Source organism: Acipenser ruthenus, chromosome 24 (genome assembly GCF_902713425.1).
Source record: "Acipenser ruthenus chromosome 24, fAciRut3.2 maternal haplotype, whole genome shotgun sequence".
Classification (NCBI taxonomy): domain Eukaryota; kingdom Metazoa; phylum Chordata; class Actinopteri; order Acipenseriformes; family Acipenseridae; genus Acipenser; species Acipenser ruthenus.
This window is the reverse complement of record NC_081212.1, coordinates 10,930,002-11,002,090: the sequence shown is the minus strand read 5'-3', so window position 1 is coordinate 11,002,090 and position 72,089 is coordinate 10,930,002. Positions and strand designations below refer to the sequence as shown.

Sequence of the window (72,089 nt, the reverse complement as noted above, 5' to 3'; positions counted from 1 at the left end):
CCCATCCTTTTTTTCGGTCAAAACCACAGGTGCGGCCCAGGCTGAAGCAGACGGTTCTACAATGCCATCCTGTAGCATTTGATCAAGATGTTGCTTTATAATGGTTTTTTTGTGTTCCGATACTCGATAAGCTCGGACACGCACTGGAATCTCATCGGTAGTAAGTATCACATGGTGGATTAAGTCTGTCTTTCCCAAACGGGAAGTACAAACTGACGGCCACTGCAGCATCAGTGGTTCCAACAACCTTTGCCCTTCAATCGTAACATTCAATTCTAATATCGGTCTCTCTCTTAATCCCAGATCTAGCTCTTTCCTCACCACCTTAGTGGGAACTGCCACAAAAAGCTGTGCCATTAGCTGCCACTCTGCCCCCCACACATTCTCACGAGAAAATGGAAAAAATGAATATCCCTCAGGCTTCTTTACTCCATACACCTGCTTCCCCAAGTCAAGCAATGTAGATGTTTTGACTAGGAAATCAAGTCCTAAAACTAAAGGCTGAGCTAAATGAGCATCATCCATTATGTAGGTGTCTACAGACCAAAACTCTCCATGAAGATTATAAGTCAGACGAAACTTGCCCAGTGCAGTATATGCCTGACCATTGGCCAACACAAAAGACTTCTCTGTACTTGGAGATAAATGATCCTTTGATTGACAAAGCTGTAACCAAAGATTATTCCTCATTAAAGTGTACGTACATCCAGTGTCAATCAATGCTAAACCTTCCCACCCCCGCACAGATAGCTTCAAAGCCAACAATGAAAGATGGCCATTACCAGTGGGTGCTAATTGAGGAGTGCTTGCATTGTTTATGACAGACATATCAGCTGCTATTCTAACTGATCCTTTCAACGGCTTCTTTGCCCCTCTCTCAGTTTTTGCATTTACTTTCCCCCAATACTCTTTCTGAGAGGACCAATCCCTTTCTACCATGGCCCCAACTCTCACCAAATCTGCCACCGACGACACCGACCCCCTAATAAAACTTGCTAGCTTGGGGTTTGCATTGCCCAAAATTCTATCTACTATTTCCGCCTCTGTCATACCCGGACGCCACTTAAGACAAAGTGCTCGGTAATCGTATGCAAAATCTCTTACACTTTCAGCAGGATCTTGAACCCGATCACGCAACCTTTTCTCCACCTCAGTTAAATAATCTGTGGGAAGAAAAGCCTCAATAAAAGCAGTTTTGAAAAGTGCCCATGTCTGAATTTTATGGCGTTCTGCAATCCACCAACTCTTTGCAGAACCCTTTAACACTGTTGACAGTGTAGCTAAGATTTCTGATTCCGTCATGGTTACTACCGACAAGAAATCCTGGCAGGCATCTATAAAACTCAATACATCAGAGGAACCTTCACCCTCTCCAAAAACTGGAAAACTTAGTTTAATAGGTGGTTTATAATTATATGCATGGGATCTAACACTTTCAGTCACCATAGGTCTCAGTGACAAAGCTTCCAAAGAGCTATTAGACACATCAGCCATATCAGGCTGGTAAGGCTGATAAGAGCGTGGAATAAAAGATACTTTCGGAGTGCTTGTTCTGCTCCGCATATCCCTTAATTCTGCCTGCCATTTCGCCTCCCTTCGCTCAAAACACCTGACCACTGAACTCTCCAACTGATCTAGCATTTTAGCCACAGAACTCTCAATACTTTCAAATTTGTTATCAATAAATGTTCTTAACAGTTCCTCTCGATTGATACTGCTCTGAGATGCCATGGACATTTCATGTTCCAGTTTGTCTATACGTGCAGTAATTTGCTCCATCTTACTGAAAATAAAACCAAAATCGGGAACATTACTATCATCAGCTATTCCCTGAGCAGCTGTGGGGGATTCACTGATATATAACTCTTCCAACTTTGAAGTTAACTCAGCTAGCGGCTGTCTACGTGTGACACCTGGACCAGCAGTAAAATTTGCAAAATCCATACTATCCTGAATATATTCGTGATCTTCACCTTCTGCCATCTTGAAAATCCATGAACTCAGCCTAAACAAAATGTCTAACGCTCCCCGTACGGGCCACCAATCTGTAACGTCTCGCTCTTAGCACAAAACTAATCCCAACGGCGGGATTACCTCCCTGTATCAAATATACCCAAATTATTAACAAGGGGAAGGGCGAAGCGACAGTGCATCAAGGACGCGAGATCCCCCAATAAATACACTATAGAAACACGGGATAACCTTAAACATTTATTGGCTAAAATAATTGAAACTGTTCAACAAAACAAGATGGAAAAGAAGTTCCGAGCAAAAAACAAAACATAAACAAGCCAGCAAAATATCCACTGCGAGAACAAAGTAACAAAATAAAACAAAAAAACAAAACAGTCCCGCAACAAAAATAAAAAAAACAACGATCTCACCAAACTCCTGGGTACCCGCTTGCTTGAAGATCCTCTCAGAAGATGATGACCAGTAATCCACAAAAACTATGAACATGCACTTGAAAAACCAACACCGTCAGCAACGTGGTGCATTACAAGCCGGCTCCAGGCTTTAGCGATCGTGGGCAGCAAAGGTGAACAACACCGGCTAAACAGCCTGAAACTGGAACAAAGCACTTGCTGATAAAAAAACTAATCAACTTCCAACAAGAACGACAGTCGAAGGTAAACAGGATCGCTCTACCATGGCAAACCACCCCGGGAAAAAGAACGCCGCGGACTTTTCAAAAACAAGGAATAGAGTCCCTAAACAGGAACTAAGGAGACGACAGGAACTCAAAAGGCAGGTAAGCAGCACCCCCCTATGGCGTAACAAAGGTACTATTTATACTTGTCTAAAACAATCTTTCCATTAACAACGCTGCCGCTTCCAGCGAATAAGAACCTCGAAATGTATTTGGAACCTGGCCAGGCTTCCGTGCTGCCCAATTAAGGCGCAACACATGGTACGTTTATTGTACCATGTAGAACCAAACATTCAATTTAAGTGGCAGTGCCACAACGTTTCGCTCCAGAATGCCTTGATAGTCTTGAGATTTCATTGTGCCCTGCACAGATTCAAGGCACCCTGTGCCAGGCGCAGCAAAGCAGCCCCAAAACATAACCGAGCCTCCTCCATGTTTCACTGTAGGTATGGTGTTCTTTTCTTTGAAAGCTTCATTTTTTCGTCTGTGAACATTGAGCTGATGTGACTTGCCAAAAAGCTCCAGTTTTGACTCATCTGTCCAAAGGACATTCTCCCAGAAGGATTGTGGCTTGTCAATATGCATTTTAGCAAATTCCAGTCTGTTTTTTTATTGGTTTTTCTTTCAAAAGTGGAGTCCTCCTGGGTCTTCTTCCATGGAGCCCACTTTCGCTCAAAAAGCGACAGATGGTGCGATCAGAAACTGACGTACCTTCACCTTGGAGTTCAGCTTGTATCTCTTTGGCAGTTATCCTTGGTTCTTTTTCTACCATTCGCACTATCCTTCTGTTCAATCTGGGGTCGATTTTCCTCTTGCGGCCGCGCCCAGGGAGGTTGGTTACAGTTCCATGGACCTTAAACTTCTTAATAATATTTGCAACTGTTGTCACAGGAACATCAAGCTGCTTGGAGATGGTCTTGTAGCCTTTACCTTTACCATGCTTGTCTATTATTTTCTTTCTGATCTCCTCAGACAACTCTCTCCTTTGCTTTCTCTGGTCCATGTTCAGTGTAGTGTACACAATGATACCAAACAGCACAGTGACTACTTTTCTCCATTTAAATAGGCTGAATGACTGATTACAAGATTGGAGACATGTGTGATACTAATTAAAGAAACTAATTAGTTTGAAATATCACTATAATCCAATTATTTATTATCTTTTCTAAGGGGTACCAACAAATGTGTCCAGGCCATTTTAGAATATCTTTGTAGAATAAGCAATAATTCATCTCTTTTCACAGCTTCTTTGCTTTATTCTATGACATACCAAAGGCATGCAAGTATACATGATAAAATAGCTTTTAATTTCATAACTTTTCAGGAGGAATGAAGCATTATTTCAATGAGCTGTAAGGGTACCAACAAATTTGAGCACGTCTGTATATATATATATATATATATATATATATATATATATATATATTGTAATGAATTCCACCTCTCTCGGGTTCGTTGCCCCTTTAAAAACAGTGACCCAACACACAGAAATGGATTTTTCTTGCGCGGTTGCGCTATTTTAATAAACTCCAAAACAAAAATACAAAAACAAACACCTAGCTCTTTATGAGCACTAACTACATAAACAGGAACTCCCTGACTAACACGGGACAGCTAAGCTGTTTCTCCGTCTTTTCAAAAACCCCGGTTTAACACAGCACTTACTTTAATTCAATGGCTACTCGGAGACAGCGCACCTCTCTGCCTCCTTCCACTCAGCAGCCCCGAGCAGACTGCCTGCTCTCTTTTTAAACCCCACACCTGGGTCTAATTCCCCAATACCGCCCAGGTGCGGATGATAATTAACAATAAAACAATTAAACAAATCAATTTAGCAATCAATCCAAACAAAAAGTGCATTCCACACAGGTTTCTCTCGCAGGGAGGTTTTAACCCCCTCCCTGCTGTCTCACCCATCCTGCTTCCTTACACATCCCCCCCCTTGTCTTTACAAGACACAGGCCACGAAACGGCCACCTCCTCCCCTAAAACCCAACCACCCACCCTCGAGTCCACAAATGTCCATTTTCGCCCTCTTCCACGGGCGAACTCGAGGGTGGATCGATCCACGTCCCGGCTCAGCCAGGTAGGGACCGCGCACTGGCGACGAAGGACCCCAACGGTTTGACAGGGGCGACCAGAACGGCAACCGGGGCACTGGAGGCTGCAGCAGCGGGCAGAGGTCTGCAGCTGGGATCCAGTGCAGCGACGTCCGGTCATCTAGGGGGAGCGAAGCAGTGACCAGGGGGAGCGTAAGCGACGTCTGGGAGCAGCGCAGCGACGTCTTAGTGTCCGTGAGGAGCGGAGCAGGGGACCAGGTGCAGAACTGTGCCCGATTCTGCCGACTCCTGGGCTCCAGGTCTAGTGACGGGAGGTCCAGACCAACCGACAGGGTGTCCAGGCGCAAGGGGTGAGGGACCGGACGCAGCGACGCCGGACTGGACAGTAGGGGTGGTGGTCGGGGCTGTGGTGGAGGTATGTTTTCCACCTCCTCCCTGGGCTCCGGAAGCAGCGGCTCCTCCCCTCTGGGCTCTGGCAGCGGCGGCTCCTCCCCTCTGGACTCCGACAGCGGCGGCTCCTCCCCTCTGGGCTCCGACAGCGGCAGCTCTTCCCCTCTGGGCTCCGGCTCTTCCCCCTCTGGCTCTGACAGCGGCGGCTCTTCCCCTCTGGGCTCCGGCTCTTCCCCCTCTGTCTTGGGAGATTGCGGAGTTACCCATACCTGCTCCCACTTCTGGAGTAGCAGGTCTATCTCTGTGGGCTCCGGATCAGGTAGCCCCCACTCCTGTCTCCACTTCTTTATCTGCTCTTTTTGAGCAGCCGTGTTTCGATTGACCATTTCAATCAATTCTTTTAAATCCATTATTTGGGTCGTAGGGGCGCCCACACACGCTGCCACCAAATGTAATGAATTCCACCTCTCTCGGGTTCGTTGCCCCTTTAAAAACAGTGACCCAACACACAGAAATGGATTTTTCTTGCGCGGTTGCGCTATTTTAATAAACTCCAAAACAAAAATACAAAAACAAACACCTAGCTCTTTATGAGCACTAACTACATAAACAGGAACTCCCTGACTAACACGGGACAGCTAAGCTGTTTCCCCGTCTTTTCAAAAACCCCGGTTTAACACAGCACTTACTTTAATTCAATGGCTACTCGGAGACAGCGCACCTCTCTGCCTCCTTCCACTCAGCAGCCCCGAGCAGACTGCCTGCTCTCTTTTTAAACCCCACACCTGGGTCTAATTCCCCAATACCGCCCAGGTGCGGATGATAATTAACAATAAAACAATTAAACAATTCAATTTAGCAATCAATCCAAACAAAAAGTGCATTCCACACAGGTTTCTCTCGCAGGGAGGTTTTAACCCCCTCCCTGCTGTCTCACCCAACCTGCTTCCTTACAATATATATATATTACACACACATACACACACACAAAATCAGCATGTGAAATTGTTTCTTCAATAATAAGAACAAGACGTTTAAATTGGTTGTTTCTGAGTAGCCTACAGGAGCACTGCCCCTTTAAACATAAAAACAGATTTGAAAGGTCAACTCACACAGGCAGCACCATGTCTAAGAAACAGGGCATCACAAAGATCAGAAAAAAAGACCAGAAACAGATAAACCTCTCGTTTTATCTACAGTTTGCAGGAAATAAAAAAAAGATGTTCAACGGCAATCAAACAAACTTTTTTTGTTTAAAAAAATTAATTAACAAACGATGTATGGATGTGAAGATCACAACCGAGAGTTTACAGAAACGTAATGAACCTTTTTGTTCACGGTATGGATTAATGATACAATAGCGCGCCGCTGCCACCACCTTTGTTTAACCGAGGGGGCCGGTAGTTATTGATATATTTTTAGTAAAGAAGGAGAGTGTGTGAAGTCACGTCACAAAGACACCAGGAACAGCAACTCAGGGCAAACGGTTTATTAATACACAATTAATTACAACAGGGCAGTTAGCAATCGTAGAAAAATACCAATAAAATAGACTAAGTTAAGTTAAGTTAATAATTCTCTGTGCAATGGGTAAGAGAAGGAGCAGACACACCCACTACAGACCCTTGCAGGGTAAGAAAATAACTCAATAAACAATAAATCATTAATGAACTTAAATCTCAATACAATCATAAATCATAATAAGTAACAATACACAAACCACAACAAAGTGGCTCAATGAACCACAAGTAGTCAAATCAACTAAAAGCTAATAGCAAACAAGATCAACAATATCTATACATCACAACAAACTGAAACACAGAAATAAGAGCAGTCTATCCCGAGTCCAGGCACCCCGTATTAAGAGCCGGTTGTCTTTTTAAAGTCCGGGCAGTCAAATTGCAATCGCCAGCACCTGCATGGCACTAAACAGGAGTGTCTACTTACAGTTCTGATGGAGCGATCAGCGAGGTCTATTACAGTAATATAGGATCTGTTCATTACATGCTCGCTCAGCTAATCAATCTCTCTCAATTAATTAATCTGGGCCGAATGAGCATAACCCGCACTTCACCTATAATGACAGTGTGATCTCTTTATACAATTAGTCCATCACCCTAATAATAATAATAATTATAATAATTATAATAATTATAATAATTATAATAATAATAATAATAATAATAATAATAATAATAATAACAACGTGTTGGACCTGGGGCACTTCGTAATATACAAAGTGTTTAAAACATCAGTCACTCTATTAAAATTAAAACTTCACCGGTTTCACTGATCTTATAATCAGCTCTATCGACTGCATATACGCAGGGATAAACACTGAGCAGCTTCTCGACAAACAATCGCTCATCCATTTTGGCGTTATAATAACCACAGTGATGATCGCAGGTCGTCTTGCTCGTCAACAACAGTCGAGCGATGCTAAGTCTACAAAAACGTACCTGTCACTGTGGTGTATAAGTATGTGATATTTACCCGCCACAGACTAAATTAACATGCATTTGGTGGGTGGGCGGGTGTTAATTTCAAACCCTGTGATTGAGAGCTTGATTGGAATGAAAACCAGCAGACACAGGGGGTCCCGAGGACCGGGGTTGAGAACCACTGTCTAACCTACTTGCCTGTTAAGAGATACAGGGGGAGAAAGGGAAATGGAGACAAAATATTAAAATTGGTTTATTAAGAATTTGCCTGCATTTTAATTACCAGCATTTTTTTCATGCATAATAAACCTCGGGTTTAGCTTTGGTAGAACTAGTTTCACCACTATCCAGGTTTGTTATAACTTATCAAGAATGTATTTTGCTTTGTTTTTATTAAAATGTAGTCATGAAAACAAGTGTATAAAATAAAAAGGTGAGATCAGTTGCTGAAATACATCAACTGGCTTATTACAGTCTTTATGAAAACATCTGTCCCTATGTAACATTCATTTTATCATGCAGTTGTATGTAGTTGCATTTTACACTTTGAGATTCTAGCTGAACTCCATTTTTGTGATTAAAAGCGCCATATGTCATGTGATTGTGTAACACAAACATGTCCCTTCTAATTATATATTTTTTAATGTACTTGCAAACTTTCTATGTATTTTAAATAAATGAGGTATTACATGGCATGGTTAAAGTGAAACACTGTCATAATGGTAAAATTAAGGACAGTGCTGAAAGCTTTTCTGTGAGCTGCAAACAAAGTTACACTGTGTCATGAAATAAATAACAGTTTGTTTACAATTCTACATATCCTATCATCACAAAATATATAAAGTAGTGATTATTTCGTTCCCCAAACGCTCTTTACTTTGAACTTAACCCCTCTAGCACCACTTATTTTTAGTCATGAATGCTGACTGCCATGATGATGAAATGCAATAACCCCGCCCATGGCCTGCTTTGGCCCGAGCCAGATTTAGGATCCCTAACCACTACTGCGCCCTGCTCCCTCGCCACTACTGCACACTGCTCCTTCGCCACTACTGCGCCCTGCTCCCTCGCCACTACTGCACCCTGCTCCCTCGCCACTACTGCACCCTCGCCATTACTGCGCCCTCACCACTACTGCGCCCTCACCACTACTGCGCCCTGCTACCTCGCCACTACTGCACCCTGCTCCCTCGCCACTACTGCGCCCTGCTCCCTCGCCACTACTGCACTCTGCTCCCTCGCCACTACTGCGCACTGCTCCCTCGCCACTACTGCGCCCTGCTCCCTCGCCACTACTGCACCCTGCTCCCTCGCCACTACTGCGCACCGCTCCCTCACCACTACTGCGCCCTCACCACTACTGCGCCCTGCTACCTCGCCACTACTGCACCCTGCTCCCTCGCCACTACTGCGCCCTGCTCCCTCGCCACTACTGCACCCTGCTCCCTCGCCACTACTGCACCCTGCTCCCTCGCCACTACTGCGCCCTGCTCCCTCGCCACTACTGCGCCCTGCTCCCTCGCAACTACTGCGCCCTCGCCACTACTGCACCCTGCTCCCTCGCCACTACTGCGCCCTGCTCCCTCGCCACTACTGCGCCCTGCTCCCTCGCCACTATTGCACCCTCGCCACTACTGCACCCTGCTCCCTCGCCACTACTGCACCCTCGCCACTACTGCACCCTGCTCCCTCGCCACTACTGCGCACTGCTCCCTCGCCACTACTGCGCCCTGCTCCCTCGCCACTACTGCGCCCTGCTCCCTCGCCACTACTGCACCCTGCTCCCTTGCCACTACTGAGCCCTGCTCCCTCGCCACTACTGCGCCCTGCTCCCTCGCCACTACTGCACCCTGCTCCCTCGCCACTACTGCGCACCGCTCCCTCGCCACTACTGCACCCTCGCCACTACTGCGCCCTGCTCCCTCGCCACTACTGCACCCTCGCCACTACTGCACCCTCGCCACTACTGCACCCTGCTCCCTCGCCACTACTGCACCCTGTTCCCTCGCCACTACTGCACCCTGCTCCCTCGCCACTACTCCCTCACGCAATGATGTAAACAATATCCTCTCCTGCTCTGCTTTCATTTTTAATACAAAGTGTGGCCTACATTACTGTGTTTAGTGAGTTGCCATGTATTTGTATCATTTTGTACCGGTATGGTTGATGACGTATCGTTTGAACCGAACCTAGCTATTCTGTCCTGGTGAATCATTACACGACTATTTCAAACCCAGACCTCTCATCTCATCAGAGTAATCAACTCTTTTTTGTTTTGCAGCATCGATTAAGCAAGTCCAGGGAAGGTCCTCTGAGCTGAGGGTGGTGCTGCTTTGGAGGGCAGGAGATGGGATGAGTGCCTCTGGAAACACCATCCTGGGCAGAGAAGACTTTCAATCTGATACCGGCTCCTCCTCATTAACAGTGGAGTGCATGAAGAAAACAGCTGTAGTTGCTGGGAGACACGTTTCTGTGGTCGACACTCCAGGATTTTTTCACACAGATTTATCTAAAGATGATGTTAAACTGGAGATTGAGAGATGCATCTCCCTGTCCTCCCCGGGGACCCCACGCTTTCCTACTGGTGATGCCGGTGGGTCCATACACAGTGCAAGAGAAGGAAATAGTGCAGGAAATCCAGAAGCTGTTTAGTGAGAAAGTTATGAGGTACACCATCATTCTGTTCACCCGAGCCGATGATCTCGAAAAGGGCATGACTATCAAGAAGTACCTTAAGAGCAGCCAGGAGCTCCAGGAGCTGGTTACAAAGTGTGGGGGGTATCACGCCTTCAACAATAAAAACAAGGCGGATCCCACCCATGTCACTGAGCTACTGCAGAAAATAGAGAGCATGGTGGCTGAGAACGGATGCAGCCACTACACTGACGAGATGTAGCATCAGGCACAAACAGCAATCAGACAAGAGCAGAAGTAGATATGTGGGTGTGCCCCGATGTATGCGTGGCTGTAAACACAATTTTTCTATTTTCTAATATTTTTGTAAGGCTCATTCAGTTAATAGTTAAAACAGCTAGAATTTATGAGTTGAATACAACTGTCCACTTTTGAGAGCCAGGATCTAGGCAGTGAATTATTATCAGCTTAAAACTTTCAATAGTTTGACTATTCAAGATTTCACCAGAACTATAAACAGAAATGATACAACTTCATCTGTCTGTTGATCTTTGCTTCTGGTTTACATTGATTTTGGTGCACTGCTCAGTTTAAAGTTGCATTTCAGCTTTCAGCAACATGATAAAATGTAACATTGTTTTGTGCAATTAGGGATTTTCACACTTGCCTGTTTGAACCCTGGGTAGAACAGGCAAGCGCATTCACATTGCAGTTTCAACTGAGGACGAAACTGTCAACCCGGGGTGAAATCACCCCTGACCGAAACTAAACTTTCAAAGTTTAGCCAATAGCAATAAATTCTGAAATACCAATTTAACTTATGCAGCAAGTTCACTTATAAAACACAATTATGTAAAACACAGTACTGTTATAAAATCAAGCAGGTTAGTTCCTAAAACCATGCTGACTGTCTCCCAGGATACTGTTACCATATAGGTAATTTTCCATTTTGGATCTTATTATAGTTTCCATAAGTTTCCATATAATAGAAGATTGAATGGATTAACTTAAATTGGTCTGGTTGCCTTTTTTGTGTGTCTCCACTTCATGGTTTGCAGTACAGTGTATTTCCTTCCACGTTTGAAAGACCTTATAAACTGATACTGTGGTGGTTTTGGGTAAAATAAAAAAAATAAAAAACTATGGAAATTCAGCAATAAAAATGTTGTTAAAATAACGTTAAGGTTGATGATCCAAACCACAGAAGTCAGGAACTTGGCTATTCAGGTTGCACTCAACCTTAACTCGCCCCTGTCATTCCTGTGCGTCGCAACAGATATGACATCATACATGACATCAGAAATGACATCGGCAAAGACATCAGTGTTGACATACCTAGTCACATGACAAATGCTCCACCAAGACTGTTACGACGCATAGACACGACAGGGGCGAGTTAAGATTGAAGTTAAAGTTGAAGCGAGTTAAAGTTTTTTCTACTGAATTATGTACTGTTTCAAAGTACATTTCAATAAATAAAATGTGTAAATAAAGCATAAGGAGGAAAAAAAGCTTCCAGTCCCATTTTGACAGACTTAAATGAAAGTAAAAAAATTGTAACTATTAATAATGATAATATAAGGAACATTTCATTGAGATTATTTTTCTTCCACGTGTGTGCTAGTAATTATTTTTAGAATCTTGTTCTTTTTTTAAGATCTGTTGCTTCCTTGTGTTGCAGACCATATCCCACAGAGAAAAAAAAAACATAACAAGTTATTTTTTTTCTTTTCATTCAGTTAAAAAATTAGTTGAAAAACATCCGCTACTATCATGATAATCAGTGTATGGTGAAAGAGTGGGCTCACAACTATTCGTATCATGGAAATGTACTATCGTTTCATCCCTAGTGTCAATGTGCCATATATTTCTTGTAATCATTTTCATCTGGGCTATCAGGGTAAACATGTTAAGAGTTCAAAGTTTTCTGTGCATGTCTTTTTTCTGATTGTAGCAGGGGAGATCTGGACTGACTGTCTGGCACATCCGTATTACTGCAGGTAGAGGGCAGCAGTCTCGTGGGATCCGCCTGTCGGTCATGGCGATGACACGGAGAGGTGGGGAAGAGGGTGCGTGTGCTTCCCTCTCTCTGAGTGGCTGAGGGCCTTGGGAGACTGCTCGGCCCATAAGATCTGGCTTGGTTGTGCGCTCGGTTGGCCGTGTTTGGGGAATACCCAGTGACACTGACGAAAGACGTCAGTTTTAAAATAAAACGAGGCAAAACTGGCTGGGAAAAACAGCCGGCCTTAAAATAATTTAACGAGAAAAGAAATAACAGAAATCACCACGTACCCGAGGGGACGTGCTTAGTTGTACGGGGAACTCCGGCCATCCCAGTGTATAAAGGGTAACTGAGCGTAGGACGGAGGCCCGTTCTGACCGGCTTAGCGGCAGTTGGGGCACTGCGTAAGCAGCACTTTTTGTTTGTAGTTTTATTACTGTGTTTTATTTTCCCCTTTTTCTTTCGCCTTTGGTTTTCATTATTATTTACGAGCACTTGTTGTGCCTGTACCTGTATTGGTAAACGCTGTGGTTCTGGTTACTGTTGTCAGTATCCAGTCCACGGACAACAGCGCCATCTACTAGATCAAATAAATCAGTGCACCTGAGCGGCGTTACAAATAAAGTACTGTCTCCTTGAGTCAGTGAATTGCCCACCACCCTTCCACACTGATTATTATTATTAGCATGGTTTTATTAAAAATTAGCTTTGTATTCTGCTTTATATTACAATTTAAGAGTGTTAATATCTTCACTGTTCTTTCATTATATTAAAACTTAATAAATAAACATGTGTGATTGATGTGTGTGCTGCTTGTGTTCCCTGCCCCCCATCCCACCTGTTACTGGGATTTCTCTGACTCTCAGACACATATCCTGCTGTCTTTTCAGATATTATCAATACTCATTGAGAGGAATAGCAAGGAACCACAATTTAGAAATAACTTTATTGTGTTTAATTTTAAAAGATTCTCATTTGAAGTGCCATGTATAATTCCTTCACGTAGTTCATGTACCAAATGTAAACCATTAGTTATAATGAACCAATCAATAAATTAAAAAAATAATGACAGAGAGATAGATAGACAGAAATAGAAACAGGTAGGTAGAATTCTCACTATATACAGTAGGCAGATAAATATCAGGAGGAATTTATTCTTACTTGGCTTGTGTTTTGCAGTTTTATTGTGCTTAAAAAGCACAAGCCAAGTAGAAACAATTGGGGCAACCTTGGCCCCCACCGCTTTGACTGTTGTGCCTATTTGCTTGGTGCTGTTCAAGGTTGCCCCAATGGCTTCTTGAAACTTGGCTTGTGTTTTTGATATCTCCACTTTAAATAGTTTTATTTTAACACAAAAATTGTTCTTTTTTTATAACGTGCACATTGGTAAACAATGTAAAATGAACAAGCAAAGCAATCATTTGTATTGCAAAAACAAAAGAGCATCTAGGGGTAAGTGCACCTATTAAGCCCATGTACCCATTAAGCCCACTACCATGTTTGACTTCAAATAAAAAAGAAAAAATATGATATGTTCTGCTGCTTGATTTCTCCACCAATGCATGCATTTGTTTTTTCTATACCATTTTTTATTTTAAGCCAATGAGATGTGTGTGTATTAAGATATGGTTTACCATGTGCCGTCACTTCCTAGTAGCCATTTTGAAAGTGAAGAAAAAACTTTGCTGTTGAGGCGACCCCCAGAAAAACACTTTTTTCACATCTTTTGAGTTTCTTTTGGGGTAAGTACCAATACTTAATGTAAATTTAAGAGATTAATGTTCTTAAATATGCATAGTAAAACTGAGAACAATGATATTAATAATAGTTTCCAGCTAAATCAAAAGATTGCTTTAGAGAGGTAGCGATAGTACCACATGGCACAGTCTACATGCTAGGGACATAAGGTAGTGTGCGACACCAATATAATACATCAGAAGTATTATTGGCTTGCATTTTCCAAAGCATTTTGTCCTATATTAATCTTAAATTAACCTTGAATAGTTGTACATGTCTATAGTTTTTGTAAAATTCACAATTTTCTCAGGTGGGCTTAAAGGGTACAGTGCCACAAAAAACAGTGCCTCTGAGTAGAATGTAAATGAAAATAAGATTAATTTATTAAATTATGATCAATATTAATTTGCATAATGTTGTAGTCTACAGTATTTATTTATAGCCCAGACAATTGGTTTCTAAATACATAATAGGTAGAGTTTTATACAATGTCTTTTTTACCAAAAACTGCCGCTGTTCTAATTAAGCCCAGTGCACTCCTTTTAAGCCCACTTACATAGACTGTATATAAAATGTATGTTAACAGAATATAATCATATTTTGATTGGAAACATGTAGAGTTAATCTAAAAAAATAGCTAAAAAGTTATTTTTACAGCTTTAAGATGGCTAAGGTACGAAGAAACTACAGTTTGTGCCCACTCATGTTAGAGGCATGTCGCCTTTACCGAGAGGGTACAGTTAGCAACCTGTCTGCACTGTCCAAGAAGTTTGGAGTGGACAGGAAATCCTTGAGGCAGAGAGTGAAGAATGACATAAGGGTTGAGGCACATCAGGGACATAAGACCTACCTTAGTACAGAGACAGAGAGGGAGATTTCAGGCTGTCTTCAGGTAGGATAGCCTATAGTAAGCTAAGTTAAACCATATAGCCTAGGTAAACAAGAATAGGAGTAACACAGTTGTTAGGCAGTGTGTAAGGAAATTAGGCACTAAATACCAATTAGAAATATGAATTGATTAAAGCCCTTGTTTTAAATTTACCAGTTTTCCCTCTCTATCATTTGTAGGTCCTTTGCCAGTGGGGTTGGGGCTTCACAAAATCAGATCTTTTAGATCTAGTTGAAGAGTATGTGAAGACTAAGGATATGGAGACCCCATTCTCAAGTGGGAGACCTGGACGGAAGTGGTTTGAGAGGTTTATGAGAGACCACCCAGAGCTTACAGTGCAAAAGTCTGAGCAGTTTCCAGAAGCAAGAGCCAAGGCATCTGTTGACTCATCAGTACATGCCCACTGGTTCAACCAAGTGCTTGGAAAGGCAATGGATGACACAAAGCTGCATGACAAACCACAAAACATATATAATGTGGATGAAACAGGCTTTATGACTGACCCCAGCTCTGAGAAGGTCCTAGCCCCTAAGGGCTTGAAAAATGTCTACCAAAACACAGGAGGGAGTGGTAGAGAGCAAATCACAGTGTGCATTACTGGGAATGCTGCAGGCCAGAGCCTACCCCCCTATGTAGTGTACAAAGGAAAAAACCTTTACAGCACCTAGTGTAAGGATGGTCCTGAATCGGCCAGGTATGCGGTGTCTGATCATGGGTGGATGGAGAGAGCACTATTTGAGGACTACTTCCAAAACCTCTTCTTGAAAGAATCCTCAAAATGGTCTGACATGAGCTCTCCACGGATCCTCATTTTTGATGGCCACGCCTCCCACATCTCCCTGAGAATTGCTCAAATGGCAAAAGAAAACAATGTGGTGCTCCTGCAACTCCCCTCTCACCTCACCCACATTCTGCAACCTTTGGACAAGGCAGTGTTTGGGGAGGTGAAGAGGCAGTGGAGAAAGAAACTACGATGTCACTCACGAGTCTCCAGGGACAAAATCAGGAAAGAAGATTTTCCTTCGAAGTTGAGCGATGTCTTGGAGACAGCTATGAAGTCCGAGAACCTGAAGAGTGGCTTTGGGAGCACCGGGATTTATCCCTTGAACCCTGACCGAGTGAGCAGCAAGGTGACAGAGAGTTACACACCATACACTGAAGTGGCTGCTGGCAACGCTGATTCACTGGAGGATCTTACCATACAACTGCCCCTTCTCAAAGCCATGCCAGGGAGGAGCACACCTGACACCTTAGTTGTGTCTCCCCCAGCACAATCATGTTCATTACCCTTGCAGACATCTACCAATGAGGAATCCATGTCCCAGATCATCCTGAGTGTAGAAACCATCCCTGGTTCCAACTTTCTAAACATTACTAACATTGAAGTGGCAAGTCATCCACATGAGCAAATGTCAGCACCCCAGCCATCAACTTCAGCACAGTCAAGCTCGTCTGCCATTGACAAAGACACCATCAAGGATTTCTTTCTAAAACGAATCACACCACGCAATAAAGAAAACATCAAGAAGCAGAGAATCACAACCCTTAAATATGGGGAATCGCTGACATCTGCTCAAGCCATGGCCAGGCTTGCTGAGAATAAAAAGAAGAGAATGGCAAGAAATAAGAAAAAACAGGTCAAGAAAGGAAAGACGACAACACAGAAAAAAGGAGATGCGCCAAAACCAGTTGAACCAACTGAGGATGGCAGCAATGAAGATGCAAAATCACATGGCGATCCCCCCTTCACCATCAAAAAAGATGTATACTATGCTGTAATGTTTACATCACCTGCAGCTTACTACATTGGAAGATCCATTAATGAGTCTGCACCCCCTGAGGGAGAAAGATATGTGATGAAGTTTCTTAACAGAGGGCCAGACAACACATATTTTATGCCTCCAAGGGACAAAACTGAAGATGTGGAGAGAAGATTCATACTCTGTAAGGCAGAACTGGAGGGTGCTGGACCATTCCGCTTGAAGAACCATCATGAGATTGAAAGTCACTACAGAAATATGCTTAAAGCAATGAAATAGAGCAAGTCAAGATGTAGCCTAGAATGGCAAGTCAATGTTAATAAAAGCTGCCACAAAAGCAGAGATGCTGTAGTGCAAATGATAAAGAATGACTGTATTCTAAATGATAGATTAACCTTGTTCTTTTTCACTGGTTTGGACTACACTAACATGTTATAAGATGTTGCAAACCTGTGTTTTGTATGATGACCATTTGAAATGGTTTAGGCCGCTTGCATGATGAATTGAAATTACTTTTATGAATTGATTTTAACAGTTAACACTGTTTTCCTGTGAAGGAAATGTATTCAATAGACTTTTTAATGTTTTAGACCTATTAATTAATTAATTAAAATAGATTTATTGACAAAAATCATGTAGTGGGCTTATTTGGAACACACATGGGCTTAAATGGTACATCAGGTACCCATTAAGCCCAGTCGGGACTTTTCACATTTTCATTAATATATCTTTATTTTTTATTTTGAAAATATAAAAATGGAGTAATATAACTTCACATGAGAGATTAATCTTTCATTTTCTCATCACTTCTCTTCCAGAAACCAGTGAATTATATCTTTAAAATGTCTCAACTTAGATTTTGGTGGGCTTCCTAATACTGTTAGATTAGCAAATAGTGCAGAATGCCAGTACCAGCACCAAACAATAGCAAATTGTGCAGAATGCCAGTACCAGCACCAAACACATTAGCAAATAGTGCAGAATGCCAGTACCAGTACTAAACACTTTAGCAAATAGTGCAGAATGCCAGTAACAGTAACAAACACTTTAGCAAATAGTGCAGAATGCCAGTAACAGCAGCAAACACTTTAGCAAATAGTGCAGAATGCAGTACCAGCGCCAAACACTAGCAAATTGTGCAGAATGCCAGTACCAGTACTAAACACTTTAGCAAATAGTGCAGAATGCCAGTAACAGTAACAAACACTTTAGCAAATAGTGCAGAATGCCAGTAACAGCAGCAAACACATTAGCAAATAGTGCAGAATGCCAGTACCAGTACTAAACACTTTAGCAAATAGTGCAGAATGCCAGTAACAGTAACAAACACTTTAGCAAATAGTGCAGAATGCCAGTAACAGCAGCAAACACTTTAGCAAATAGTGCAGAATGCAGTACCAGCACCAAACACTAGCAAATTGTGCAGAATGCCAGTACCAGCACCAAACACTAGCAAATAGTGCAGAATGCCAGTACCAGCACCAAACACTTTAGCAAATAGTGCAGAATCCTGAAACCACTGAAACTTGATAATAAAATATAGAGTGCCAGAAGTGCCTAAGTACATTTCCCGTGTAGGCGGGACACTGGCTTCAGATTCCTACATACTCAGAACAAACACCCGATCAGTGTTTATTTCATCACCAGCACAGGTACAGCAGGGACAATGGCTTCAAGAGGGAAAAGAACATTAACTGGACTCGCTAGTAAGAAACTATCTTTTATATATTCTCCTATGAATGTCTTACAAATTTAAAAAAACAGACTTGTAAATAGATATTATGAACTGCATGCATAAGTTCTGCCTAAAACAAACAAACAAAAAGCCTCATCAAAACTAGCATCTCCCGCCCATAGGGTTGCGTTTGAAATAAGTCAAGAATGTGTTTTTTTTTTGGGGGGGTTTTTTGTAGGTAAAAGTGGGCATTATACAAAAGAATTTATAAATTAGAGAAATATGTTTTATAACAAACAACGTTTTATTAGTTAATAATTTTGTCAATACAGATTGATTAAAAGGATTTGTGAAACGTTTTGGGGTTTTGTTTTGTTTTTGTTTTGTTTTTTGCAAAAAATGTTTATAAAAAAAAAAAGTAACCTAAAGCCCAAAAATAGGGCAAACCTGTCGATATTTTGCTGTCCGTCAAATCTGCATATGTTTCGTAAACACTCGACAATCATCGGCGTGAGACGTATATGAAGTCCTACATATAAGTTACCTGCCGCAATTATCATTGACTTAAGTGTGAGGAGTGGAGCTAAAGTGAAGATTTGGTGTTAATACGCTCTGATGTTTGCTTTCGTAGCAGTTGTTACGTCTGAAGTCACTATTATGACTGACTGACCTATAATATTTTTCAATTTACAAAACTGACTTTTGTTATTCATTCCAGTTACAACAAAAGTATGTGTTGTGGAGGTTCTTTGCTTCTGTATTTTCAGTTAAGATGCAACGTTGTCTGCTACTGCTGTCAATAAATAAATAAAAAATACAATACCTTTGAATGATTTCCCTACAGCAGTTAAAAACGGCTGTCTACTACTGTTACACAACACTAAAAGTGTTTTACTTAAATTGTACAATGCATTTCACATATCGTTTACAAATCTGATTTGTTACTTATTTAAACGAAATAAAAACAACAAAGATGGTCTATCTATCTATCTATCCCTATGAGAAATTTAAGGGATAATACAAACCAATAAAAAATCCATTTCACTGAAGCCCCTAACTATTAAGTTAAGTTAAAATGATAAGTTATAAGTTAAACTATTAGCTATAAAACATTTGTTTGTATGAGATTGTGAAGGGTAGGTTGATAATACAATTGATACATTAAAATGGTTGTCATTTGTTTGTTAACGGGTCAAATTGGCTGAAAATGAGAGTAGGTCTTGGCCGAACCATAATACATCTAAGTTTTCAGTTTAAAAGAAAACGGTTTGCTCGTTTGGTCAGAACTGCGCATACAAGAAATATTGCAAACGTGGCTGCTATGGCAACAATAACCATAACCATAGAAACGTAACCAAGCCTATGCCAAAAGATTTTGCCTGACGTGTACAGCCATCATGATCAAAAGAAAAAAGCTTGTATACTTAGAGTTCTAAGCAATAAACTGATAACATGGAGGGGAGTTCTCTCACAGTTCGGGAAAGGAGTAAGAGATCCATCTACAAAACAAGAAAAAAGATGATCACGCATTTGCTTTTAATCATAACAGAACTTACCTGGATCTCCACCCATGCAGAGTGTGAGGCTGTTTGCAATGGTAAACAGTCCACAGTCACGCCATCCCTGTTTCTGTACATGTGGCCACCCGATCCAAACTGTCTTTCCACTGTACTGCAGCAGTGATACGACCTGGGAATGGAAATCATGCTTATTATTAATTCCAAAAGAGTCAAACACATTTACAGCGTTGCAGTACCATATGTTAAGAATTATCACGTGATTAGAAATGATCACGTAATTACGTCATAATTCCCTATCTCGTAATTACGTGATAATTCCCTATCTCGTAATTACGTGATAATTCCTTATCACGTAATTACGTGATATAAGGTTTTTCTTTTTTTCTTTTTTTTTTTTTAATGTATGGCAGCTGTGAAATAGTGTCATGACATTCTAATTCTCGGAGGGCCCTAATAATAATAATAATAATAATAATAATAATAATAATAATAATAATAATAATAATAATAATGTATTTGTTTTATGTACAAATATTACAGTTTATGCAAACAAGCAAAAACAGCAATCCTATAAAAAAAAAAGCAAAACTTAAAAATGCGTTCGGTCTATCTGAACATTATAGACTGGATGTGTGCTGAGCGAATATTTAAATAATCGACACCGAATACGATTCCTGTTTTCGATTCATGGATCAATCTTTTCATTTCACTTATTTATTTTTTATTTAATAATGCACACAAAACCCTGTAAATAAAACAAAAGGCACCCCCACGAATGACGTTCTGTAATCTTCTCTCTCCAATGCTGGTTTGGCTATCTTACTCTGTTCATGGTCTCTATCTAAATAGCAAGCGGCAACTCACTCAGTCAACAACACATGACAACAATTTACAGTCATTACAAAATGCTTTCTCGCTCAACTCAGAGATGGTTTGCTTATAATACGCACAAATAACTACAGTAAAATACTCTTCACCTAAAAGGTCTATACTGTACGTCTGTTTTGAGCAGTACACAAATATTTAACCTTTTCATAAGTTATTGCCTTGTAATAGCAGAAATAACTAACATACTATTCACTTAAAGTTGCAATAAATAAGATATTAATATTATTTGAAGCTATTTAATTATTTTGAAAGACATTGAAAATGTTGTTAATATGTTTTTTTAGCTTTTGAAAATGTAAAATGAACAGTCCATACACCCAGCATAAACACTAACACAGTCCTGAACTAACTCTGAACTGCATGCTACGGTAACACTTAATAAACAAATGAGTAAACAGCGTTTAGTACTCCATAAACAAAAAATTCTATGGCTGATGCAGAGTTTTTATGAAATAAGACAGTGATCTTTGTACTCGTTGCAATGAAAACAAGTTTGATAACACCCAACGCTAGTAAAAGTGTAATATTAGGCTAATACTTGAGGTTAACGCTTACAGGATAATGCACTTTTCTCAAGAGCAGAGAAGTCACCAACGTTTTGTCATGTAAGTAAGTTCAGGTGTCACATACCTTAGCTTTCTGTACCTCATAATGCTGCACTCTTGATGATACCATGCCGACACAACTGCATTTTGTCAAAGATCGCTAGACGTGAATGCTTGATGTTTTTAACAGTATTTACATGTAATACAATGAAAATGTGTTTTAAAAGAAAAACAAGTTTTAGAACATTACTCTAATCAAGGGTTTTGTGTATTGAGCAGCGCGGGAGGCTGAACAATGTTTAGTGAGGATGATGAAATCACTGGTGTTAAATGTGCTATTTTATTTTGCCACAGAGTTAGTTTTGTCTTATTTACAATATGTGTTGCAAGCTGGCAATGCTTGAGAACCCAGTGGGGCTCAGGCACAGAAACATTGTGCGTGCATGTCCGGCGATCCTTGAAAAAACTGCATCTGCATCTGCACCTGCATGGATTTTGCAATGAAATATTTACTTTTTCAACTCCTTTTAAGATGTTTTAAAGCTTCAATCAAGACCTAAAAGGTTCTGTTACTGCTTCCAGAAGCCGTTTCTGTTGTAGAAGCAAAGCCGAGTGAACAAGAGAGAGTGTTTGCATAATGCTCAGTGTAGTTTGTTGAGTTTACTATAGAAGAGGTGATGCAGCACTAAAAACATATAATGATCTGGAGTGGTTCAGACTCTGAGTATATTAATTTAATAAGTTATTTCTCTCTAATCAGAATCCACCTGGCATTATCTCTGCCTGCAGAATCCTAACTGAATCCAAAATTCAACCCTGCTGTCACATCCCACTGGTCTACAGTAAGAAAAGGGAAGAGGTGAAAGGTCATTGTGTGATTAAACAGATAAATATCCCTTGAATCAGGCATCCTAATCAGGATCACAGATTCTACTGATTAGGATTGTTTCTGTTAATCAGGCAGCCACACTGACTGTGCACCACACAGCAATATGAATACTTTCCTCTTTTCAAGGACACACCTGAAAGAAATAGAGAGGTCATATTAATAGTTATACCTGTGAAGCCTGGATTATGACCTGTCGCTGTTGTTCTTTACTGCAGGGCCTGTCCCAACCCAGTCCCTCTGAGTATTTGTGTTGTTTTGTACCGGTATGGTTGATGATGTATTGTTTGAACCGAACCTACCTAGTCTGTGCCAGTGAATCGTTACACCACTATTTCAAACCCAGGCCTCTCATCTCTGTGTGGAAGTGTGACGGAGTGCCCACCCCTTTTATGTATTAATATTATTTTCATTTGTATTATTATTATTATTATTATTATTATTATTATTATTATTATTATTATTATTATTATTATATTATGTTTATATGCGGGCGGACAAAAACATTCTTATTTATTATTTGAGACCGGCGAAAAAGCAGGTCTTATAGTGTTTAGTTGGTGTGGATGGAGTAAATCCCCATCCCTATAAACCTTGTGGGAATGTGGCTGGAGCCTTAATAAGTTTGTTTGATTAATGGGTAATTAAGGCTCCAGCCACAGAATATAAAAGGAGGGCTTAGGAGAACGACGGCAGAGCGAGCGCGAATGCTATCACGATTGTGAGATTCAAAGGTACTCGTTTTTTGTAACCTACAGTTCGTGTTTGTGCTTGTTTTGTTTTGGCCAATGTGCCCTTTTCTTTTGTGTTTTTGTCAAAGTGTTTTATTGATTTAATCAATATACTGCTGCAGCAGTTTAAGCCCCGTACCTCTGTTTGTTTGCGTGCTGCTTCCTGGACGCTGACGTCACCACCCACGCCACTCAAAACCATCCTTGCCACAGGAAGTAATCAGCTCTTTTTTTTGTTTTGCAGAATCTTGTAAGCAGGGACAGGACCAGGGCAGGTCCTCTGAGCTGAGGATGGTGCTGCTTGGGAAGACAGGAGATGGGAAGAGTGCCTCTGGAAACACCATCCTGGGCAGTAAGAAGTTTGAATCTAAAATCAGCGCCTCCTCAACAACAAGAAAGTGTAAGAAGAAAACAGCTGTCGTTGCTGGGAGAAAGGTTTCTGTGATCAACACTCCAGGAATCTTCAACACAGATCTCTCTGAAGACGAGGTTAAACAGGAGATTGGGAGATGCATCTCCCTGTGCTCCCCGGGACCCCACGCATTCCTCCTGGTGATGCCGTTGGGTCGATACACGGGGCACAAGCGTGAAACAGTGCAGGAAATCCAGAAGATGTTTAATGAGGAAGTTATGAGGTACACCATCATTCTGTTCACTAGAGCGAATGAACTAAAAAAGGACGAGACTATCGAGGAGTACCTTGAGAGAGGCAGCCAGGAGCTCCAGGAGCTGGTTAAAAAGTGTGGAAGATGTCACGCATTCAATAACAAGGAGGAGAATCCCACCCAGGTCACTGAGCTACTGCAGAAAATAGAGAGCATGGTGGCAAAGAATGGGGGCAGCCACTACACTGATGAGATATACCAGCTGGCAGAAGCAGTGATCACAGAAGAGCGGGCTAGTAACGGAATAAGCAGAGAAAAGACCGAAAAGTCCAACAGTTTCATTAAGGCATTGACCATACTGACAGGAGCAGCAGTGGGAGCTGGTCTGGGGATCTTATTGGGAGGGGGGCTAGCATGTATTGCAGGTGGGGCAGCAGTGGTACCAGGAGCAGCGGCACGAGGGGTATTAGGGGGAGTAGTTGGAGCATCAATTGGATCAGAAGCATCAGGGCCAAGCGATACAGTACAGAAAGTGATCAAAGCACTAGTAGACATCAAATGGGCAGTCAACACAATAAAAACAGTAGGTGTGCCTGAACTTGGCAAGCAACAATAGAAGCAGTATGTGCACCCGAATGCAAGTTTACCATGGTGAATTTAATGTATTTTCATGGGGAGTATCGGGGTAAACATGTTGAGTCTTTTTTCTGATTATTGGTATTAGCATGGTTTTGTTAAAAATGAACTTTGTATTCTGCTTTATAGTACAATTTAAGAGTGTTAATATCTTCACTGTTCTTTCAATTATATTAAAACTTAATAAATAAACATTTGTGATTGATGTGTGTGCTACTTGTGTTCCCTTCACAGACAGACACCTGCCCCCATCCCACCAGTCCTCTACCTTCTATCTCTGACCGGCTTCATATTAATGGGATTTCTCTGACTCTGAGACACATATCCTGCTGTCTTTTCAGATATTATCAATACTCATTGAGAGGAATAGCAAGGAACCACAATTTAAAAAGAGCTATCATTATAGTGTTTCATTTTAAAAGATATTCTCACTGAGAAATGCAGAACATTGGACTGCATTGCATGGTGAAACTGCATGTTTCTGGCACTGGTTTTATGTCAAAGCAAAATGTGAACATTTAGCACTTGGATAATGCTTAAAATTTGAAACACTAAACTGTTAACGCCCAAGTACTCTTACAAAAGTTCACAGTGGTAAATCTGCAGGATCATTTTGCAGTCCCCCCACTGATGCTTTTCCCACAGTAATAACATGCATTTACCATACTGTAGTTCAGCAAGGTTTACCATGTCTTTAAATATGCTTTACCAGACCTCTCTGTGCTTTACAGTGCTTGCCTATGCTTTACCTGACCTCTCTGTGCTTTACAATGCTTCCCTACGCTTTACCAGACCTGTCTGTGCTTTACAGTGCTTGTCTGTGCTTTACCAGACCTCTCTGTGCTTTACAATGCTTCCCTATGCTTTACCAGACCTCTCTGTGCTTTAGAGTGCTTGCCTATGCTTTACCAGACCTCTCTGTGCTTTAGAGTGCTTGCCTATGCTTTACCAGACCTCTCTGTGCTTTACAATGCTTCCCTATGCTTTACCAGACCTCTCTGTGCTTTAGAGTGCTTGCCTATGCTTTACCAGACCTCTCTGTGCTTTAGAGTGCTTGTCTATGCTTTACCAGACCTCTCTGTGCTTTACAATGCTTCCCTACGCTTTACCAGACCTCTCTGTGCTTTACAGTGCTTGCCTATGCTTTACCAGACCTGTCTGTGCTTTACAGAGCTTGTCTGTGCTTTACCAGACCTCTCTGTGCTTTACAATGCTTCCCTGTGCTTTACCAGACCTCTCTGTGCTTTACAATGCTTCCCTACGCTTTACCAGACCTCTCTGTGCTTTACCATGCTTCCCTATGCTTTACCAGACCTCTCTGTGCTTTACAATGCTTCCCTATGCTTTACCAGACCTCTCTGTGCTTTACAATGCTTCCCTATGCTTTACCAGACCTTTCTGTGCTTTAGAGTGCTTGCCTATGCTTTACCAGACCTCTCTGTGCTTTAGAGTGCTTGCCTATGCTTTACCAGACCTCTCTGTGCTTTACAATGCTTCCCTATGCTTTACCAGACCTCTCTGTGCTTTACTATGCTTCTCTGTGCTTTACAGATCTCTCTATGCTTTACCCTACCTCTCTGTGCTTTAGAGTGCTAACCTCTACTTTTACCATTCTCTAACTGTGCTTTATTACACTTCGCTATGCAATGTAATTGTAACTGTCTAGAAAGCAAAGCAAGTGTTCATCAAGCTCTATTCTCAAGTAGCCGTCTGCTTAAAAACTATTACAATTTTTTTATTGAAGTCTCTGTACCTTCCAGCACCGCTCTACCAATTTAAGTCACACAGCGCCACCTGCTGATAAATGAACAGTATTACTAGGATTCAACCATTTGAATGACTGTCCTATTCCCGGTGAGGCATATAATCTTTTTATTTGATGTTTTTAATCCAGAGGATTCGCAGATCACTTTGTATTATAACAGTAATCAAATAAGTGAGGTGTTGAGAGTGGCAGTGTTTATGAAATCCCTGGTACCCTCACAGTACTTCACTGTCACAGTAATGTATATCTGTATGTATTTATGGAACTCATGACATTTCCGAGCTGCGCATGCCTTCACAATTCCACACACAGGGCCTTTCTCTTTGGCAGTGTTCTGAATGCCACACACAAGATTTCTTTACCCGAGTGTACATTGAAGTAAGATTTGGGAGGGGGAATTACAGGTCTAAAATTCCATAGAAACTGTATGATTCCTTTGTTTCATTGTAACATCTCAACTCTGTGCTTGGAGAAGAAGTTACCCTGCATTTAATCTATAATAAACCATCATGTGATTAACTTTGACAAGAGGAGTTTGGTGTCAACTTATTTTCTGCAGCTATTCACAACCAGCACAGAAGCAAAACTCTGTTACTTATTGTAATCTCTTCACTATGCTTTACCAGACATCTCTGTGCTTTACAATGCTTACCATACCTCTCTGTGCGTTATAATGCTTCACCATACCTCTCTGTGCTTTACAATGCTTACCATGCCTCTCTGTGCTTAACAATGCTTCACCATACCTCTCTGTGCTTTACAATGCTTACCATACCTCTCTGTGCTTTACAATGCTTACCATACCTCTCTGTGCTTTACAATGCTTACCATACCTCTCTGTGCTTTATAATGCTTCTCTATGCTTTTACCACATCTCTATTACTTATTGTAATCTCTTCCCTATGCTTTACCTGAACTCTCTGTGCTTTACAATGCTTCCCTATGCTTTACCAGACCTCTCTGTGCTTTAGAGTGCTTGCCTATGCTTTACCAGACCTCTCTGTGCTTTAGAGTGCTTGCCTATGCTTTACAAGACCTCTCTGTGCTTTACAATGCTTCCCTACGCTTTACCAGACCTCTCTGTGCTTTACAGTGCTTGCCTATGCTTTACCAGACCTGTCTGTGCTTTACAGAGCTTGTCTGTGCTTTACCAGACCTCTCTGTGCTTTAGAGTGCTTCCCTATGCTTTACCAGACCTCTCTGTGCTTTAGAGTGCTTGCCTATGCTTTACCAGACCTCTCTGTGCTTTAGAGGGCTTGCCTATGCTTTACCAGACCTCTCTGTGCTTTAGAGTGCTTGCCTATGCTTTACCAGACCTCTCTGTGCTTTAGAATGCTTCCCTACGCTTTACCAGACCTCTCTGTGCTTTAGAGTGCTTGCCTATGCTTTACCAGACCTGTCTGTGCTTTACAGAGCTTGTCTGTGCTTTACCAGACCTCTCTGTGCTTTAGAGTGCTTCCCTATGCTTTACCAGACCTCTCTGTGCTTTAGAGTGCTTCCCTATGCTTTACCAGACCTCTCTGTGTTTTACAATGCTTCCCTATGCTTTACCAGACCTCTCTGTGCTTTACAATGCTTCCCTGTGCTTTACCAGACCTCTCTGTGCTTTACAATGCTTCCCTACGCTTTACCAGACCTCTCTGTGCTTTACAATGCTTCCCTATGCTTTACCAGACCTCTCTGTGCTTTACAATGCTTCCCTATGCTTTACCAGACCTCTCTGTGCTTTACAATGCTTCCCTATGCTTTACCAGACCTTTCTGTGCTTTAGAGTGCTTGCCTATGCTTTACCAGACCTCTCTGTGCTTTAGAGTGCTTGCCTATGCTTTACCAGACCTCTCTGTGCTTTACAATGCTTCCCTATGCTTTACCAGACCTCTCTGTGCTTTACTATGCTTCTCTATGCTTTACAGATCTCTCTATGCTTTACCCTACCTCTCTGTGCTTTAGAGTGCTAACCTCTACTTTTACCATTCTCTAACTGTGCTTTATTACACTTCGCTATGCAATGTAATTGTAACTGTCTAGAAAGCAAAGCAAGTGTTCATCAAGCTCTATTCTCAAGTAGCCGTCTGCTTAAAAACTATTACAATTTTTTTATTGAAGTCTCTGTACCTTCCAGCACCGCTCTACCAATTTAAGTCACACAGCGCCACCTGCTGATAAATGAACAGTATTACTAGGATTCAACCATTTGAATGACTGTCCTATTCCCGGTGAGGCATATAATCTTTTTATTTGATGTTTTTAATCCAGAGGATTCGCAGATCACTTTGTATTATAACAGTAATCAAATAAGTGAGGTGTTGAGAGTGGCAGTGTTTATGAAATCCCTGGTACCCTCACAGTACTTCACTGTCACAGTAATGTATATCTGTATGTATTTATGGAACTCATGACATTTCCGAGCTGCGCATGCCTTCACAATTCCACACACAGGGCCTTTCTCTTTGGCAGTGTTCTGAATGCCACACACAAGATTTCTTTACCCGAGTGTACATTGAAGTAAGATTTGGGAGGGGGAATTACAGGTCTAAAATTCCATAGAAACTGTATGATTCCTTTGTTTCATTGTAACATCTCAACTCTGTGCTTGGAGAAGAAGTTACCCTGCATTTAATCTATAATAAACCATCATGTGATTAACTTTGACAAGAGGAGTTTGGTGTCAACTTATTTTCTGCAGCTATTCACAACCAGCACAGAAGCAAAACTCTGTTACTTATTGTAATCTCTTCACTATGCTTTACCAGACATCTCTGTGCTTTACAATGCTTACCATACCTCTCTGTGCGTTATAATGCTTCACCATACCTCTCTGTGCTTTACAATGCTTACCATGCCTCTCTGTGCTTAACAATGCTTCACCATACCTCTCTGTGCTTTACAATGCTTACCATACCTCTCTGTGCTTTACAATGCTTACCATACCTCTCTGTGCTTTATAATGCTTCTCTATGCTTTTACCACATCTCTATTACTTATTGTAATCTCTTCCCTATGCTTTACCTGAACTCTCTGTGCTTTACAATGCTTCCCTATGCTTTACCAGACCTCTCTGTGCTTTAGAGTGCTTGCCTATGCTTTACCAGACCTCTCTGTGCTTTAGAGTGCTTGCCTATGCTTTACCAGACCTCTCTGTGCTTTACAATGCTTCCCTACGCTTTACCAGACCTCTCTGTGCTTTAGAGTGCTTGCCTATGCTTTACCAGACCTGTCTGTGCTTTACAGAGCTTGTCTGTGCTTTACCAGACCTCTCTGTGCTTTAGAGTGCTTCCCTATGCTTTACCAGACCTCTCTGTGCTTTAGAGTGCTTGCCTATGCTTTACCAGACCTCTCTGTGCTTTAGAGTGCTTGCCTATGCTTTACCAGACCTCTCTGTGCTTTAGAGTGCTTGCCTATGCTTTACCAGACCTCTCTGTGCTTTACAATGCTTCCCTACGCTTTACCAGACCTCTCTGTGCTTTACAGGGCTTGCCTATGCTTTACCAGACCTGTCTGTGCTTTACAGAGCTTGTCTGTGCTTTACCAGACCTCTCTGTGCTTTAGAGTGCTTCCCTATGCTTTACCAGACCTCTCTGTGCTTTAGAGTGCTTCCCTATGCTTTACCAGACCTCTCTGTGTTTTACAATGCTTCCCTATGCTTTACCAGACCTCTCTGTGCTTTACAATGCTTCCCTGTGCTTTACCAGACCTCTCTGTGCTTTACAATGCTTCCCTACGCTTTACCAGACCTCTCTGTGCTTTACAATGCTTCCCTATGCTTTACCAGACCTCTCTGTGCTTTACAATGCTTCCCTATGCTTTACCAGACCTCTCTGTGCTTTACAATGCTTCCCTATGCTTTACCAGACCTCTCTGTGCTTTACAATGCTTCCCTATGCTTTACTAGACCTCTATGTGCTTTAGAGTGCTTCCCTATGCTTTACCAGACCTCTCTGTGCTTTACAATGCTTCCCTATGCTATACCAGACCTCTCTGTGCTTTACAATGCTTCCCTATGCTTTACTAGACCTCTCTGTGCTTTACAATGCTTCCCTATGCTTTACCAGACCTCTCTGTGCTTTACAATGCTTCTCTGTGCTTTACAATTGTCACATGGTTGTTTGGCTTTTATTTCAAATGTGTTGTAATTCATTCTCAGTGTAGCAGTTTATGTTATAGAGTACATCTCTTTAAGATTCACAGTTAATTTCAGGGTTGTGACATCTGGTGTTTACAGTAAGTGTGGGTTTGTAGGGTTATTCGCAAGAGATGATTAACATCCCACTCAAAGTGAAACTAAGTATTTATTTAAAGGTAGAATAGGAGCAGATACAAAATATCATTCAACACATAAAAATGAATTCTAACAATGTTTTACCTATCAATACTGCAAGTAATCTTGCTCGTTTGGTTGTTAGTAGCTTATTGATCCCAGAATCTCATCAAACAGCTTCTTGAAGGATCCCAGGGTGTCAGCTTCAACAACATTACTGGGGGGTTGGTTCCAGACCCTCACAATTCTCTGTGTAAAAAAGTGCCTCCTATTTTCTGTTCTGAATTCCCATTTATTCTCCATTTGTGACCCCTGGTCCTTATTTCTTTTTTCAGGTCGAAAAAAGTCCCCTGGGTCGACATTGTCTATACCTTTTAGAATTTTGAATGCTTGAATCAGATCACCGCGTAGTCTTCTTTGTTCAAGACTGAACAGATTCAATTCTTTGAGCCTGTCTGCATACAACATGCCTTTTAAACCCGGGATAATTCTGATCGCTATTCTTGCACTCTTTCTAGAGCAGCAATATCCTTTTTGTAACAAGGTGACCAGAACTGAACACAATATTCTAGGTGAGGTCTTACTTATGCATTGTAAAGTTTTAACATTACTTCCCTTGATTTAAATTCAACACTTCTTACAATATATCCGAGCATCTTGTTGGCCTTTTTTATAGCTTCCCCACATTGTCTAGATGAAGACATTTTTTAGTCAACATAAACCCCTAGATCCCTTCTTCAATTTCAGTATCTCCCATATGATATTTATAATGGACATTTGTATTCTCTATTAAATGTCATTTGCCATGTGTCTGCCCAGTTCTGAATGCTGTCTAGATCATTTTGAATGACCTTTTCTGCTGTAACGGTGTTTGCCACTATTCCTATTTTTGTATCATCTGCAAATTTAACAAGTTTGCTTACTGATTCTATACCAGAATCTAAATCATTAATGTAGATTAGGAATAGCAGAGGACCTAATACTGATCCCTGTGGTACACCACTGGTTACCTCGCTCCATTTTGAGGTTTCTCCTCTAATCAGTACTTTCTGTTTTCTACATGTTAACCACTCCATAATCCATGTGCATGCATTTCCTTGAATCCCTACTGCGTTCAGTTTGAGAATTAATCTTTTATGCTGGACTTTGTCAAAAGCTTTCTGGAAATCTAAATAAACCATGTCGTATGCTTTGCAATTATCCATTTTCAATGTTGCATCCTCAAAAATGTCAAGCAGGTTAGTTAGACACGTTCTCCCTTTCCTAAAACCTGACTGTCTCCCAGGATATTGTTACCATATAGGTAATTTTCCATTTTAGATCTTATTATAGTTTCCATAAGTTTATATATAATAGAAGTCAGGCTTATTGGTCTGTAGTTACCTGGTTCGGTTTTGTCTCCCTTTTTGTAGATCGGTATTACGTTTGCAATTTTCCAGTCTGTCGGTACAACCCCTGTGTCAAGAGACTGTTGCATGATCTTGGTTAGCGGTTTGTAAATAACTTCTTTCATTTCTTTGAGTACTATTGGGAGGATCTCATCCGGCCCAGTGGATTTGTTTATTTTAAGAGCTCCTAGTCCCTTTAACACTTCTTCCTCTGTTATGCTAAAGTTATTTAAAATTGGATAGGAGCAGGTCGACATGTGGGGCATGTTGTCCGTGTCCTCCTTTGTAAAAAACCTGTGAAAAGTAATCATTTAATATATTTGCTATAATATATATTTGCTATTTTGTTTTCTTTGTCTATGATTTTGCCATTTGTGTCTCTTAGACATTTAACCTGCTCTTTGAATGTTCTCTTGCTGTTATAATATTGGAAAAACATTTTGGAATTGGTTTTAGCCCCCTTAGCAATATTGATTTCTATCTCTCTTGACCTTTCTAACTTCCTTTTTGACTTGTGTTTTCAGTTCCAAGTACTCTTTCTGTGTACTTTGTTTTTGGTCCCTTTTAAACGCTCTCTAAAGTGCTTTTTTTTGCTGAATATTTTTTTAAATTGAGCTATTACCCCTTTGCGGTCCATTGTCGGACCTGGTCCGACATTGCAATTATTCCCATCCGGTCCAATGTCGGACCCTGTCCGACATCATCAAAAAGACGCAAAAAACGGGTTTCTAGTCGTTTTTTCTCCGGAAAAAGCAGAGAAAACCATTCAATGGCCGAGTGGGAGCGACAGGAGCCGAGACAAGCAGAAAAAAATAAATAAAAAGGGTGTATCTCTTGAATAATCATACTTGCCCCTGGCATCTGATAACGGAGGCCATAAGGAAACAAGCTGGCTGTGACTGCATCAGCGCTCAGAGAATATTATGTACATTTTCAGAGCTTTTTTCAGATGTTATAGTAATAAAATAATGACTTGGATCGCATTATTGAGGAGTTTGGTGATAAAACGAGTGATCAGGAGATGATTGATCGGTATGTACGACTATTATTATTATTATTATTATTTATTTATTAGCATATGTGAAAGCTATAGCAAACGAAAGGGTAGGGCGGGGCTGGAGATGCCTAGTGAGTGCTTTGTTGATATGCAGGGCCTTTTAAACCCGTTTGACTGTGGAAAAAAAATACTTTTAAACAGCGCGTCTAAAATTAACTGTGCATGTGAAAATAAATTGGACCTGACGCGACTGACTCGCACTTAATAAATTCACTGCAAAGGGTTAAACCATTTTGGCCATTTTGTTTTAGATTTAGATTTGTCTACCTTTGGGATGTAATTGTTTTGCGCCTCTAGTACACATTTTTAAAAAACAGCCATCCTTTTTCTGAGGATGTTTTCTCTATTTTACTCCAATCTACTTCTGTTAGTCTCTGTTTCATACCTTCATAGTTTGCTTTTTTAAAATTGTAAACCTTAGCTTTAGTCATTGCTTTTTGGGTTTTAAAAATCACTTCAAATGAGACCATGCTTTGGTCTGAGTTTGCCAATGGCTCTCTGACCTCTGTTTTAGTTATTCTGTCTTCGTTATTTGAAAAGACTCAAATTGCGTTAGGAAGCAGTCATTTGTCATTTCCACCATTTCAATTTCGTCCGTCGTGCTCCCCACCGGGTTCTCCCATTTTATACGGGGGAAGTTGAAATCCCCCATTAGTATGGCTTCTCCTTTTCTACACGCATTTCTAATGTCATTGTATAACAGATTATTTTGCTTGGCGTCTGAATTTGGCGGTCTATAGCATGCTCCTATTATTTTGCCCTTTGAATTTTTGTCAATTATTCTGTCCCATATTGATTCGGTGTTGTTTTCTTTGTCCAGATTTAACACCTGGGCTTCAAGACTATTTCTTATGTATAGCGCTACCCCTCCACCTCTTCTGTCCTGCCTGTCTTTCCTATACAGTGTGTACCCACTAATATTATATGCGTCTGTAACACGTAGTTACTTGTTAGTGCAGTAGCTTCAAGTTCTACCATTTTGTTTCTGAGACTTCTAGCATTAAGATAAATACATTTATTAGCTGTCTTACCTGAGTTGTTGCCTTTGTTTTGATGTGGTCTCCCTTCTGTTCTTTTGTTTTCTTCCCCCTTCCTTTCTAGTTTAAATGCTTCTGGACCTCCTCAAGGATTCTCTATGTTTCTACATTGTGGTTGCAATCCACAGGGACAAGGGACTCAGTGATGTTAAATAAAAACCTAGAGCCCACAATTAACCAATATATTTCATGTAAAGAAAACGTTCATGTCTTGCTTTCTCATAGCTGCTTCTGTATGTATACACCAGTGGTATTTATGTTGTGTAATTGTCTGTCTTGTCTAATAACGTGCATATTATAAAAAATGATAATTAAGTGATAGTGCCTGGCAATGAGACTGTTCAGACTCCATCGTACACAGACTGTTCAGTAATTGCTGCGTTCATTTCTAAGGCAATGTCCAAATTATAGACAGGGTTTTAAAACCTTAACAAGTTAATACAAAATAAAAATCGATTTACTAAATAAAAACTCATTGTGTTTCTGTTTTATTTTTAAAAAAAATTTGAAAGGTAAAAATCATTTTCTAATAGTGATAGTGCCCTCTCGATGATGGCTCTACCGTGTGATAGTTGACCTTGACTTTCGTTAGTGCTTCCTCTTCGGCTCAGGACGCATAACTCCTGTCGCGGTCACCTATCACACAGTAGAGCCCTCGAAGACAGCAAGTCAAAAAGAAAAAGCCAGCACTTACGCAGATTCATTTTAAATTGGATTCACAGCTGGTGCTGAGACGTTCCACCGGGCATCTACTGTCTATTAGAGCCCAATAGAACTGGATGCTGATTGGCTGACGGTTCTGAATCATTTTCTAATGGTAATTAAACAATGTTGTCAATTCTGTATTCTCCTGAATGGCATTTGTGTAGCTCATTTGATCTTGGTTTTGTAACTCGTCCAGCAAGCTGTTCCCACCTTGTCTCTGTGAAGATTCTGCTTATGGACCCAACAGGCTTGTTATTGTTGAAAGTTATGTAGTAAGAATCACAATTAAAATGTCCAATTTAAAGATACAATTCATTAATATGTGTAATGGTCTCAGGGTTCTCCCCAGGCCTTTTCAGTCCTGATCTGTCCAACTTGCAGATGCTACTGTGCCTGTAACAATAAGGATTGATTGCGCTTCTAGCAGACTAGATCAGTTGCGTGTTGCTGGGTGAAAAAAAAAATCTTGGAACAACATGACAGGTGTGTTAGGTCTTGACACAACACTTAACCAATCAGAGAGTTGAAGGGGCGGGTTTTCTGAGAGGCTAAAATGTTAAAAATGACTGCTAAAGAAATGTTGACAATGAATGCAAGGGGTCAAAATAATCTGGCGATCAGCGCAACCCACCGCCTAATACTACTTGCGCTTTATTAAAAAATATATTAAGATTATTTTCAGGTATTATCATTCAGTCGTATTGTACTGTAAGGTGATATATAGTACATAACAGCTATACATATGCACCAAAAAAAATAAAAAATATAAAGTATTCCTTTTGTTTTGATATTGTAAAAATATGTACCCAGGTGCTTGTTAGAGATATTGGGGGTTCATCTATAGAGGCTGTATGCCTTTAAGAAGAAAGGCATGATGGGATATCAGCTGTTGTCAGCTGACATACAAATGCTTAAGTGCAGAGGTGCTGGATTATTACACTCTGGTTTCATGCAATGAATGAATGATGGTGACCAAACATGTGTGAGTACTGTTGTGTTAAAAAAAATGGTTAAAATGAAGTTACATTCAAAAAATGTAGAACAACGAAAAACTAAAATAGACATGTATTATCAAAATGCCCTGAAAACTTTTTAAATGAAGCAATAAGCTCAATAATTAAGCTAAAAAGGAAGTGAAAAGGTTACCTTTTTTTTGTGAACTCCAATATCCCAAAGTTATCTTTCCCCAGTCAAGCCTTAATAAGCAGGTAAATTTACCATAATAAAAAACAATAATTAAAAAATGTAGAACATAAAAAAGCGCAACCAGATAGTCAACAAAAGACAACACATTATTCAAATTCTTTGCCGTATTATATATTTATGGTAAGGCAAGTTTATTTTTCCATTAAAAGTGCTCCCGGTTATAACGTTCTGCCGCCCGGCTGTACAGAATTCCTGGGGAGAACCATGGGTCTAATTTAATTAGCACTGTGCTGTCACAAATGTGTTCCTTTTTACGAGTTCAACAATTGAGCAGTAAATCACACAACACCGTTATATCTTTTATACATTTTATCAAGAAAGATAGAAAATAGATGCTCTACAAAAACAGAAAAGATTCATATCAAAATAGCAGAAATCAGTTAACTAAGTTTAGCAATGAATAATATTCAGGGAACATCTCAGCTTCAGTGTACATAATCATTACATGGAAAATAATGCATTCCTCTATTAAGAGGAAGGAGAGAGGGAGAGTAGAAAGGGCAGGCAGGAGACGAGACGGAGAGATTGTTATTATTATTTGTTTATTTAGCAGACGCCTTTATCCAAGGCGACTTACAGAGACTAGGGTGTGTGAACTTTGCATCAGCTGCAAAGTCACTTACAATTACGTCTCAGCCAAAAGACGGAACACAAGGAGGTCAAGTGACTTGCTCAAAGTCACACAATGAGTCAGTGGCTCAGGTGGGATTTGAACCGGGGACCTCCTGGTTACAAGCCCTTTTCTTTAACCACTGGACCACACAGCCTTGATGTGAAGGAGAGAGGGCAGGGGAGGGGAGGAAGAGTAGAGTGGGCAGGGTGGTGTGAGCAGAGAGGATGAAGGAGAGAGGGCAGGGTGGAGAGGAGAGCCATAGGGGAGGGAGAGGGAGAAAGGAGAGTAGTAAATAAGGATAACATCAGAGGGGAGAGAGAAGGAGAGGAGAGAGAGGGAGAGGAGGCAATGGAGAGAGAGGAGAGGGATCTGGAGGTGGAGAGGAAAGAGAGGGTAAGAAAGGGGGAGTATAGAATAAAATAGGAGGGACTCGGGGTAAGAGGGTGGAAGAGAGATGATTTCTTATCAACAGCCCAGAAGAGTGCAGAGAGATTGTCAGTGAAAGTGAAGAGGAGATTGTCTGAGCTGTTTGAATAGTTTCCTGGTTCAGACAGCAATGTGTGTTTAATCTGCAGCGCTGACAGGGTCAGGGTCAGGGGACTCCAGCACAAGGTCTGTATTACTGTCCACAGTATAGAAGAGTGGATAGAGTTTCTCATTGGGATTGAACTCCATGTCCGTGAAAGTGTAGATGTGAGATCTGGTCTCCACATTGTAAAAGGAGAGCTGCCCTTCCTCATAATCCAGATACACCCCCATCTTCTGGGGTTTCAGGCTCTGGGGGAGGGGGGTCTGGGGGTCAGTGAGAGCAGTGAACACATCATTATCTCCATCTCTCTCCACAGTCCAGTAACCCTGTTGGGGGGTCGTGTTGAACTTCCCCTTCCTCTCGGACGATTCTCTGCTGACTCCTAATCTCCACCATGTATTCCCCCCCACCTGCACCTGCCAGTAGTGTCTCCCCGAGGTGAAGCCCTCCCTGCCCACCACACAGTCCCACCAATCAAATCTCTCTGGATTGTCAGCGAGATCCTGCCACCCTCCTAATCTCACTCGTTTCCCCTCCGCAGACAGGGTGAGCCCCGGGTATGCTGTATCAGGGTCCAGAGTCACATCAACTGTGGAGAAGAGAGGAGACATTATTATTATTATTATTATTATTATTATTATTAGAGGGGGGAGAGGAGGGGGTGATGGGGGAGTGGAGAAAAGGGGATGGAGAGAAAGGAGTAGGAGGGAGGGGATGATGGAGGGAGAGGAGACAGAGGGGATAGGAGGGGGTGATGAAGGAGTAGGAGGAGAGAGTGTAGAGGGAGGGGAGAGGAGGGGATGATGGAGAGTGGAGAGGGAGGGAGAGGAGAGAGGGGAGAGGATGAAGGAGGGAGAGGAGAGAGGGGAGTGAAGAGAGGAGGGAGGGCAGGCGGTGGCAGAGGGGACGGGAGAGAAGAGAGGGGGAGGGAGGGGAGAGGGGACAGGGGAGGAGGGGATGATGGGGAGAGGGTACAGGGGAGAGGAGGGGATGAGGGAGGGATGGAGGGAGGGGATGAGGGAGGGAGGGAGGGATGATGAAGGGAGAAGGAAGGGAGGGGATGAGGGAGGAGAGAGGGGAGAGGAGAGGATGATGGAGGGGATGATGGAGGGAGAGGGACAGGGAGAGCATGCGGTGACAGAGATAGGAGAGGGGATGATGGAGAGAGGGGGGAGGGAGAGGAGGGAAGAGAGAGATGAGAGAGGGAGTGAGGGAGATTAGAGAGGTGAGCGGGGTGGAGGGCACAGAGAGAGGGAAAGTTGATATGTGACAGTCACTATCAAGATGAGTTCCTAATTAAAATATAATTTATAATTGTTTTCTAATTAAACAAAATGCTGAAAACATGACATAAGTAAATCAGAATATATACTGAACTAAACCAGAGAAAAAAATACCAATACAAATACTAAATACATAACAAGCAAAGAAGAAAAGACAAAACCAACTGAGGATTACAAGAGAACCAAAGACATAGGAATACGGGAGAAAAGAGGAATGAAAGAAAGAATTCTGAAATATATATATATGTATGTATTTTATAATTGCTTTGGCAACACCTACTATTGTAAGTCATGCCAATAAAGCACCATTGAATTAATTGAAAGAAAAAGAAAATAGAAAAAGAAAGAAAGGTGACAAAGGCAGAAGGTAAGTCTCATACGTTAAATTAATCTTAAAATAATATTTACAAGATATAAATATTAACTAAAGCCCAAGATTACCACGTATAGTAAAGTCACTTAAATCGACAGACTAAACTCAAGTGGCAGTTTGAAAATTCAGTTGGAATTGTAGCAGTTTTTCGAATTTTGAATTGTAGCAGTTTTCGGTTGTCATGGAAAGCGCAGTGAACGTAATGAGCAGTGATATACACTATCCTGAATAGGTCAGAAATGCACAGGCCAGAAAAACAACACAAACTTAAAGTGCTGAGAGAAAACCCTGACGAAGGCTTTTCCCTGGCCGGCGAGTGAACAAGATCTGGAGCCCAAACACAGAGCCCTGCAGCTACTGAACCGAACCAGCCTGGGCAGCCCGACACATCGTCATGCATACCGGCACCAATGACCTGGGCCAGTGCGGAGACGTGGCCAAAGCAGTGAGGAAGGTGGCAGAGAGAGCCATGCAGGAGTTCAGACTCCAGAATTGTCATTTCCACACTGCTGCCCAGAGCAGACACTACCCCACACATCACCAGTAATATCAATGCTGAGATCGTCCGGGGCTGTGCTCTGATGCCCAGCGTCCACTTGGCACACAACCCCACACTGAACCCCTGGCAGCTGTACGTCAGAGTGCACCTCAACCAGGAAGGTGACCGGGTCTTTGCTAAATCCCTCAAGGATACAACCATGGGCTGCAGCCCAGCCAGCCCCCCCCACCCAGCGCAGCATACAACCAGTGGGGAGACCCCCTTGAGCCACAGGACACACACCTGCGAGGGGCCAAACCACCCCTCGCCCACACAGCACGACCCAACACTGTATGAGCCATTGCAACCTGAAGCAGCACAGCCCAGCCAGATCCAGAGCCCCTCCGCGCACCAACCAGCCACAGCAACAGCTCAGCTACACTGGAGCTCTCGCTCAGCCAGCCCCCCCTGCCACCACTGAGCTGGGTGAGATAAAACAGCTCCTCAACACCCTCTGCTCAAGACTATTGGACTGAGGGACCCGTAGCACTTGGGTAGTACACAGGAAACCCTAGTTTACCTGGGAAAATATCAGAAATGAATGTGATATAAATATGAAGAAAAAAAAAATGTGTGTGTGTGTATATGTGTGTGCGTGTGTATTTTTATATACAGTACTGTGCAAAAGTTTTAGGCAGGTGTGAAAAAATGCTGTAAAGTAAGAATGCTTTCAAAAATAGACATGTTAATAGTTTATATTTATCAATTAACAAAATGCAAAGTGAGTGAACAGAAGAAAAATCTACATCAAATCAATATTTGCCTTCAAAACAGCATCAATTCTTCTCGGTACACTTGCACACAGTTTTTGAAGGAACTCGGCAGGTAGGTTGGCCCAAACATCTTGGAGAACTAACCACAGTTCTTCTGTGGATTTAGGCAGCCTCAGTTGCTTCTCTCTCTTCATGTAATCCCAGACAGACTCGATGATGTTGAGATCAGGGCTCTGTGGGGGCCATACCATCACTTCCAGGACTCCTTGTTCTTCTTTACGCTGAAGATAGTTCTTAATGACTTTCGCTGTATGTTTGGGGTCGTTGTCATGCTGCAGAATAAATTTGGGGCCAATCAGATGCCTCCCTGATGGTATTGCATGATGGATAAGTATCTGCCTGTACTTCTCAGCATTGAGGAGACCATTAATTCTGACCAAATCCCCAACTCCATTTGCAGAAATGCAGCCCCAAACCTGCAAGGAACCTCCACCATGCTTCACTGTTGCCTGCAGACACTCATTCGTGTACCGCTCTCCAGCCCTTCGGTGAACAAACTGCCTTCTGCTACAGCCAAATATTTCAAATTTTGACTCATCAGTCCAGAGCACCTGCTGCCATTTTTCTGCACCCCAGTTCCTGTGTTTTCGTGCATAGTTGAGTCGCTTGGCCTTGTTTCCACGTCGGAGGTATGGCTTTTTGGCCGCAAGTCTTCCATGAAGGCCACTTCTGACCAGACTTCTCCGGACACTAGATGGGTGTACCAGGGTCCCACTGTTTTCTGCCAATTCTGAGCTGATGGCACTGCTGGACATCTTCCGATTGCGAAGGGAAGTAAGCATGATGTGTCTTTCATCTGCTGCAGTAAGTTTCCTTGGCCGACCACTGCGTCTACAGTCCTCAACGTTGCCCGTTTCTTTGTGCTTCTTCAAAAGAGCTTGGACAGCACATCTGGAAACCCCTGTCTGCCTTGAAATTTCTGCCTGGGAGAGACCTTGCTGATGCAGTATAACTACCTTGTGTCTTGTTGCTGTGCTCAGTCTTGCCATGGTGTATGACTTTTGACAGTAAACTGTCTTCAGCAACCTCACCTTGTTAGCTGAGTTTGGCTGTTCCTCACCCAGTTTTATTCCTCCTACACAGCTGTTTCTGTTTCAGTTAATGATTGTGTTTAAACCTACATACTGAATTGATGATCATTAGCACCTGTTTGGTATAATTGTTTAATCATACACCTGACTATATGCCTACAAAATCCCTGACTTTGTGCAAGTGTACCTAGAAGAATTGATGCTGTTTTGAAGGCAAAGGGTGGTCACACCAAATATGGATTTGATTTAGATTTTTCTTCTGTTCACTCACTTTGCATTTAGTTAATTGATAAATACAATCTATTAACATGTCTATTTTTGAAAGCATTCTTACTTTACAGCATTTTTTCACAGCTGCCTAAAACTTTTGCACAGTACTGTATATATATATATATATATATATATATATATATATATATATATATATATATATATATATATATATATATATATATATAAATAATTGTTCAGGACATCAGCTGTGTAGAAAGAAAAGCAACACAGTGCAGTAAACTTGCTGATTTTCAAAAATTCTGAGGATGATGTTAAGATGATGTCAGAATAGAATGTTCATTCCAAGAGGCTCCAAAGTTCCCAGTTTGAAGATAAGTTCACGTTCTCTTTGCTTCAAAGTAGAATTTGTACCAAAACAGTGACTGATTCCACAGATGGTGATGTCTTCAGCAGTGTGATTATTGCTACTAGAAATGTGAAGGTGTTGATTCAAATGCTTTGTAAATGTTCCACAAAACGATCTGCTAAACGTCTTTAAGTTTCCCCAATGTATAATTGGTTGCATTTTGTGCAAATGATGCAGTACACGACTCCTTTAGAAGTACATTATGCTTGAAAGAAAACATAATTCCAAGAGGCTTCAAAATAAATTTCAACCCAAACCGAGACACCATAGGATCCTACAGGTCAGTACAAAGCTTAAAGCTTTTGGCAACAATGTCAACATGTATTACAATGCACCTCGTCTCATCCATGAACTGAATGCTGATATCTACAACTACGTGAACAAAACTAAAATTATGAAATGGACAGCAGGAACTAACTTCCAACACTGATCAGAAAATACATCTCAAAAAAGATGTCCCAATTCCTGAAAACTTGCCACTTACCAGCACTGAACAATAAGTTTTATCTAAAGCCCTAAAAAAATAGCTGATGAATTCACTGTACTCAATGATAACCAACATTTTTTCCAACGATTCCGTCTGCATGCTCACTTCGCACAAACTGATCAGGATGACCCATCTTCTAAACAAACTATTTCTGACCCTGCTGATAATAATGTTACTAACTTTAATAAGTACCAACCCACCAAATCCTCCTGGACACCCCCTTCAGGTGAATTTCCAGCACTAGATTTTTTTTATACACAAATGTGAAATAGAAATCCAACAAATCAATTTTAACATACCTACAAAACATCTTTATTATTATTATTATTATTATTATTATTATTATTATTATTATTATTATTATTATTATTATTAATTTCTTTATTATTTATTTTCTTCACCCTTATTCAGGGCAGTTACAATGACATTATTTTTTACACATTATTTTTACATACAATTACCCATTTACACAGTTGGGTTTTTACTGGAGCAATCTAGGTAAAGTACCTTGCTCAAGGGTACAGCAGCAGTGTCTCCCACCTGGGATTGAACTCATGACCCTCCAGTCAAGAGTCCAGAGCCCTAACCACTACTCCACACTGCTGCCCTAATCAATCTAAAGAAGAACAGACTGCGCCACGGAACTTACAAAAGCGAGATGACATCATCATAAAACCCGCTGACAAAGAGGAGCTGTAGTTGTCAGGAGTAAAGACCTTTACATAAAAGAAGCTCGGCAACAACTCTGATACCATCTTCTACACTAACAATGATAACGATATCACAAGACACCGTGATTTCCACTATTGATAACGTCATCCTAATAAACCTGTTACCAGAATCTGCACGGAACCTAACTGTAGAAAACCCTTGCTGCAGTTGTTTCTATTTACTTCCCAAAACCCACAAACAAAACAATCCAGGCCGTCCCCCATAGTATCAGCCTGTTCCTGTCCCACTGAACTAATCTCCAAATTTCTTGATGATATCATCACACCCATTGTTGAATCACTGCCTACATATGTAAAGGACTCTACACATTTTCTACAAATATTGGACAATTTCAAAGAACACTATCATTGTGATAATGCATAATCTAGCGAAATTATGCCAGTTACCGGCATCGATGTGAAAACAGCCTCAGAAATTATTGGTCAGCTTCTCTTGAAGACCACAAAGCCTGAATACGATCATTTCTTAAAATAGGAACAGTGACAGCAACTGCCCAGCCTGACCTATTGTTTGTGTTTTGTTTAAACTTTTATTCTCGCTCTGTCAGCACTGTTTTTGTTCAAATAGTTTATTTATTTTTGTTATTTAAAAATAAACAGCGCACACTGCGTCTTTTGACCTGCAGTACCCGCCTTGGTTTGAAAATGTCTGAGGAATTTGGGGACTTTTATAATATCCAATGCATGCAACCTGGTGGGAAATCAAAGCAGTATCACTGGCCAGATACACATGACAAATGCTGGGTACCCCATGGAAACATTCATTGCAGTGTTATATTTCCTAGCCTCACTTCATCTTCCTCAAGAGGCTACACATTTCAGACAGGCTAGGTTTAGATTTTGTTAATGTTAAAGGGGGGGGGGGGGGTACCCATCAACCACATTTTGACCTCTCTATAACTTTTGACCCCTTGACCTGATCAGTCTAAAGATGTAAACGTTTGCCTGAAACAACGCAGAGAACCAAGTCTGGTGTGAATTGGAGACGGTAGGGTTTACAAGACAACTATTTGAGGTGATTTGTCATGGAATGACCCCAATACAGCTCTTTGCCAAAAATGAATACAGTTTATTCAATGTGTGCTGTCTCTATCCAGTTGAAACTTAAAATCGCATGACTCAGTGTGGCATTCATATTAGGTCAATGTCATGGCCACCAGCACCTTTAGCATGCAGGGTTATATGAACCCGCGAACATGAAGTCACTGTCTCAAATGGTTTCTGAGGCTTAGACACTGTGGCAAAGCATTAGGTCCTCATCATCAAGAAACCACAATTCTAAGGCAAGAGAAGGTGAGAAGATGTTTCTGAATGTATGTAACTGCATGTATGTAGCTGCATGTGTGAAAAGAGAAAGAATAGAGGGAGGGAGTGGGGATACTGAGGAGAAGTGAGAAAGAGGTAGGGACAGAGGGAGAGAGGGAAAGGGAGATGGAGGGGGGTAGAGGTAGGGACAGAGGAAGGGAGAGAGGGAAAGGGAGATGGAGGGGGGGTAGAGAGCAGGGCCAGCGTTATGGGGGGGGGGTCCCTGGCCCCTGGCCCCTGGCCCCTGGGGGCCCCCAGTAAAGCTGTTGCATCATATTTACAGTGCCAGGTATGTAAAATGCAATGCGAATATCACAGTCATTTAATCGCTATGTGAAAATACTTCATATTGAAGTCATATAAATAATAATAAAAATGTACAGCTGCTGCAGCAATTAAAATAAAATGCATTCTACGCTGGTGTTACCTGTTATGTTGTAAACTCATCTCTTAACTGAAACACATCTCAACCACGTTTGCTCAATTTGTTAGGTCAGAACTATGAAGCAGCAATGAATCACCAGTGATTCGTTGGTTCTGGACTGGAGAGAGAGCCGAGTAAATAGTGATAGTGTGACCGCGGCATGGGATTTAATATTTTTGAATTCGTTTTGTTAAAGGTATAGGTAAAATTAAGCGAAACCACAGACGTATTACAATGTATTGGACGGAGGTGGGAAAACTAGAGAGCTGGAGATGAAACACTCCCATCCCAGCGGTGCTCAAAAAAGAGAAGCTTATGAGGAAAAGGCCAAATGCTTGGGAGCATATCCTAAATTGACAAAATTTTTCACACAACAAGAAGCTCAGGCAGAACGTGTTGGGGAAAGTTCAACATCTAGTTCTCCATCAGCTTTGAATTTCGAGGAGGTAGCTGAGACTGGGAAAACTGTTGAGGCTGGATCAGAGGATATTGAGGAAACACAGGACCCGCGAGGTGAGTACTTAGAGATCAATAATGGCCAGGAAGAATAAGTGACGACCAGAGATTTGAAATAGTCAAAACAGGTCCCAAACAAATACTGAATATCGAATTTCCCCAAAATAATGATACAGTTCCCCGACGCTTTACGATCTCAGATCGTGGCTTTTGTATTCCGAGTCAGCAGATAAAATATTTTGCTTTTGTTGTGTTCTTTTTGGAAAACGGGATAATGCTATTTCGAAGGATGGCTTCAATGTGTGGAAGCGCCTTCATTCAAGCCTCAAAGAACATAAAAACATAAAGTTTACAAATGAGAGGATGCCATTCAGCCCATCTTGCTCATTTGGTTGCAGTAGCTTATTGACCCCAGAATCTCATCAAGCAGCTTCTTGAAGGATCCCAGGGTGTCAGCTTCAACAACATGAACATGAACACTCACCTGCACATTTGCGCTGCATGGAGGCGTGGCACTGTCTGAAAACAGGAATTAGTGATAATAAAACTGTGGACAGTAGCAACATGGAGTTAATCGATATGGAAAGGAATTATTGGAGATCTGTTCTAACGAGAATCTAACATAGTTTGTCATTTGGCAGAGCGGAATCTGGCCTTGTGGAAGTACAGAAAAACCACATGATCCTAGCAATGGAAATTTCCTTGGTCAAGTTGAACTTCTGGCAAAATTTGACCCCGTAATGAACGAACACCTGAGGCGAATTGAGAAAAGAGAAATCGCAGATCTTTACCTCAGCAAAGATATCCAAAACGAATTGATTGCTAGAATGGGAAAGAACATCCTTCACTCCATTCCGAAAGGGCTCATCGTGCGAAATATTTTGGTGTGATAATGGACAGCACACATGACACTAGCCACACTGAGCAACTGTCAGTTACACTGCACAGTGTCAACTGTGAGCTATCTGCTGGTGCTTCAGTTACAGAACATTGTACTGGATTTCTTGCTGATGAGGACACGACTGGTGAGGCACTATATGATACTTTTTTAGGACACCTCGAGAACCTGGGAATTCATGTTAATGACTGCAGAGGACAGAGCTACTAATGGAAGCAATATGAAAGGCAAAAAGCAGGGTGTACAAAAAAGAGTGCAAGACATTAACAAAAAGGCTCTGTTCATACCTTGCAGCAGCCACACCCTGAATCTGGTCAAATTGGATGCTGCAAAATCATCGGTGCTGTCTGTGACATTTCTTGGGATGTTACAGCATATTTTTGTTATCTTCAGTTCTTCTACTCAACGCTGGTCCATACTTAAACAGCATGTTACCCAGCTTAGTCAAACCATTGTCAGACACTCGCTGGGAGTCCTGCATTGACAGCGTTAAGGTGCTTCGATATTATTTGCACAAAGTGCATAATGCCCTGGAAGCACTTGTAGATCATACAGTTCAGAAAAGAGATGGTGTGACAGCCTCGGCGGCACAAAGCCTTGCACGAGAGATATCTTCAGGACACTTCATAGTGTGCATTGTTGGATGGCACAATGTTTTGTTTCATATCAATTGCGCAAGCAAACACTGTAGGGATGGAAGCCCTTAAAAACGAAATTCAGGCAGTGCTAACATTTCTGCAAGATTTCAGAGAAAACGGGTTTGCATCAGCTAACGCCTCTGCATGGGAAATCACAGAACAGATCGGGATTGAACTAACATTTCCTGAACAGAGAAGACGAAAGAAAAAATCAACATTCGATTATGAATGTACAGACGAGGTTGCCAACACTCCAGAGGAGAGATGAAGCAGATTTCTTTTTTCCTCTAATTGCTGCCGTCGTAACGAGCCTGAATGAGAGGTTTTTTTTTACAGTTTGTTTGGTTTTCTTTTTAGCACCAGGGAGATGGGGAAGGCTATAGTCAAACACCTTAATTAAAAGTTGCCAACATTTGTCACGCGAAATGGGTGACATCGATGCTGATGAATCTCGAGATCTGCTCCGCTGTAAAAGGCTTGCCAGCTGGTGTGTCTAATTCACCCCTGGAGATGTTAAACTACATTTACACTGAAAAGCTGAAGGATCTGTACCCAAACCTGAGCATCGCATTGCGTTTACTTTTGAGTGTACCTGTAACTGGCAGAGAGAGACGCTTCTCGCATTTGAAGTTATTGAAGACTTACTTACAGAATACAAATGTCACAGGACCGCCTGAATGGTCTGGCTGAGACTGCCATCGAACACGACATTTGTCATTAGTTGGACTTCTCCAAAATAATTGAAGACTTTGTCCGCTAAAGCACGGAAGGTCTGCTTCTAGTAGGTGATGGGGGTAAGTTTGTCATGTTTAATATTCTTAAGAAATGTATGTTTGTGTTGTGCTGTATATTATTAGTAGTAATAGTAATTGTTGATGAAGTTTCTATTTGTAGTTTATTGGTCGTAATAAGCAGTAGTAATATTACCCCATACGTTTCTTTTTGTTTTGTTGGGGGGGGGGGGGGCATTCTTTAGCTTTTGCCCTGGACCCCCGTTAGTCTAACGCCGGCCCTGGTAGAGAGGGAGAGGTAAAGGGGGAATACTGAAAGAAAGTTAGGCAAAAAAGAGAGGTATAGGGAGAAAGAGAGGAGATAACAGATCAAAATTCTGAAACGCCAAATCGGATAAGTAAAAGTGTAACACATAGTATATACCTGTCACCTGGGAGAGAGGGAGCGAGAAAGAGGGGAAGTGAGGAGGGGAAGGGAAAGGGAGAAAGAGAGGGAGAAGGGGCAGGGAGAGTTAAGGCTAAAGAGAGATGGGGTTAGGGGACGAGGGAGAGATTGGGGAGAGACACAGGCTCAGGTTATGATTCTCTTAGTAATTTGTTCTAAAGAATGCCTGTACTAAGTTTCATCACAATTGGATAAATGATTCTGTATCTAATATATACCTGCCACCTGGAACAAACGCCCATGTGAGGAAAGGGGAGAGGATAGAGGGGAAAGGGAGAGAGAGGGAGGTGAGAAAGAGGGATTTCCAGAATAGATTTCAACTGAATCTGAATCATTATTCAGCCAAGCCACAGACTAACCCCCATTCATAAATTACAATGCTGATGTGTTTAGAGAGACGGCCACACACAAAAGACTTGGGGCTTGAACTACTTCTAGAACTATCTTTTAGGGAGAGGGGGAGGTGAAGAGAGGTGAAAGGAGAGGCGGGAGAAGAGAGGGAGAGGGAGAAAAAGATGAAGGATGCGGTAGAGAAAAGGGGAAGGGTGTAATAGAGAGGGAGAGGGAAAGGGTGAAAGTAAGATGGGAAGCAAAGCAAGAGAGGGGAGAACATGGCTTTAAATAAACTGTAGAGCAGAGAGGAGATGCCCACTGTTAACATAGTGCTGTCCCTCTGTACTAGAAAAAACACAGTGACACCAAAAATCAATCAGAAATATCAGACTTCAGCAACACATAGTAAAACTAAAGAGTACCTGATGCATTGTGAATCCACTGCCAGACTAGAAAAAATGAAAGAAAAATAGATTAAGTACTCTGAACAGCAGAATGCAACACTTGAAAATCAACAAAACTGCAACAGTGAGAAATACCTAAATCAGGGATGCATCTCCCAGCACCTGTGTGAAGAGATAAAGACAGAGTTGAATCAATATTCCAGCCCAAAGTATAGATGAATCTCTTGAAAGATCCAGTATCACAGTCTAAACTTCACAGTGTTGTTCATGCATTCATTTTAAATTACTATAACAAGGTTCCCATGCTGTGTTTTGTGATTCTCTCGTTTCCCATTTCGGAGAGACCCGCCTCCTTGTTGGGTTACCTCATGCATTTTGAATTTCCGTCCCGTTAATACAATTCCACCCATCAAAGTGCAACTTGAAATAACATCGACTTGTGTTCAAAAGACAGCAGGAATCAAGATGAACCTGCTCCCCTCAGAAGAAGTGACCTGTCATTCAAATACTGCCTCCTTGTCATTGGAGGAGAACGACACTCGGGCTAGCGCTGTTCTAAAATGACTAGGGATGATCAGAGATGAATTATAACATGTTGCAGGTTTGCCGTACTCACCAACATTCTGAGATTTCAGCATTCCCTAAAAAACAACAACAATTCAGTCAAGAGAGAAACAAATGAATGTATACCAGCTGTCAATTAATTATACTTCATTATACTTTGCCCTGTGTGAATATATGTGCCATTTGACATATACTTGTAGTAGCTGACGTATTTGTCAAATGGCACAGATATTAACATAGGGCAAAGTATTATTAAGCGCAATTTAATAAAATGATTGCTTGTCTGCTAATGAATAGAAACGAGCATTTCCTTATCCCTGTGTGCTCTACTGTGACACAAAGCACATGTACAAGTATAGAGCTGAGTTCTGCTGTGGGTTTATCTTGCTGCTCTCACCTTATCTGCCTCCTCCTTGATCAGGGCCCACATGATGAACTCCATGATGGGTAAGATGTTACTCAGCTTGCCTCGTTTCCACTCCTTCACCAGCTCTGCAAGACCCTGTTCTACAGCCTCCCCCACTGAGACAGAGTTCTGGTTAAAGACAATATAGATTAGGGGGTAAGGGGTGTTCACTCCAGACCACAGTGTGTAAGGAATGCTAGAGAAGGGTTTCAGTTGGGCAATGTTTTAAAATGAATCACACAAGTATGTCAGTATCATACATCCCTGCCATGGTTGTGAATTCAAAACAGTACACCACTCTGCTATCTCCCTGTCAACATTGCATACCAATCTAAATGGAGCCTCATTTGAAAAACTCCCTGATATCAGAGGCTAGATTTACTAAATGAGTCTAGCCACATTGTATTAGCAAATGACTGAATGTGCTTACTTTATAACAGTGATTAGACAACGACTGAGTGCGAACAGCCAATCAGGTTCCAGATCTAGCGGGCTTCTATTTTGCACAGATGCCCGCTGGAACGCTGAAGTGCTGAACTGTGAATTAAATTTTAAATCAATCTGCGCATAAATACCGGCTTTTTCACTTAACATTGTAATCTACAACTAATCTGATAACATAAAAGCTACTTAAACATACTTTCTGATGCTGGTCTAGAGAAAAGGGAAATCATGTGTGTGACAGGACACCGTAATGAAGGCTCAACGTTTGTGTATCGTTTTTATATTCTAATTATGTTAGGGACTATTTTCCTCATCAAAATATCAGAAGTTCAAGGTAAATATAGGTTTTAAAGTTTTTTTAAAAGAGAAAATAAAGAAATAAATAATTTCCTAATAGCAATAGAGCCTTCTCAATGCGGGCTCTACCGTGTGGTAGATGACCTTGACTTTCGTTAGCGCCCTCCCCTCCAGATCGGGACGCAGAACTCCAGTCACGGTCATCTACCACACGGTAGAGCCCGCATCGACGGGCACTATCGCTTGAATGAAAAATAAAAAGACATCCTCTTCAGAACAGATCACAAGCAGTGTGGGTGTGTAGGAATGAGATACAGGCCTCTTTTGAGATGCACTCATGGACAGTATGTTCAGAACAGATCACTAGCAGTGTGGGTGTGTAGGAATGAGATACAGGAACCTCTTTTGAGATGCACTCATGGACAGTATGTTCAGAACAGATCACTAGCAGTGTGGGTGTGTAGGAATGAGATACAGGAACCTCTTTTGAGATGCACTCATGGACAGTATGTTCAGACCTAGCTGTTGAAATGTGTTAAAATATTACCTCTTGCACTGTCTTCAGCTCCCTTGCCCACTCCATGATGATGTCATGACCGTCCTTCAGTCTTTGCTCCTCCTCTTGACTCAGCTCCTCCCCCTGGTTCTGCCCCGCCCCCTCTGGTCCTGGGAGATCCTCTTTGTTTTTCAGCTCTGCCCCTTTTCTTCTCTCAACCTGCCCAGCACTCTGGCTTTGCTTTGGTGTCTATGAACAGAACAGATCAGAATATCAGTGTTCTTAGGGCAGCAGCTCCCCTTCTCTCCTGCCTTTGACTCCCAGAAAGATCACAATTCATTCTCTCACAGAAACACACAGTGAAGTTACAGATTAACAATAGACTGCACTTCCAATATGTAGCTCACTGGCTGATTTATTTGGTCTGCAAACTGCATCCTTGTTTACTGTTGTATGAGATAGTCAAAGCAAAGGCAAACACTATATATGATCATGATTCTCAGCTCTCACTGCACCCTGCCTGTGAACCTGATTCTCAGCTCTCTCTGCCTGTGAAAAGATTCTCAGCTCTCTGTCTGTGAACCTGATTCTCAGCTCTCTGCCTGTGAACCTGATTCTCAGCTCTCACTGCACCCTGCCTGTGAACCTGATTCTCAGCTCTCTCTGCCTGTGAACCTGATTCTCAGCTCTCTCTCCCTGTGAACCTGATTCTCAGCTCTCTCTGCCTGTGAACCTCATTCTCAGCTCTCACTGCACTCTGCCTGTGAACCTGATTCTCAGCTCTCTCTGCCTGTGAACCTCATTCTCAGCTCTCACTGCACCCTGCCTGTGAACCTGATTCTCAGATCTCTTTGCCTGTGAACCTGATTCTCAGCTCTCACTGCCTGTGAACCTGATTCTCAGCTCTCACTGTCTGTGAACCTGATTCTCAGCTCTCACTGCCTGTGAACCTGATTCTCAGCTTTCACTGCACCCTGTCTGTGAACCTGATTCTCAGCTCTCTCTGTCTGTGAACCTGATTCTCAGCTCTCTCTGCCTGTGAACCTGATTTTCAGCTCTCACTACACCTTGAATGTGAACCTGATTCTTAGCTCTCACTGCACCCTGTCTCCACCTCGAGCTTCATTCTCTCCATCTCTCTTTACCTGGACAAGCTTGTCCATCTCATCAGCCCATTTCATGATGAAGCAGCGACACTCTTCCAGGCTGCACGTATCCTCACTGGACACAGGGGCAGGTATGGCAGAGTTCTAAAATCAATCAATAAGAAATTCAAATCGTGAATTTAACCACAAGCACTGCAGAAACGTATGCAAATTTTGAAATGAAATGTATGCAATTTACCCTCACCCCTTCAAACACACACACACACACACACACACACACACACACACACACACACACACACACACACACTCCCCTCACCCCTTCAAACACACACACACACACACACACTCCCCTCACCCCTTCAAACACACATACACACACACACGCACTCCCCTCACCCCTTCAAACACACACACACACACACACACTCCCCTCACCCCTTCAAACACACACACACACACACACTCCCCTCACCCCCTCAAACACACACACACACACTCCCATCACCCTTTCAAATAGACACACACACACACACGCACTCCCCTCACCCCTTCAAACACACACACCCACACACACACACCCCTCACCCCTTCAAACACACACACGCACTCCCCTCACCCCTGCAAACACACACACACATACACACACACACCCCTCACCCCTTCAAACACACACACTCCCCTCACCCCTTCAAACACACACACATTCCCCTCACACCCTCAAACACACACACACACTCCCCTCACCCCTTCAAACACACACACACTCCCCTTATCCCTTCAAATACACACTCCCCTCACCCCTTCAAACACACACACTCCCCACCCCTTCAAACACACACTCCTCACCCCTTCAAACACACACTCCCCTCACCCCTTCAAACACACACTCCCCTCATCCCTTCAAACACACACACTCCCCTCACCCCTTCAAACACACACTCTCCTCACCCCTTCAAACACACACTCCCCTCACCCCTTCAAACACACATACACACTCCCCTCACCCCCTCAAACACACACACACACACACACACACTCCCCTCACCCCTTCAAACACACACACACACACACACACTCCCCTCACCCCGCCCTCTCTCTGTAGCTTCGAGACACTGTTTAACTCCTTTGTTAGCTCTGCATAATAATCGCATGTATTTTATGGTTTCACCTACCAGGAGAGATGGCACGGAACGGCATCCCACAATTCAAGCTAAGATAGAACTCTTTGGCATTTTAAACAGCAGAAAATAATTTAAGACACACATAATCACTCCAGAGTTTAAACTGTGTAGTTCTATAGTCTATGCTTGGCATGAATATAGACATAGCAGATATAGTCTATGCTTGTCATGAATTCAATGAAACTCGGACTGCACCTAATTGTTGTTGTCAAAGCTGTTTCTACTCTGTTCCGTACCTGACCTTCTTTCTTTGTTGGCTAAATTAATCACCAACCCCCTACTCACACACTTCCCACCCTCTCTCAGTCTGTACCTTCAAGACTCCTAAGCTTTTTTACAATATCTCTCCATTCTCCTCTCTCTGTAATAACCAAAACCAATAACACTAACCCCCATCCCTCCCCCTCTCTCCGCTCTCTCTGTACCTTCAAGACTCTGTTCAGCTCCTTTCTCCCCCCTCTGCCTCTCTCTGCAATAACCAAAACCAATAACACTCACTCCCCCATCCCTCCTCCCCTCCGCTCTCTCTCTCTGTACCTTCAAGACTCTGTTAAGCTCCTTTGCCAGCTCCATGATGGAGTGTCGACACTCTTCCAGGCTCCATTCACCAACCTCTTGATGTCTGGACTTTCTATCAGACCCCTGTGGAACGAGTGAATAATTACAAACCTTCAGGATGGGTTCAGATCTTCACTATTCTACTGTAGATGGTCATTTTTCTAAAATGGATTTATATTCAAAACTACTGTGGGTTAATAATATCATTAATATGCTTTATTCTCTTAATTGATAATATACATCATGACACGTAACTACGCTCAATCTTCTCACCTCTCCCTCTTTTCCAATTCTCTTTCACTCACAATCTCCCCTTTTCTTTCCCTCTGTCTCATTCACCTGTCATTTAACAATACCCCCCCCCCCCCCCCCCCATTCTGTACCTTGAAAACTCTCCTCAGCAAACCAGGAATCTGCAAAAGAAAAGGTCATTCATTTAATTTCTGTAATAAGAAAAAACTCTAATTTTAACATTGACTTGGAACCAAACTATTTATCAATTGTAAAATGTGTTTTATGGGGAGCTGTAATCTGGTTCAGCATCGAATGGGCATTTAATGTACACATAAAAATACATTTTAGAAAAAAATCCAAGGAATAATATTCTGGTTTAGTTTTACTTTGTTCATTCATCCATAGCTGCTCCTCGTCTCACACAGCTGCTCCTGACCTCACTCAGCTGCTCCTGACCTCACACAGCTGCTCCTCATCTCACACAGCTGCTCCTCATCTCACACAGCTGCTCCTGACCTCACAGCTGCTGCTCATCTCACACAGCTGCTATTGACCTCACACAGCTGCTCCTGACCTCACACAGCTGCTCCTGACCTCACACAGCTGCTCCTCATCTCACACAGCTGCTGCTCATCTCACACAGCTGCTCATCACACACAGCTGCTCCTCATCTCACACAGCTGCTCCTCATCTCACACAGCTGCTCCTGACCTCACACAGCTGCTCCTGACCTCACACAGCTGCTGCTCATCTCACACAGCTGCTACTGACCTCACAGCTACTCCTGACCTCACACAGCTGCTCCTGACCTCACACAGCTGCTCCTCATCTCACACAGCTGCTCCTCATCTCACACAGCTGCTATTGACCTCACACAGCTGCTCCTCATCTCACACAGCTGCTCCTCATCTGGATCGAGGGTGTTGAGGAGGAAGCATGTACTAACAGTGGAAGTGCAGCTGGATCGAGGGTGTTGAGGAAGCATGTACTAACAGTGGAAGTGCAGCTGGATCGAGGGTGTTGAGGAAGCATGTACTAACAGTGGAAGTGCAGCAGGATCGAGGGTGCTGGAGAGGAAGCATGGACTAACAGTGGAAGTGCAGCTGGATCGAGGGTGTTGAGGAAGCATGTACTAACAGTGGAAGTGCAGCTGGATCGAGGGTGTTGAGGAAGCATGTACTAACAGTGGAAGTGCAGCTGGATCGAGGGTGTTGAGGAGGAAGCATGTACTAACAGTGGAAGTGCAGCTGGATCGAGGGTGTTGAGGAGGAAGCATGTACTAACAGTGGAAGTGCAGCTGGATCGAGGGTGTTGAGGAGGAAGCATGTACTAACAGTGGAAGTGCAGCTGGATCGAGAGTGTTGAGGAGGAAGCATGTACTAACAGTGGAAGTGCAGCTGGATCAAGGGTGTTGAGGAAGCATGTACTAACAGTGGAAGTGCAGCTGGATCGAGGGTGCTGGAGGAAGCATGTCTCTGTTACATTTAGACGTGCTTAGCTAAAAGGGTGTTTAAGTCAGCTGAAGTTTAATTGAAATCCCTTTTAACCAGAAGCGCTTAACAACTTGCACACGTGTAACTCTTAGCTATGTCTAAAGTTAAATGCCTGGTAAACACCTTTTATGAATACAGCTCTAAACTTTCTCTGAAACAGCAGTCTGCCACATGTAATTTTTAAATAAAAATAAATGCAAATTACATGTGGTCACAGTCAACCAGCATTGATTACATTGTTCTTTAAATAGTGTGACTGGAAAACTTAATTTTTCCACATATTTTCTTAATTGGGAGATATGTGGATTTTTTCACATTTTAAATCAAACTATAATCTCTTCTAATGATCAGTGTGACCATACCTTAGGGTTGCTGAACCTAGGTCTGTCGACACTGCAGGACTTGGCATCTCGTGCAGGGGTTATACCCTTGTAGTCACAGCCGAAACTGCCAAAACTCTGAGAAACACTGAGGATTCCTGATGCACCTGAAACTGTGGAGACAGAGAGGGAGTGAGAGACTGTCAGAGAAGAGAGCAACTCTGTGAAACACAGATTCCTGATGCACCTGAAACACTGGAGACAGAGAGGGAGTGAGGGACTGTCTGAGAGAGAGAGAAGAGAGAAAGGGAGGAAGTGAGGGATTGTCAGAGAGAAAAGAAAGAAAGGGAAGGAGTGAGGGATTGTCAGAGAGAAGAGCAAAAGGGAGGGAGTGAGGGACTGTCAGAGAGAGAAAAGAGAGATACAGTGATGTAGGTAGAGACAGTGTATGAGTGGTGACATTCATATTAGAAACAGTAACATAAGAACATAAGAAAGTTTACAAACGAGAGGAGGCCCATCTTGCTTGTTTGGTTGTTAGTAGCTTATTGATCCCAGAATCTAATCACGCAGCTTCTTGAAGGATCCCAGGGTGTCAGCTTCAACAACATTACTGGGGAGTTGGTTCAAGACACTCACAATTCTCTGTGTAAAAAAGTGCCTCCTATTTTCTGTTCTGAATGCCCCTTTATCTAATCTCTATTTGGACCCCTGGTCCTTGTTTCTTTTCTCAGATCGAAAAAGTCCCCTGGGTCGACATTGTCAATACCTTTTAGAATTCTGAATGCTTGAATCAGCTCACCACGTAGTCTTTCTTTGTTCAAGACTGGATAGATTCAATTCTTTTAGCCTGTCTGCATACAACATGCCTTTTAAACCCGGGATAATTCTGGTCGCTCTTCTTTGCACTCTTTCTAGAGCAGCAATATCCTTTTTGTAACGAGGTGACCAGAACTGAACACAATATTCTAGGTGAGGTCTTACTAAAGCATTGTAAAGTTTTAACATTACTTCCCTTGATTTAAATTCAACACTTCTCACAATATATCCGAGCATCTTGTTGGCCTTTTTTATAGCTTCCCCACATTGTCTAGATGAAGACATTTCTGAGTCAACATAAACTCCTAGGTCTTTTACATAGATTCCTTCTTCAATTTCAGTATCTCCCATATGGTATTTATAATGCACATTTTTATTGCCTGCGTGCAGTACTTTACACTTTTCTCTATTAAATTCATTCATCAAGTCATTTGCCATGTGTTGGCAGCAGTGTGGAGTAGTGGTTAGGGCTCTGGACTCTTGACTGGAGGGTTGTGGGTTCAATCCCCGGTGGGGACACTGCTGCTGTACTCTTGAGCAAGGTACTTTACCTAGATTGCTCCAGTAAAAACCAACCTGTATAAATGTGTAATTGTATGTAAAAATAATGTGACATCTTGTAACAATTGTAAGTCGCCCTGGATAAGGATGTCTGCTAAGAAATAAATAATAATAATAATAATAATAATAATAATAATGTGTCTGCCCAGTTCTGAGGTAACTGTGGAGACAGAGGGAGTGATGTAGGTAGAGACAGTGTAGGAGCGGTAACATTCATATTAGAATCAGGGCTGTATTCATCAGGCATGCTCATCTCTCAGGTGCTTGTAAAATATTGAGCTGTTCTTAAAACAAGTGGTTACTTTCCATCACATATTCATGAAGCATTTTGATCTCTACATGCATATAAATCTGTTCTTCATTTTGGAAGCGGCTAACCAAGATAGAATGTGTTAAACAAGGGCAGGGCTTGTTTAACACAGACATTGAAAAGGCCCTCCTGTTGAAACGTGTGTCTACTGGACTAAGAAGTGATCTTACAGTTTGTTTTCATTATTACCTGTTTCGACGTCAGCAGTTTTCTTTTCCATCTTCTGTACGGATCATCCAACTGATTAGACACACAAAGACAGTGAGATCAGGAATAATGTCCAGCCAACTGTGTGACATTTTAAATCCTCATAATTAGAGCTTCTGTTTTATATTCACTTTTTATATACTGTATGAAATGACTGTTCTTGCTTACAGGGCTCGACATTAAGGCGGCTATTGCTGTGAGTGCCCTTCTCAATTGCTGTGGGTGCCCTTCTCAATACACAACACGTGTCAATATTTATGAATGCACTGACATCTGTCTGTCAAGGGGAAAAAAGCCGGCACATCACATGTTTTAAACTGAAGCGCGAGAGGGACGATAACAATCTGATCAAACACAAACGCCTGGAACTCCAGAGGAATACGGTGACCCCAGATTCATGCAGCAGCTGTGATGGTGATCAAAGGAGTGCGAGTACTGCTGTGTAAAAATATAGCTTAAAATGAAACGCTGCATTCAAGAAATTAGAACAAGAACACCGAAACACTAAAATAAAAATACACTTAAGGTTTGTGTGTTGGACATGTGCCGTTAACAAAATGTCCTACAAACTTAGAAGAAAATAATTATAACGAAGGGCTGAAACTCAGCAAACGGGCAATAATACACACACATTACATATATATATATATATATATATATATATATATATATATATAAAGATAGCAGGGAGAGGGTCAGATTCTTCCCTGCTAAAAAAATGTGCAAATGCACGTTTGTTGAACTTAATTGTGTAAATATCACCCGCACCTGGGCATGATAAGAACATAAGAAAGTTTACAAACGAGAGGAGGCCATTCAGCCCATCTTGCTCGTTTGGTTGTTAGTAGCTTATTGATCCCAAAATTTCATTAAGCAGCTTCCTGAAGGATCCCAGGGTGTCAGATTTGTAAATCAGAACCAGGTGCAGTCAGTCTGCTCAGGGCTGCTGCGTTGTGAAGAGCCCGGTTGTGAGTGTGTGCAACCGTAAAAAGGTATTGTGTGAAACAATCTGTTGTGGTTTGTGGACGGGGAAATAGCTTAGCTGTCCCGTGTTAGTCAGGGATGATCCTGTGTTTAGTTAGTGCTCTGAATGGGAGCTAGGTGTTTGTTTTGTTTTGTTTGTTCTTGTGTAAATATTAAAAACAGCTTATAAAATTCAATTTCTGTGTCCTGGGTCTTGCATATTGGGGGCAAACGAACAACCGTGAGTGACGGCCCGTTTACAAAATACATATAAAGGAAGTGAAAAGGTTAGCATATCAAGCTGAAAAATGTTTTCTTTGTGAACTCTAGAATTAATAATAATAATAATAATAATAATAATAATAATAATAATAATAATAATAATAATAATAATAATAATAATAATAGTGTTATTCTGCTACTTTTACAGCAACAAATAACCTGTCGCCTGTAAGTAAACCAGTGGAAATTTCATACATACCACAACATGGATTTAGCCCCATAGCATGAAGGCCACTGTATAACTGAAAGCTGTACGACTTTTGAATTTCAAAATTAAATCCTGTCTGACTTTTTACAAAACTATCACATAACTGGATTTCTGACTGTATGCTTAGGTAATGTTTTTAAAATTGGACTGCAGTTTCCATTGTACATATGAACTGTGCAGCATCTGATTCAGCACTTCCACTCCCAATTCTTACAATTCAAATGTGTTCAAAGAGTAAAGTTGCAGTATCAATGTAACTGCACTATTAATACAGTATCAATGTAACTGCTCTTCCCTGCACTATTAATACAGTATCAATGTAACTGCTCATCCTGCACTATTAATACAGTATCAATGTAACTGCTCATCCCTGCACTATTAATACAGTATCAATGTAACTGCACTATTAATACAGTATCAATGTAACTGCTCTTCCCTGCACTATTAATACAGTATCAATGTAACTGCTCTTCCCTGCACTATTAATACAGTATCAATGTAACTGCACTATTAATACAGTATCAATGTAACTGCTCATCCTGCACTATTAATACAGTATCAATGTAACTGCTCATCCTGCACTATTAATACAGTATCAATGTAACTGCTCATCCCTGCACTATTAATAAAGTATCAATGTAACTGCACTATTAATACAGTATCAGTGTAACTGCTCATCCTGCACTATTAATACAGTATCAATGTAACTGCTCATCCAGCACTATTAATACAGTATCAATGTAACTGCACTATTAATACAGTATCAATGTAACTGCTCATCCCTGCACTATTATTATAATATTTTAAACTGTGCTTTTGTGTGATGTGAATCAAGATGTAAAGCCTTATCATATTGTACATTAAAAATGTCTAAACATGTAGATTAGATTGGTATTTTATAAAACACACTAGAATCACTACTGACAGAAGAAACAGTAACACAGCTCTCCCAAAGAAATGATGCAAACTAAACCAGGCAACAGACACCCCTCCACAGCAGCAGAAGAGTCATCATCTCACATCTCTTCAAGGAAAGATATTCTTTGAGTTCCTTGACATTTGTTTTCTTTGTAGTTTGTGGTTGTTTTTTGTGAGATATGGTGTTTTTGATACAGCATCTATGTTGTGTGTCTTACAACAGTATATCGTCCTGGAAGCAGGAGCTGGGAGACGCCGGTCATTCTATAGGAAACCCTGTTTGGGCCGGGGTTCACGCCAAAATAACAAATAGCTGTCTCTCTCTCTTTTACACTCGGGGTTCACACACTGCTTCACCGACAAGCACTCTCTCAGCCGGTACTCTGTCTCTCGCAGTCTCTCTCCAATCAGACATCCACACGCGTTCTCCCGCTCGCGGCTTCCCCACCCCTCCTACTTATAGCCTCCGGGGGAACCGCCCACTGCACACACACACATACGCACTCACGCAGACACACAGTAACGGCGTGCCCCGTACCCTCACAATACACGGAACCTTAAACAGGACGTAACAAACAAGACAAACACAACGTATATATATATATATATATATATATATATATATATATATATATATATATATATACACACACACTGTGAAAACAGCCTCCGAAATTATTGGTCAGCTTCTCTTAAACACCGCAAACCTCAAGTATGATCATTTCCTACACAAAAATGTGGGAAATCAGTCTGCTTTCAATTCACAAATGTCATTTTATCTCAAACATTTTACTATAAATGGGAATGTTCAATTTAATGTTTATGGCAAATAAAAAAGGACAAAATATATGTATTCAGGGACTATTTTTTTAGGTGGAAGGATACATAATACATTTCTATATTTTTCCTTAAGAAAGCTAGTTTGTGTAATTATTTAAACATTGTTTTAGCTATTTTATAAGCGAATTTTATAAACTCCAGTGTGTGCGGCCAGATAATTCCGCACACTGGGTTATTTCTTACCTACATCCAACCTTCACCACATGAACTGTAATATTTTGACCTGCTGTATATTTCATCAATAAATTCATAATTTATGTATTTCTCACTTCATTTTTCTTAAAATGACCTATTAATATTAACGACAGAAAAATTGGCAGACTTTTCTATTTAAATGTGAGTTAACCCAAAAGTTAACTTTTTTACAAAAAATAAACTTTGATATTGTCTCTATAATGTACACCAAACTGTTGTTTAAAAAGATCCGCACGTCCACACATGTGCAGGGGAAAGACGAAAAAGCAATCGAGCTATTAAGTCCCGCTGTTTATGCACAGATAGTTTTTTGTTCAGTGTTCTCATTTCATTTCTCAAAATAAATTCCAGGCGTTACTCTTTTTCTAAGCTGTCATTGTCGTTAGTATTGCTCCAACAGCAAACGCGAGACTATAGGAAACAACTGAGTCACTGGCCTCTACTCCCTTGACTCCCTTAGCCTATAGCAGAGCTACATAATGAAGTGCGCCCGCCTGCCTGTCAATATCTGCAGTGGCCAGCGAGATGAGAGTTTTACGGTTGTAGCTGGTGCATTTTTACATTTGTTAAAACAAAAAGAATAATGTATTCATTTAAAAACAATTATTGTAAAAACTTATTTTCGAGTATTCAAACCTATAGCAAATAATCCGAATGTAAATTGTATGTAAAATATTAAAATATTCTGACTATAAAATAAATACTTTTAACTTGCCGAAGAAAGATTTTAACAGATACCGTATAATACAAATAGGCAATGAATTACCTGTGTTGCCTTTGACCGCAAAAGCGCACCTGCACCCATTGCAATGTTTATTTAAATAACTGAAATACTTTCTGACAACGTTAGTTTAGAGCAACAGAACTAAACAAAATATCAATGCACAGTTTATTTTCATCATGGGTTAGGGTAACAATGTTTTATTTTATTCTTATTGCAGTAATCCAATACAGATTTCTGAGCAGAGTTGCCTTGTTTGAATGAGAGATCATTCAATATCAGCAACAGACTAATAATCATAGTTAAGTTTAAACGTGTAAAAGCCACCCAGTTAAATATAGTTACCCGAAACTCAGGAAGAACGCAGTGCCAAAACTCACCGCAGTATTAACTGATCATTAATCAACAACATAAAGTTTGTATTTTTCTTATTTAGAAATATGAACGACAACTTCACTCAGAAGAAAACGTTTTCTTATAAAAAGTTTAGTTTTCGTTCTGTAGAAAATATGTTTTACACATTCAAACAATATTATTTCATGTCTAACATTAGTTGACATCAGATCTCAGACAATTTGGCGTTTGCCTCAGCATTTCATTAAAATAAATAAAAATAAATAAATATAAACGATTCAGTCTATCTTATGATTAAATAAAGTTATTCGACTGACGAACTGTTGTTAAGAGCTGCAGTAGATACTCAGAGGATGAACACTGCTGTGTTACTTTCCATTAGCCTTTCATTTCTTAAAACAGGGCGCACCAAAGTCTTTCTTCGCCATATATATATATATATATATATATATATATATATATATATATATATATATATATATATTTGTTTGTTTGTTTTCCCCTTATCCAGGGCCCCTTCGAGTCGTTGGACCTGGGGCAATGTGTCCGTGCTCTCCGTGGGCCTCAAAACACTTGAGCACTTTAGTAGTTTTCAAAACGATTTGCACCCCTGCCAGGGCTTAACCCCACCCAGCACCTTTGCTTACTAAATATTTCGTTTGTTCAAATACAACGAAGAGTTCAGAACTTTCTAGTAGATTCAAGAACACACATCTGTGTCTGACTTCTCTTTCCTGCCAGCACGAAGCTAGTCAGGTCACTCTACCCTAGCGACAAATGACACTGCAGCCAGCGAATCATTTATAGGTAGCTTTGTGTTCTACATTCACAAGCAACACGATCACAGTAGTATAACTAAATTATACTACCAGAATTCATAAATCTAATTTATCAACGTTTTCTCTATCAAGTGCAAATACATGTTTTTGTGACATGACAATCTAATTTCCACTGTTCATAACTAGTACAAATCCTTCGAAATGGTTTGTGGTTAGTTAAGCGCCATTATAAAATGTCGCAGTAGCCATGTTAAAACCCCATCGAGCCTGTCAGAGTGCGTGTCTGCTCTGAACCACATGCTCACATTCTACTCCATTCCTTGAACAGAACAGCGTGCTCTAATGTCCTGCTTACCTTTATAAAAGCGTGCCTGTCTCACCGCTCCTCACATCGGTACAGAACAAAACACGGTCGTATTTGTAGTTCTTATTTTCCTCCTGTATGACTGGCTCGGTAAACAACTTGTGATTAATATCGAAACTGAAAATGTTCTTCCTCTTTCAGTCAGAAAAAAAAACACGCAACAACCCGACAGTGCAGTAGGTGGGCGAGCATACGAATCCACTGGCTTCTCGTGCCTGTTACTTTGGGTTAGCAACGTCCCGGGAAAACTGGGATTGTTTCAGACTTCATTTTTCGTCCCGGTCAGGAACAGTAAAATTGTTCAATCGTCCCGGTTTTGCTCTTTTGTATTCACATTTTTATAAGTACTAAACTGTAGCGGTGTGCTCAGCAAGTGACAGGACCCTCATTTATTGTAGAACAAATATATAGAGAGAGGCATTTATAAATTACTTGTTTAATCATTCTGATTATGTGTTTAATAATTAATATTTGGTTTCACTTCCAGGACCATGGCTATTTGTTTCACAACCATTGTTATAACTTATTTAAAATAAACACACACACACACACATATAATGTCATGGATCTGTTTATGAAGCAGTGGCACTAAATTTGATTTACTATAACCACTGCTAAAGGATCCCACCATAACCCAGAACCCAACCCTTCAACATGCACAGTAAACACCAGACACTGAGCAGGGCACTTCAACATGCACAGTAAACACCACACACTGAGCAGGGCACTTCAACATGCACAGTAAACACCACACACTGAGCAGAGCACTTCAACATGCACAGTAAACACCAGACACTGAGCAGAGCACTTCAACATGCACAGTAAACACCAGACACTGAGCAGGGCACTTCAACATGCACAGTAAACACCACACACTGAGCAGGGCACTTCAACATGCACAGTAAACACCAGACACTGAGCAGAGCACCTCAACATGCACAGTAAACACCACACACTGAGCAGGGCACTTCAACATGCACAGTAAACACCAGACACTGAGCAGGGCACTTCAACATGCACAGTAAACACCAGACACTGAGCAGGGCACTTCAACATGCACAGTAAACACCACACACTGAGCAGAGCACTTCAACATGCACAGTAAACACCACACACTGAGCAGAGCACTTCAACATGCACAGTAAACACCAGACACTGAGCAGGGCACTTCAACATACACAGTAAACACCACACACTGAGCAGGGCACTTCAACATGCACAGTAAACACCACACACTGAGCAGGGCACTTCAACATGCACAGTGAACACCAGACACTGAGCAGGGCACTTCAACATGCACAGTAAACACCACACACTGAGCAGGGCACTTCAACATGCACAGTAAACACCACACACTGAGCAGAGCACTTCAACATGTACAGTAAACACCAGACACTGAGCAGAGCACTTCAACATGCACAGTAAACACCAGACACTGAGCAGGGCACTTCAACATGCACAGTAAACACCACACACTGAGCAGGGCACTTCAACATGCACAGTAAACACCAGACACTGAGCAGGGCACTTCAACATGCACAGTAAACACCACACACTGAGCAGGGCACTTCAACATGCACAGTAAACACCACACACTGAGCAGAGCACTTCAACATGCACAGTAAACACCACACACTGAGCAGGGCACTTCAACATGCACAGTAAACACCAGACACTGAGCAGAGCACCTCAACATGCACAGTAAACACCACACACTGAGCAGGGCACTTCAACATGCACAGTAAACACCAGACACTGAGCAGGGCACTTCAACATGCACAGTAAACACCAGACACTGAGCAGGGCACTTCAACATGCACAGTAAACACCACACACTGAGCAGAGCACTTCAACATGCACAGTAAACACCACACACTGAGCAGAGCACTTCAACATGCACAGTAAACACCAGACACTGAGCAGGGCACTTCAACATACACAGTAAACACCACACACTGAGCAGGGCACTTCAACATGCACAGTAAACACCACACACTGAGCAGGGCACTTCAACATGCACAGTGAACACCAGACACTGAGCAGGGCACTTCAACATGCACAGTAAACACCACACACTGAGCAGGGCACTTCAACATGCACAGTAAACACCACACACTGAGCAGAGCACTTCAACATGTACAGTAAACACCAGACACTGAGCAGAGCACTTCAACATGCACAGTAAACACCAGACACTGAGCAGGGCACTTCAACATGCACAGTAAACACCACACACTGAGCAGGGCACTTCAACATGCACAGTAAACACCAGACACTGAGCAGGGCACTTCAACATGCACAGTAAACACTAGACACTGAGCAGGGCACTTCAACATGCACAGTAAACACCAGACACTGAGCGGAGCACTTCAACATGCACAGTAAACAGCAGACACTGAGCAGAGCACTTCAACATGCACAGTAAACACCAGACACTGAGCAGGGCACTTCAACATGCACAGTAAACACCAGACACTGAGCAGAGCACTTCAACATGCACAGTAAACAGCAGACACTGAGCAGGGCACTTCAACATGCACAGTAAACACCAGACACTGAGCAGAGCACTTCAACATGCACAGTAAACAGCAGACACTGAGCAGGGCACTTCAACATGCACAGTAAACACCAGACACTGAGCAGGGCACTTCAACATGCACAGTAAACACTAGACACTGAGCAGGGCACTTCAACATGCACAGTAAACACCACACACTGAGCAGAGCACTTCAACATGCACAGTAAACACTAGACACTGAGCAGAGCACTTCAACATGCACAGTAAACACCACACACTGAGCAGGGCACTTCAACATGCACAGTAAACACCAGACACTGAGCGGAGCACTTCAAAATGCACAGTAAACACCACACACTGAGCAGGGCACTTCAACATGCACAGTAAACACCAGACAATGAGCAGGGCACTTCAACATGCACAGTAAACACCACACACTGAGCAGAGCACTTCAACATGCACAGTAAACACCACACACTGAGCAGAGCACTTCAAAATGCACAGTAAACACCAGACACTGAGCAGGGCACTTTAACATACACAGTAAACACCACACACTGAGCAGAGCACTTCAACATGCACAGTAAACACCACACACTGAGCAGGGCACTTCAACATGCACAGTGAACACCAGACACTGAGCAGGGCACTTCAACATGCACAGTAAACACCACACACTGAGCAGGGCACTTCAACATGCACAGTAAACACCACACACTGAGCAGAGCACTTCAACATGCACAGTAAACACCAGACACTGAGCAGAACACTTCAACATGCATAGTAAACACCAGACACTGAGCAGGGCACTTCAACATGCACAGTAAACACCACACACTGAGCAGGGCACTTCAACATGCACGGTAAACACCAGACACTGAGCAGGGCACTTCAACATGCACAGTAAACACCACACACTGAGCAGGGCACTTCAACATGCACAGTAAACACCACACACTGAGCAGAGCACTTCAACATGCACAGTAAACACCAGACACTGAGCAGGGCACTTCAACATGCACAGTAAACACTAGACACTGAGCAGAGCACTTCAACATGCACAGTAAACACTACACACTGAGCAGGGCACTTCAACATGCACAGTAAACACCACACACTGAGCAGAGCACTTCAACATGCACAATAATCACTAGACACTGAGCAGGGCACTTCAACATGCACAGTAAACACCAGACACTGATCAGGGCACTTTAACATGCACAGTAAACACCAGACACTGAGCAGAGCACTTCAACATGCACAGTAAACACCACACACTGAGCAGGGCACTTCAACATGCACAGTAAACACCACACACTGAGCAGAGCACTTCAACATGCACAGTAAACACCACACACTGAGCAGGGCACTTCAACATGCACAGTAAACACCAGACACTGAGCAGGGCACTTCAACATGCACAGTAAACACCACACACTGAGCAGGGCACTTCAACATGCACAGTAAACACCAGACACTGAGCAGGGCACTTCAACATGCAGTGTAAACACCACACACTGAGCAGGGCACTTCAACATGCACAGTAAACACCACGCACTGAGCAGAGCACTTCAACATGCACAGTAAACACCACACACTGAGCAGGGCACTTCAACATGCACAGTAAACACCAGACACTGAGCAGGGCACTTCAACATGCACAGTAAACACCAGACACTGAGCGGAGCACTTCAACATGCACAGTAAACACCACACACTGAGCAGGGCACTTCAACATGCACAGTAAACACCACACACTGAGCAGAGCACTTCAACATGCACAGTAAACAGCAGACACTGAGCAGAGCACTTCAACATGCACAGTAAACACCAGACACTGAGCAGAGCACTTCAACATGCACAGTAAACAGCAGACACTGAGCAGGGCACTTCAACATGCACAGTAAACACCAGACACTGAGCAGAGCACTTCAACATGCACAGTAAACACCAGACACTGAGCAGGGCACTTCAACATGCACAGTAAACACCAGACACTGAGCAGGGCACTTCAACATGCACAGTAAACACCACACACTGAGCAGGGCACTTCAACATGCACAGTAAACACCAGACACTGAGCGGAGCACTTCAACATGCACAGTAAACACCACACACTGAGCAGGGCACTTCAACATGCACAGTAAACACCAGACACTGAGCAGAGCACTTCAACATGCACAGTAAACACCACACACTGAGCAGGGCACTTCAACATGCACAGTAAACACCACACACTGAGCAGGGCACTTCAACATGCACAGTAAACACCAGACACTGAGCAGGGCACTTCAACATGCACAGTAAACACCAGACACTGAGCAGGGCACTTCAACATGCACAGTAAACACCACACACTGAGCAGAGCACTTCAACATGCACAGTAAACACCAGACACTGAGCAGAGCACTTCAACATGCACAGTAAACACCACACACTGAGCAGGGCACTTCAACATGCACAGTAAACACCAGACACTGAGCAGAGCACTTCAACATGCACAGTAAACACCACACACTGAGCAGGGCACTTCAACATGCACAGTAAACACCAGACACTGAGCAGGGCACTTCAACATGCACAGTAAACAACAGACACTGAGCGGAGCACTTCAACATGCACAGTAAACACCACACACTGAGCAGGGCACTTCAACATGCACAGTAAACACCACACACTGAGCAGAGCACTTCAACATGCACAGTAAACAGCAGACACTGAGCAGAGCACTTCAACATGCACAGTAAACACCAGACACTGAGCAGAGCACTTCAACATGCACAGTAAACAGCAGACACTGAGCAGGGCACTTCAACATGCACAGTAAACACCAGACACTGAGCAGGGCACTTCAACATGCACAGTAAACACCAGACACTGAGCGGAGCACTTCAACATGCACAGTAAACACTAGACACTGAGCAGAGCACTTCAACATGCACAGTAAACACCACACACTGAGCAGAGCACTTCAACATGCACAGTAAACACTAGACACTGAGCAGAGCACTTCAACATGCACAGTAAACACCAGACACTGAGCAGGGCACTTCAACATGCACAGTAAACACCAGACACTGAGCAGGGCACTTCAACATGCACAGTAAACACCACACACTGAGCAGGGCACTTCAACATGCACAGTAAACACCACACACTGAGCGGAGCACTTCAACATGCACAGTAAACACCACACACTGAGCAGGGCACTTCAACATACACAGTAAACACCAGACACTGAGCGGAGCACTTCAACATGCACAGTAAACACCAGACACTGAGCAGGGCACTTCAACATGCACAGTAAACACCAGACACTGAGCAGGGCACTTCAACATGCACAGTAAACACTAGACACTGAGCAGAGCACTTCAACATGCACAGTAAACACCACACACTGAGCAGGGCACTTCAACATGCACAGTAAACACCACACACTGAGTAGAGCACTTCAACATGCACAGTAAACACTAGACACTGAGCAGGGCACTTCAACATGCACAGTAAACACTAGACACTGAGCAGAGCACTTCAACATGCACAGTAAACACCAGACACTGAGCAGAGCACTTCAACATGCACAGTAAACACTAGACACTGAGCAGAGCACTTCAACATGCACAGTAAACACCAGACACTGAGCAGGGCACTTCAACATGCACAGTAAACACCAGACACTGAGCAGGGCACTTCAACATGCACAGTAAACACCACACACTGAGCAGGGCACTTCAACATGCACAGTAAACACTACACACTGAGCGGAGCACTTCAACATGCACAGTAAACACCACACACTGAGCGGAGCACTTCAACATGCACAGTAAACACCACACACTGAGCAGGGCGCTTCAACATGCACAGTAAACACCACACACTGAGCAGAGCACTTCAACATGCACAGTAAACACCACACACTGAGCGGAGCACTTCAACATGCACAGTAAACACCACACACTGAGCAGGGCACTTCAACATGCACAGTAAACACCACACACTGAGCAGAGCACTTCAACATGCACAGTAAACACCAGACACTGAGCGGAGCACTTCAACATGCACAGTAAACACCAGACACTGAGCAGGGCACTTCAACATGCACAGTAAACACCAGACACTGAGCAGGGCACTTCAACATGCACAGTAAACACTAGACACTGAGCAGAGCACTTCAACATGCACAGTAAACACCACACACTGAGCAGGGCACTTCAACATGCACAGTAAACACCACACACTGAGCAGAGCACTTCAACATGCACAGTAAACACTAGACACTGAGCAGGGCACTTCAACATGCACAGTAAACACCAGACACTGAGCAGGGCACTTCAACATGCACAGTAAACACCAGACACTGAGCAGAGCACTTCAACATGCACAGTAAACACCACACACTGAGCAGGGCACTTCAACATGCACAGTAAACACCACACACTGAGCAGAGCGCTTCAACATGCACAGTAAACACCACACACTGAGCAGGGCACTTCAACATGCACAGTAAACACCAGACACTGAGCAGAGCACTTCAACATGCACAGTAAACACCAGACAATGAGCAGAGCACTTCAACATGCACAGTAAACACCACACACTGAGCAGAGCACTTCAACATGCACAGTAAACACCAGACACTGAGCAGGGCACTTCAACATGCACAGTAAACACTAGACACTGAGCAGGGCACTTCAACATGCACAGTAAACACCACACACTGAGCAGAGCACTTCAACATGCACAGTAAACACTAGACACTGAGCAGAGCACTTCAACATGCACAGTAAACACCACACACTGAGCAGGGCACTTCAACATGCACAGTAAACACCACACACTGAGCAGAGCACTTCAACATGCACAGTAAACACCACACACTGAGCAGAGCACTTCAACATGCACAGTAAACACTAGACACTGAGCAGAGCACTTCAACATGCACAGTAAACACCACACACTGAGCAGAGCACTTCAACATGCACAGTAAACACTAGACACTGAGCAGAGCACTTCAACATGCACAGTAAACACCAGACACTGAGCAGGGCACTTCAACATGCACAGTAAACACCACACACTGAGCAGGGCACTTCAACATGCACAGTAAACACCACACACTGAGCGGAGCACTTCAACATGCACAGTAAACACCACACACTGAGCAGGGCACTTCAACATGCACAGTAAACACCAGACACTGAGCAGAGCACTTCAACATGCACAGTAAACACTAGACACTGAGCAGAGCACTTCAACATGCACAGTAAACACCACACACTGAGCAGGGCACTTCAACATGCACAGTAAACACCACACACTGAGCAGAGCACTTCAACATGCACAGTAAACACTAGACACTGAGCAGGGCACTTCAACATGCACAGTAAACACCAGACACTGAGCAGGGCACTTCAACATGCACAGTAAACACCAGACACTGAGCAGAGCACTTCAACATGCACAGTAAACACCACACACTGAGCAGGGCACTTCAACATGCACAGTAAACACAACAAACTGAGCAGAGCACTTCAACATGCACAGTAAACACCACACACTGAGCAGGGCACTTCAACATGCACAGTAAACACCAGACACTGAGCAGAGCACTTCAACATGCACAGTAAACACCAGACACTGAGCAGAGCACTTCAACATGCACAGTAAACACCACACACTGAGCAGAGCACTTCAACATGCACAGTAAACACCAGACACTGAGCAGGGCAATTCAACATGCACAGTAAACACTAGACACTGAGCAGGGCACTTCAACATGCACAGTAAACACCAGACACTGAGCAGAGCACTTCAACATGCACAGTAAACACCAGACACTGAGCAGGGCACTTCAACATGCACAGTAAACACCAGACACTGAGCAGGGCACTTCAACATGCACAGTAAACACCACACACTGAGCAGGGCACTTCAACATGCACAGTAAACACCAGACACTGAGCGGAGCACTTCAACATGCACAGTAAACACCAGACACTGAGCAGGGCACTTCAACATGCACAGTAAACACCAGACACTGAGCAGGGCACTTCAACATGCACAGTAAACACCAGACACTGAGCAGGGCACTTCAACATGCACAGTAAACACCACACACTGAGCAGAGCACTTCAACATGCACAGTAAACACCAGACACTGAGCAGAGCACTTCAACATGCACAGTAAACACCAGACACTGAGCAGGGCACTTCAACATGCACAGTAAACACCAGACACTGAGCGGAGCACTTCAACATGCACAGTAAACACCACACACTGAGCGGAGCACTTCAACATGCACAGTAAACACCACACACTGAGCAGGGCACTTCAACATGCACAGTAAACACCAGACACTGAGCAGAGCACTTCAACATGCACAGTAAACACTAGACACTGAGCAGAGCACTTCAACATGCACAGTAAACACCACACACTGAGCAGGGCACTTCAACATGCACAGTAAACACCACACACTGAGCAGAGCACTTCAACATGCACAGTAAACACTAGACACTGAGCAGGGCACTTCAACATGCACAGTAAACACCAGACACTGAGCAGGGCACTTCAACATGCACAGTAAACACCACACACTGAGCAGGGCACTTCAACATGCACAGTAAACACTACTCACTGAGCGGAGCACTTCAACATGCACAGTAAACACCACACACTGAGCGGAGCACTTCAACATGCACAGTAAACACCACACACTGAGCAGGGCACTTCAACATGCACAGTAAACACCACACACTGAGCAGAGCACTTCAACATGCACAGTAAACACCACACACTGAGCGGAGCACTTCAACATGCACAGTAAACACCACACACTGAGCAGGGCACT

General features: G+C 42.3%; 2 protein-coding genes across 2 annotated transcripts; one reads left to right on the top strand and one right to left on the bottom strand.

Moving 5' to 3' along the window:
- The first annotated feature begins 18,162 nt into the window (after positions 1-18,162).
- Positions 18,163-24,212, top strand: LOC117429772 (GTPase IMAP family member 4-like). Its single transcript, XM_058998433.1, has 2 exons — positions 18,163-18,269; positions 23,053-24,212. The coding sequence occupies exons 1-2, from the start codon at positions 18,230-18,232 to the stop codon at positions 24,027-24,029; spliced, it is 1,017 nt and encodes a 338-aa protein (XP_058854416.1). The 5' UTR covers positions 18,163-18,229; the 3' UTR covers positions 24,030-24,212.
- Positions 24,213-35,551: 11,339 nt separating this feature from the next.
- On the bottom strand, positions 35,552-62,870 carry LOC117429189 (E3 ubiquitin-protein ligase TRIM39-like). The gene is made up of 12 exons (XM_058998372.1): positions 62,712-62,870; positions 57,079-57,129; positions 55,242-55,372; positions 53,536-53,565; positions 53,132-53,236; positions 51,450-51,554; positions 50,356-50,553; positions 49,059-49,196; positions 48,714-48,738; positions 48,233-48,259; positions 48,116-48,142; positions 35,552-37,196 (listed from the first exon to the last, which is right to left on the bottom strand). Exons 2-12 carry the CDS (start codon positions 57,107-57,109, stop codon positions 36,643-36,645), a joined length of 1,371 nt encoding a protein of 456 aa, XP_058854355.1. The 5' UTR covers positions 57,110-57,129; positions 62,712-62,870; the 3' UTR covers positions 35,552-36,642.
- Between the last annotated feature and the right edge of the window lie 9,219 nt (positions 62,871-72,089).

Bases quoted from the DNA above. Each gene is read 5' to 3' on its own strand.
- LOC117429189 (XM_058998372.1), bottom strand. From the start codon at position 57,109: ATGGAAAAGAAAACTGCTGACGTCGAAACAG. The intron at 48,260-48,713 runs GTGAGTACGGCA...CTCTTCACACAG, and splicing joins GCTGAAATCTCAGAATGTTG to GTGCTGGGAGATGCATCCCT. The intron at 48,143-48,232 runs GTATTTCTCACT...CATTTTTTCTAG, and splicing joins GAGATGCATCCCTGATTTAG to TCTGGCAGTGGATTCACAAT.
- LOC117429772 (XM_058998433.1), top strand. From the start codon at position 18,230: ATGGCTTCAAGAGGGAAAAGAACATTAACTGGACTCGCTA. The intron at 18,270-23,052 runs GTAAGAAACTAT...TTTGTTTTGCAG, and splicing joins AACATTAACTGGACTCGCTA to AATCTTGTAAGCAGGGACAG.